The sequence below is a fragment of the Patiria miniata genome, unplaced genomic scaffold (genome assembly GCF_015706575.1).
Source record: "Patiria miniata isolate m_02_andy unplaced genomic scaffold, ASM1570657v1 HiC_scaffold_1, whole genome shotgun sequence".
In the NCBI taxonomy this organism is placed as follows: Eukaryota; Metazoa; Echinodermata; class Asteroidea; order Valvatida; family Asterinidae; genus Patiria; species Patiria miniata.
This window is the reverse complement of record NW_024037047.1, coordinates 22,094,931-22,167,019: the sequence shown is the minus strand read 5'-3', so window position 1 is coordinate 22,167,019 and position 72,089 is coordinate 22,094,931. Positions and strand designations below refer to the sequence as shown.

The window sequence follows — 72,089 nt, the reverse complement described above, 5'->3', positions numbered from 1 at the left end:
TGAGAAAGGAAACTACCCCATCTGGCCATACTACCATGGGAAAGGAACCTACCCCAGCCGGCCACACTACCATGGGAAAGGAATCTACCCCAGCTAGTCATACTACCATGGGAAAGAAATCTACCCTAGCTGGTAAATTACGCATCTCCTGACCCCAAACATCACCCTCCCTCAGGCTTGCCCGTCCGTTCTCGAATCAACCGTCAGCCAGAATGTGATATGGCGCCCAGTAGCATGCACTCTAAAATGTTCATTTGATATCATCCTACGCTTGGGGCGCTGTTCAACATACATATCCATGTACAACGTTAAATTTGTGCTGTATTGCCGCATTCTAAGTCCTTTGCAAGCACTTTTTATAACTGACCCCCCCCCCCCTCCCCTGACGTAGATGTGCCACTGCTGATGGGAACCCGTGCGATGAAAATATTCCCACTTGTATGCATATTTTTGTTCGTTTTATTGACAGCCGAGTGTCTGCACCCTCTTGGCATGGAGGATGGGACCATCCCCGATGATCGCATCACGGCGTCCTCGAAACTGACCCCAGCATTCCCTGCCAGCATGGCACGCCTGAACCAGGCCGACTTTGCATGGCTACCCGAGTAAGTATCATACAGGGGAAAATCATACCTGACACTTCCCACTCCATTTCAATTCTTTGATGCAAAACACTGAAACAAAACATAAGTATCAGAATGGTTAGGCAGGGGCGGATCCAGGAATTTTCGCAGGGAGGAATTTCACCACCACAAACTTTCAGTGGGGGCGCCGTTCCAATCCGACACCGGCACCAAAATGAATAAATAAAAGCGTGTTTGATGATCCAAAATTGCTTCCTAAACTGTTGTAATTCTGTCCTTTTTTACATACGGATCCGTGCGTTGTGGGGCTTTTGAGGGGGTTCAAAATAGCTGCTTTATACACAAGTCATAATAAATTACTCAGAATACCATCCCCACTTCCTTCAAAAGATTATGTGAAGCTCATCAGCCGATCCCAGCGTCCTGTTTGCATCGCCCGGTGGGTTAGAGCGAAGCATGGGCGGGTCTAGCAGTGCGATTATGTGTCTTTCAATGCTTTCACTGTTTCTCATCTCCCTTCTTTCTGCGTACAGTGTCAACGCCAATTCCTGGATCGAGGTGGACTTCGGTGAGTGTAGAAATGTGTCTGGTATCACCACCCAAGGCTGGCAGTTAGAAAGTGAAACCAGGTGGACGACAAACTACAAAGTGAAGTATCAGGAGAAGGCTTCGAGTAACTATGAATACGTGAAACATGGAAACGGATACGCCGTGGTAAATGTTTCCCTGTTTTGTTGCGTCTCACCCTGTCTTATATGCTGCCAATTTCGTGTATCGAATGTGCCATAACCATAAAAAAAAAATATAAACTGCTATTTTAAACTCTTGTCGGGACTAACCAAAGCCATTTTACATGTAGACTGTATAAACTCCGTACAACAGCCTCGTGTTGTTAACCCTGCGACGCGTTTACAAGAAATTTTTATCAGAAGACGCCAACTGCGTACCCTTGGTACTTCCCCCACTAAGCGAGACCCTATCCATGTCAAAACAACAAAAAGCCATGTGCCAGACAGTGTCCAGGCATTTGCCAGACAGTGCACTTAAAAGATAATTGATTGGTGGCTGCGGTTTGCGGCTACAAAGTGTTTGTTTATGTTTCAAGGTTGACTTGGCAGGAGGCCTGGTCGAAAGGTTGTTGTACGGCTCGGGTGAACCCCTGGCTGCAAAGTTCATTGATCCAGCTGATTTGGCATTGGTTGGGGATGAAGATGTTCATAGTGTGTTGTATTAAAAATTTTGAAAGAGCTATTTCCCCTTGAAATTACAGTAAACTAAATTTTTACGGAGTTTTCAACATATTAAGCCAGATTAAGAGTCATCGAAAACAGCCTTAAGAAAGTCCTTTGTTTACCCATGGAGATAGACCCAATGAACCGTTATGTATAACTAATGATAATCCTCAGTGGCCAGGGTAATTTAAAAAAAACGTGAAATTCCCCTTACAGGATTAGTAATATAATAGCCCCATGTAAGATATTAAGCAGCCTTATGTTTCGAAGGGCGATTTCTAAAGGTTACGTAACACTTAATTTTGAATGCAACTACATGTACACAGACATGTTCACGTTGGCAGGTGAAATCTTTGAAAATTAAATTTCTCCATTTTGGAAGACCATATCTTCATGCAACTTTCAGGATTTATTTCCCTTATAATGATCCAATGTGGGGAAAAAATGAAATGAAATTGAAAAGATATACCTGGCTACGTGGATATTTGAAAGTTTTAACACTGGCGTGGGCAATATTTGTCAATCTTCTCAAGCCTCACTAATATTGATATGGTTCATATCCATTATGGTGCGCAGTAGTAAATTTGGAGAAAGCCTCCTTCACGAGTTATTAATTGATGAATATCCCCCTTTTTGCCGGCTTCCATTGGTCAATACCGAGACCCTGCATGCCAAAACACGCCGAGTGACGCTAACGAATATGCATATATCTACCATACGTTATTGTGTCGTTTAGCCAAAATCGGTCAGCCGTAGCGTCTAGGGCGCTTTGCTGAACAGTGCACGCGGGTTTGGTCGGCAGAAAATCCTCGTTGAAATTTTCCTGGGAGATATATAGTTTACGGTGTAACACTAGTGTTTGCAACAACAGATTAAGCTGAAATTCGGCATATATTTAGATGATATACGTTTTCAACTACTTGTAAAAAAAAATTGAAGAAATTCCTAGAAATTTATATCAATGCATATATTTCAGGAAGTTTTCAAACGATTTCTTCCAGACTTGAAGGTCAGCTATACCAGTAACCAGTTTTGACGTTTCGGCATCGATGACGACGATTTTGTTTTCACTGACATAAATTGTAGATTTCTTTCTTTCGTTATATTTTAACATTTCAATCATACTGAGCATATTTCCTGAGAAACACAACGTTCAAAAGGCGACGTTTTTTTGTTGTGCGTGAATTTCACTGCTCCGCTATAGCGTCTAAGCACGTAATCGGATGAGCTTTGCCTAACATCGGCAGACCCTTTGCCTTAGCAACCAGTTGACTGTAAGTTAACATTCCGTGCATTAAGGTTTTAAATTTCCAGTGGAGCACTTCGTGGTCCTTTAGGGACTAAATTATGGACTGTGATGTAACATAGGTTTAAAATTGCGTGCGACATGGTTTAAAATGAATAATAACATCACCGACTGATTCGTAATTTTGTTTCACTAGGCGCTTTGTTCACAAGTACCCCCTCAGCAGCAAAGGAAGTACAGTTGGGGGTGATCGACCGACGCCATCTTGCCTGACTGCAATATTCATTTGCTGCATAAGCGCGGCCATTGTGTGTACATAGAACAATCCCCTGGTGTACGGGCGCCACACACAGTGCGCGTCAACCAGCGAAATGTCCCGCCCATGAGACGTCGTTGTTAGGTAAAAGGGCTCCCTCTTTTGGTAGCGCACGGAGCTCATAATGCATAACTTATGTAGAATCATTCAAACATTGTCACAGTGTTTATTTACATTTCAGGAGTTCGTCGGTAATACAGATGGCACCAGCCCGGTCACTAACATGTTCGATGGGAGTGTGGTGGCAACGTTAGTGCGCATTGAGCCTACCCAATGGAATTATGGGGTTGCTCTGCGGTTGGAGCTTCTTGGATGTCACCGTGATTAATATTCAGCCGTATATAACATTTGCAACAGTCTAACGCTTGAATTCTAGTTAATACATGATGTTTGAGAGCGCCCGAAGGCTTTTGAAGTTTTAGATTAATGTCGATAACACAATTAATGAAATGCAATCTTCAAATGTTTAAGGGATAAAATGATGAAATAATACGCAAAGCTAAGCTTATAGTACAACTGGTCCCATAGTATACAAATGACCCATTCGGACTGACAGTTTTCTCAATATATACAAATGCACCTATATGATGACATCACATGCCTTACGATGACGTCGTCTTGATAACGCTTGTCAATGCACAATTTTGCATTGTGGTCTTGGAATGTTCCAAGCTTGAGGTCAATCCAATGAAAGGAAGTGGTAAATTTTGGAAGCGGAATGAAATTGTAAATATTAAAAAAAGATCATTAAATAATCATGTGATGACATCATGGTTACGTCATTTTGGATTTTGCATACTAGTATCATTATCTAGCTATCCACCAAGTTTCATGACAATCAGACTTTCCCTTATATGTGTTTTAAAAATCGCATTTTGATGACGTCATGATGACGAATTTCGAATTTAGCATGTTTGGTTCGAGAGTTTTAGCGCTAATCTTCAAAACGTTAGAAATCGATAAAAAATCACATGATGATGTTCTATATCTTATTCTATTGATGTATTTTATCACTGGACAATCAACGTACGTTTTGTATATAGACATAGGGCCTATATGTTTTGTATATGTTTTAGCGCATACTTTCATGCAATCCATGACGTTTCTGTACCTACTTACAAAATACGTGTTTAAAGCAGCAACATAAAATGGTTTTCATAATCATAGACTTTGGTGGGAGCTCACACTGTTTAATATTTTTTGGATAAAAGTGAATAGGCATTTTTGCATTTTTTTTTGAGAAAACAAAATTGAAATTGTTGAGTGAGCAAAACCTGAATCGAATTGACATGCATAAAACATAGCGACGTTTTGAAACAACCGACAGTATTTTGAAGAACCAATTTTGTGTTGCATCCTACCGTCACTGTAACTGACGCAAGACTTACTTTATTGCTTGATATCGACTCCATCAAATTGAGGAATAAATTGAGGAACATTGGGTGTTTATGTACGTACAAAGCTGCAAAACCCATAAGCAAAATTTTATGACTTGACCACTTCGACTTTGGGATTATTTTTGCCGAAAATTTTTGATTTCGCAACTAAAGGCAACATTTTCAAGCCAACTTCTGATATACAGTTAAGCGCCATTAAAATTGATTGGCTAGAGTAATTTCAACACATAGAGCTATATTAAATTACTAGAGCGCTAACTCCGTGTACAAAGAGATGCCTGCTGGGCGCATCCATGTTTGTGCAAAAACCTATGGAGACCTAGAAATTTTGTACGGCTTTTGTACGTCTATTTGCATATCTGTGTTGGTATTCCACACCGGTGCGTCATCGAAGCCGATACGCCCAAAACCGAAACGCACGATCAGCAAATGAGCGTGTCATTTTGCTCCACGCAAATAGCGCAACGCGTGCGCGTATTTGCTGCAGATGCTTCTTGCCGTCACATTTTTTTTTAACCGTCAATGACGCGGATAAGTTGTTTGCGTGTTCTACTTGCGCGTTGCATATAGAGTACACTTTCAAAATTCAATCCATCTAATTTCTTTATGTTCTACAAACACGCACATGAATTAAAAATGTCTGCGTCCAGGACGGCTTCAAAGCGTCTCCGCACGCAGAATGATGAGTTAGCGCTCTAGTAATTTAATATAGCTCTATGTTTCAACAGTATTTGTCTCTTGCCGAAACCTCATATGTTTCAATACTCCGGGGTGTGCACTAGGCATAAATTGTACAACAATATGCCCGTGCGCAACGGCCAATTCAAGATCAACACAAGGTCCGCGCCTTCACAGACTTCAAAAAGGCACGAAGGACACTGTTAATATTTCACCCGGAGGCCAGTCAAGGCAAACTTGACATTCGTGACTGTGTATAAAAAATCAGCCAGTGCATGTTATCACATCCTCCGATGCAAACTGATTGCAGTGTTGTAGTCGAGTACTTTTTTACGAGTACCGAGTACTGCCGAGTACTTAGGTTGCCGAGCTTGAGTGCGAGTACGAGTACTTGTATCTCCGAGTACAAGATCAGGTTTCCGAGTACGAGTACTTATACTTCCGAGTACGAGTACGAGTACACGTAATTGTATTCCGAATACGGCCATACGGCAAATGGTTCATTGTGCGTAACTGCCCAGGCCCAGTCAGACAAATTGGCCTATACAGACCCAATCACGGCTGTTAATTATGTTTGTCTGGACGTACACAGAAGAAAGTCAGGAAACTTTGATTTCTCCACAAGCCAATCAACCATTTCAAACTGAAAGAATCGATAAAATAAGGCCATGGTGTATAAAGTCAAGCTATACCATTTTCCCCCGAGTACTGCTATTCGAGTACGAGTACTTTGATGATCGAGTACAATTTCGACATGTTGAGTACGAGTACCTTGCTGCTCGAGTTCGAGTACCGTCATTTCGAGTACGAGTACTTTGACATTCCAGTACGAGTACGAGTCCGAGTACTACTACATTGACTGATCGCACATCATTGTGCACTCAAAGGCATTCCAATTTCTTTACATATGTGGGGTGATCGGATGAGACAAAAATATTATGGCTTGCTCCATTTCATAAAAAATAACATGGGGATAAAGTACATGTTATTGACTATAGTAACTTTGAAAATTTCACGTGATTTGTATACACTGAAAAATTGCCTGGGTTAATTTTACCAAAGAAAGGGTGAAAATTGGAACTCCCCAAACTTGGGGTGTTCTAGTTGAGTAATAATTGATGTTAAATTCAACAAAAAAATTGTACAGTTACACCAGACCAAATTAAATTTGGTCTAGAATGATCACAACTGAGTTTTGGTTGAATTTAGCAGAAATTCTAACCCATGCAAACAATTGGTTATAGAACCCAAGTTTGGGTAGTTCCAGTTTTCACCCTTTCTTTGGTAAAATTAACCCAGCCAATTTTTCAGTGTACTCAGGCGCGGATCCATAGGAGGGGGGTTGGGGGTCGAGCCCCCCCCCCCCCCTCCATTCCTGGATGATTTATACTCTGTACAACACGTCTCACCCTTGAAATGCGCCAATACTACCAACGGAAACGACATTGACATTCCACCGCAAACACTGACACTTTATCAATAAGTAATTACATCGAAAACAACACAATCGAGGCCATTGCGCATATTAATCCAAGCACTTAATGGGCATATCGAAAAACTAATTCCCTGGAAAGACCACGTAGTATGAAGCCCGGGAAGGGACAGGTTGAATTTTTTTCTTTGAATTTCCAAATTCGTTCGCACGAATTACTAATTCGTTCGCACGAATTAGTAATTCGTTCCCACGAATTACTAATTCGTGCGAACGAATTACTAATTCGTTCCCACGAATTAGTAATTCGTTCGCACGAATTAGCAAACTCCAGTAATTACTAATTCGTTCCCACGAATTACTAATTCGTACGAACGAATTACTAATTCGTGAGAACGAATTAGTAGTTCGTGCGAACGAATTAGCAAATGCCAAAAAAAAATTCCACCCTGTCCCTTCCCGGGCTTCATAATATGGAATGGCAATTAAGCGAATCCAAACACTCGGACAACCACTTATTTTCAGACACGCTTAATTGAGAAGACAATGAAAATTAAATGCATCGCGAGGACGAATGCTTCACGGTACACGACTTCATAATCTCGATAATGATCGCCATCGTCGCTCGTTGTAAATAATGAAGAAGAGAAAATTATGTCTGAAGGCCACAAGTGTGCAGACTATGAAGTTTGTGCAATTTTGTGTACATATGCCTAAATACACTTGTCTTGTGGGGAAACGGCATTTACTCGACTTTTCAGGCTTGTAGTCCGTGGGACGAGGCCTTTTTTTCGCTTGCCACGCGGTCTGGTTCGCCGAATCTTAGAAAAACTTCACAGACATGTAGATTATGGTGTACCATATCGAAAAAAAACTGTTACCTGATTCACACTTTGCTTGGGAATGAGAAAATCTGTCATAAAAATGTCAAAAATTCTACATGAGGAAAAAACAGAAGAAAAGGCGCCCTCTATTGACATCGTCAGAAACCTTTTCTTACGCAATGGCCATACGAGTTCTTTCGCTCGTACCCCCCGCCCTGCAAACAGGACGCTGGGATACTCCGATGAATTCACGCTCTGATTGGTTGGATTTTGCGCGACCTGTGACCTACGCGTTACCACGGTCAAGACTCTGCAAGGTTTGAAACGGCCGAAATTCATTTCTCTTTTATTCCAGTTTAGAGATGTATTTTTCTCGTTGAAAAGCGCAACAATGTAGTAAATTCTGTAAAAACTTATCTGTACTGTAAATTTACGATTCCCATCACTTGCTCAGGCTCCGTTTCGAACCACGAACGGTTGGATTGCATTAAGCGACGCTCAAAATTGTGTCCACATGGTCCGCAATGTAACAGAAATCACATCCGGTATGGAATTTACGTCATTCTTTGGGAAGTTTTCGGATAGCATTTGCGCACATTGTCTAGCTGCGGTCTTGAACAGCTGCCGCCAGATGCTTTATTCATAGGTCATATGTCATTTCCTTCACAAGATTCTGTGAAGCTCATCAGAGTATCCCAGCGCCCCGTTTGCAGGGCGGGGGGTACGAGCGAATACGAGTTCGGGCGGTCTGTTCTTGACGCCAGTATTTTTGTTTATTGTTCTCGCGCTCGAACGGCGCGGCTGAAACTCACCCACCAACACCGCACAGAACTGAGAGATGTCATCCTGATATTCTCATCTGGATATACGGTTTCACTATTCCAATCAATTTTGGCTGATACATAAGATTCGATCTTTAAACTTCAAGTTCATTGAAGCATTTCAAGTTGGACAAACTGTAATAAAAAAAAAGGTTTGGCATCGTGATGAGAAATAATAACACAAGAATATACATGAGTAATGAAAGTTGAAAGAAGCATAGATTTTCCCGGCTATTTTACAACATTTTTTATTTAAATTCACAAACTCTAACGTTCAATTTCGCCTGAGAAAAATTTCACACGCTTTTTTTTTACAAAACTAATTAATCATTTACCATTCAATTTCAAAGTTTGGTAAATCCCTTTAGTCACAAGGTTGAGAATATTCGTCATCACAAATCAAATTAGTCTAAGCTGTTGCCGAATGGCAGCATTCAGTGATCGAATTCGTCTTATATACATGTAAATCAATTAGATGAAATTACATTTCTGAATGACAAGGTTTTGTCGTAGACGAGACGAAATTAAATATTCAAAACAAAAAGTGACGAAAACGTGGGTTCATCGTTTGAAATTGCTTGAACTGAATAGGAATTTTCTGACAACAGACGAAATTAAACATTGGAAGTGCACTAAATCGATGTTGGTGGACAAATTTGAATATTAGAAATAAACAATAAACGTTTTAAAATTGCAGGAAAAACTTTTATTACTGGCAAGCACTCATTGCGTGCGAAAAGGTTTCTGACTGTGTCAATAGAGGGCGTTTTTTCTTACGTTTTTCTCATGCAGAATTTTTGGCGTTTCATCCCAGATTTTCTCCTTCTCAAACAAACTGTGGATCGGGGAACAAAGTTTTTTCGATATGGTACATCATAAACTACATGTCTGGAAAGTTTTATAAAATTCGGCGGACCAGATCGCGTATCTCGAAAACTAAAGCGGGCTATTGGCATGGGTGTGTCGGCTTTCAATTTTAAGTTTGTGACCAAAACAGCCAAGACCTCGGAGGAAAACTTCAAGAAATGTTAATTCTTTCTTCATCTCCCTTTATCCCCCAAAACAATTAAAAGTAGCCGTATTTGCGTTCACATGGTCAATATTGAAGTGAAAATCCCAAAATTATGCATTTACACTTCACTGCCCTTGTCATTATTTTATGTAAGTCTCCCATGTACTCTTGAGGAGACATCTGATAGCATGGATCGATTTCAGTAAATGCTTTTGTTTTCTTCAGATGAGTGGAAGAACATGCTCATTTAAAGCTATAATCCATCATTTGTAATTAGTGCATTTTGTTCGTTTGAAGCAACAAAAGTGTTCAAAATTTAATGAAGGATACTGAACAACTTACTTGACGAAGTTTCAGCTCAGCTTCAGCTTCATATTCCGAGAAAAACAGCATTCTAGGATCTCAATTTAAAATCAAAAGTTGCTAAATCATGTTTGGAATTGTTTTGAATTGCAGCTTTACGCGATGTCGCGCACTGATCCGACGAATTATAGCAACCGCGCGCGCCTGTGCGTCGTTCAAATGCTTGTGCGCGCTGCGCCGAATAACAAAACGAACAACTATTTAAATTTTCCTACGCTGCATCTTAAGAAGCACCGTTGGAAATGCCTTCTTTCATTGATTTCTTCAAAATGAGAGCTTGCCAGAAAGGATAATTTCACAGGGAGTTTAGTCCCCTTACTATCTTTCAACCAGTATGTTTTTCAACAATAATTACGCCAGTTACTTTTCTGGATAGCTGCAAATGATGGACTCGGGCTTTAAGACACACTTCATCGGTGTATCAAATTTGATTGTGTTTCTAAGCAAAAAAACACCCATTAATCCAGGTCACTTTCTTTTTAACTCCTCCTGTACTCATTAGACTGATACTCATACTCGTACTCAAAAAAAAAAAAAAATCTGGTACTCACGGGTTTAGTTATGAGTACATGAACTCTGAGATGTTGTTCGGTCCCTTTTCTGAGTCTAACAAATGTTCTAAAACCTGAAGTCGTGTAGAAAATTAAAGCTAAGAAACTGTGTAGTTCGCGGTTTCGGTAGGTCGGATAGAAAACTAAGCATGTGAACCAAAGCATGCTGTCCTTTTTTTTTTTGGAGGGGGAGGGGAGGGGAAGGGAAGGGGGAGTTGTTCACCCGAACTATGCCATGCTTACTTTTTACTCTGTGTTCCTTCCTCCATGGTGTTCTTAAGAGTAAAAGAAAAAAATCCTGTGCAACTTAGTCCTCATTTTGATGGAGTGGGTCACTTGAAGTCTGGATCCTAATTGACGTGCTCTTGTACCGCGCATGTGCCCTTCTACTGCGAAATGTATTTTACCGAAATGTATTTTACCGTAACTTATGTATTTGAAAGTCTTTATTAATATAAAAAAATAGAAAAACTGTACATGTTCTATGGAATAAAGTACTGTAACGCAAATGAGCGAGTCCTGTGGTGCGAGCTTCAATCTTTTCATAAAAGCTTTAATCGTTCCATACAAGAACCCTTGCACAATGTGACAGGTTGGCTGCTCTAGGCGCTGAGGTTCACTGGGAAACGGACTTATCATCGTGACGCAAACGCGTTTGCCTGAAATTTACGCAATTTCATAACTTTATGTGACTACAGATTGTCAATGATGTATTTTGAATCTTAGTTCAACCAATTCTTCAACATCTGCATGTGCTTTCAAGTGTTTATAGTGTTTTTCGAGTAATTCTGGGGAATTCGACAGAGGTTTGATAAATTGGACGGGTTTTTGAAGTGAATTTAATTAGCAGAATTTGGCCATGAGCTTACGGTCACCATGACTACTAACGGACATTTCCAACGGTGCTTCTTAGGACACACCATTGCGGAAATAGGGGATAGCTGCAAATGATGGACTCTGGCTTAACTTCAGAAAATCCATTAAGGTTGCAGACCAGTAAATCGGTCCGAAATTGCCTATACGCCTGCCAAATCACGATTTGCATGCCCTAAAATCTTTAGTATTTGAGCATGCTGTGGGCCATGAACTAGAGGGTTTGTAAAAAATATGGGTGGAAGCCGTGCACAGGACTGTGAACTTGTAGCTCCGTTCAATTTGGATGAAATTAGGGCCCTTAAAGCGCTTTATTTTGCAATGGAGTGTAGGCCGGCGATGGGCTTCAGGACTATTTTCAGGGGTGATCATCTTCGGATGGACATTTCTCCTAAAAGTCATCAGTTGACCCCCCCAAAAATTGAAAAGAAAATGAAAGACGATGAAATAAGCTTTAATTTGATGTGTGTGTCTCGAACACCTTGGAGAGTTGTGAGTATTTTTCCCGAATTTCTGAAGTGGGAGCATTTACCATTGGGGTCTATGGAAGTTCATTTTATACTGGTCTGCTACCTTAATGCAATTGGGTGCCGGTGTGGAAGGTAATTCTGTCCCCCGGTAAAAGTGTCCGGGGGGGGGGGACAGAATTACCTAGGTAAAAGTGTCCTCCCTGGCCCGTTAATTCTGTCCCCCTCCAGGTAATTCTGTCCCCTCCAGGTAATTCTGTCCTTCAGGTTTTTTTGTCCCCCTCTTTTGAAACCCGGAGGGTTATTGTTTTGATGAATTCACTCTACAAGGTATACATTTTGGACTTTTAGTCTGCCCTTCATGAATATAAAAAATAATTAATTTAGTCTATTAGATGATACGTGAACACAATGTTTCGATTCGGAGTACGGTGAAGTCTATCGTGATTCTACCGCGATAGGTCAACACAGCGGCGATGCATGGCGATGGCCCTCGTCTCATTGATAGTATGATACAACGTCTCCTTGGATTGGTCTGTGTTCCCATAATAGCGCGTAACGAAACTTCCTATTGGACGAATTTCCATTGTAAAGGGAGACGCGCGTAACGAAACTTCCTATTGGACGAATTTCCATTGTAAAGGGAGACGCATATGTACACATGTTATAATCACTGCCTCAAATCTTGCAGCATTTACTGGCGCGTGCGACACGCTGCTGCTCAGTACATACTGCATGGGGACACATTTACCAGGGGGACACTTTCACCGTTGGACAGGGGGATATTTTTACCTGGAGGGGGACAAATTTACCTAGGTAAAAGTGTCCCCCCGGACACATTTACCGGGTCACGAGCCGGTAAATGTGTCCGGGGGGACACATTTACCAGGGTGACAGAATTACCTGTCACACCGGCCATCAAGAGCGCCCTCATTTCGATGGTGGGCGCCACCTTCAGGCTTCGGATCGAGTGCGATCATTGCTCTCCGTCTTACTATAATGGAGATCAATGAGGGTGATGCACAAACGCCACTGAGTGTGGACGGTAATTCTGTCCCCCGGTAAAAGTGTCCGGGGGGACAGAATTACCTAGGTAAAAGTGTCCCCCCTGTCCCGTTAATTCTGTCCCCCTCCAGGTAATTCTGTCCCCTCCAGTTAAAGGGAAAATACAACATTTGCAAACATCAAAAAACGAAATGATCAAATTATCACGAAATACCTTACTGAATTGTTAGGGACTGACAGTCTAAAGCATCCTTTAAAATTGTGGCTCCTGTTGTGCTGACATTTTCAAGAAAACCTGTATTTTTCCAACGCTGGTCGGCCGACCAGCGTTGGAGAAAACTGGCTTTTTTTTCAAAAAAATTGTTCTTAATTTTTCATATTTGTTATTCTGACTTTTCTTTGCAATTGATTACACACCTCTGCAGGGCTACAAGCCTGCTAGACTGATTCTCTGACCTTACAATATCCCAAAGTGTATTAATTGCTCCGTTTCATCTTAAGTGGGGTCAGGGAACCAGACTACAAAACATGAAAGGTTTTCTTGGTTTTTCCAGCATCTACAAGCCCAAAACGTGAGACAAGTCAGTTTACCAATATTTTCTATAACATATTAATCCTCCAAATCCATTTATTTCTGAAAATTGAAGCAAAAGCAAATGTTGTACATTCCCTTTAATCCTGTCCTCCCTGGTTTTGCACGCATAAGTTGTTATATTGATGTTATTATAATGAATTCAGCGCACAGGGTATACATTTTTAGATTTTTCCACCCTTCATCAATAATTATCATATCAAAATGAAATTAACGTTTAGATGTTAATCAACCGATCTATGTTTCTGCAAGAAGGCACGCGTAGTAATACTCAACCTATCGCTAGCGCGCGCACGCGCATCAGCCGCCGATATGCGTGTGACTGTCATGGCGGACTTCAATGAGGAGAACTGGCAAAATTATACGCGACACGGGTCACCGCGCCGCAGGCCTGCTGCTGGTGCACTGTTGTCCCCGTCCCCGGCCGCGGTCCTGGCGCGGCCCGTAGGTGCGGTACACTCGCGCGCACGCCCACCATGCAAATCGTTCGCTCCCGAAGTCGTCATCAAAACGGGAGTTGCGCTTTGATGACGTAAGCACCATTCCCGAATTTAGCAAGGCGCCGCGCAAAAACAGTTAATAACTTCACTAATATACAGTCTGGGTGCTAGACTTGTGACGTTGCACGGGGACACATTTACCAGGGGGGGACACATTTAACGTCGTGCAGGGGGACAGATTTACCTAGAGGGGGACAGGTTTACCTAGGTAAAAGTGTCCCCCCGGACAGATTTACCGGGTCACAACCCGGTAGATCTGTCCGGGGGGACACATTTACCAGGGGGGACAGAATTACCTGCCACACCGGTACATCCCGTGCGCATGTCAAGATTTCCCTATTAAATTCAATTCCACTTCAAATTTCAATTCAATTCACATTTGCAGAGTGCGACAGAGACTTACGTAGGATCTACAGGCAATACAATCTGATTTTTTCTTTCAGTCAAAAAGAAAATCTGAAATTATTGAACTTTATTAATTTGAAAGATGGCTGTTCCATAAAACACCATAAAAGAAAACCATTTTTGTGTCGAAATTAATTAATAATCATGAACCATTATTCGCTCGTACTCGTATGATCGTGGACTGCATTTAAATAATTAGGGATGATCCTCTTTTTTTTGGGGGGGGGGATGGAATTAATTGTCTCCCTACAGTACACCCCACCCCCCCCCCCCCCCCCCCCCCCCCCCCAAAAGTGAACAGAATAGGAAAAATGATGGGGAAAAAATCAAAAGTTTGATATGTGTCTCATCCTTCCTCCATGCTCAAACACGTACCTCGTATTTTTTTTTACCGCGTACAGAATGGGGGGGGGGGGGGATTGCTCAGTGGCGTTTATTTACTGGTGGTCTGCATTTTGGCTAGAGCGCCCTCCATAGTTTCTATTCATTTAGTTGGAGCAGGTGTCTATGAATTATTCAGTACATTCTAAAAGAGCTCATTTTGCTTTCGTATAGGAAAAAAATAGATGGTGCCCTTTTTAAATGAATAAGATCACAATAATCGTATTTTAAGTGTGGAAAAGGGGTCCTCTTTTATTCACTGAATACGTTGTAAAGATACCCAGTTGGGAGTTTATTATCGCAATAATTAGGTCACTGTTATTTATGTCGTCACTTGATGAATATTCATAATGTACATTTCAGCTCAGCTAGCAATGATGGCGGACCGGTAGCACAGGTATTATTTTACTCTACAAACGGCGATTTTATTTCTTATTCGCCAACTCTTCGGCAATGGTTTGCTACCTCCACTCAGACGACACGCCAGTGAATATCTGTACACCATGTCTAGTGGAGATATGCAGCATGTGGGGCCTTACAAACTGGAGAAAACCCTGGGAAAAGGGCAGACGGGTAAGTCAGAATTGTCAGCAGAATGAAAACCATTCACCAGTCATTAACATAAATTTTTGGAAGGATTCATTTTTATTGTGGGGGAGGGTGGAAATCATGGTCCTTTGAAGAAAACTAAAGTGTTGAGTTTTGCATCGTGTTATTGACATATTAGTCGAAGAATATTATTTACAGTATCATAAACATTCTCAAATATATTTTACTATTATAAATCCAAACAATATCATGACAAGAATTAGAAATTTGGAAACAGATTTTCGGTTGTTGTTAAATCACCCCTGTTAAGTTTATGTGTGTTGCCCAACTAACCCACCCTATAAACCCGACCGACCCTGTCAAAAATCAGGGATCCAATTGTGATCCAATTTTGCTTGTTTGTGCTTTTTTCATACAAACATACGTGTACATTATTTTTTCAATAATTTCTTCTCATTTATATTTTTTACAAATACTGACAAATATTTTTTCATTGCTTGGACAAAGAAAACAAAGTCATTTATGCATAATTTAATAATCATGACATGATTTTGTCAATGATAAGACCAATTCATAAATACCTCAGACAGTTTAGCTATTCCTATTGGTCGAGAGCCCGTCACGTGGCCGGTATTAAACGGATGATAAAGACATGGCTAGCTGGTCTTAAACACTTTTCCAGTGTCACAATAAAATGTGGACTCCTAAAAATCCAGTGCCTCTTACCATTTCATTGGTTGAACGTTCACAATCCTCACGTAGGCATGCGCAACACTACAAGCGAGTCAGAATTTTATAGTTCTAAATTCAAAACGCAACGCCCCAGGTGCGTTCTGCGTTACATCGCGCAGGACATGTTACGCGCGCGTCAATCTCCATAAAAGGGTTGTTTACATCTTACTCGCCAGCTGAACACTCCATTATTTTGCTAGAGGGATGTTTCAAAAAGCATGAAGTGAACTTGTTGAACAAAATCGGGATTTTTTGAACGAATTATTTGATATTTTTTACGGATAAGGTATTTATGAATGGGAATAAATATGTGCTCGGTCGGTATTTATCACTCTGTTTAATACCGCTTAGAGTCTGGGTGCTGATAATTACCCTCGCCTCCGGCTCGGGTAATTATCAGCACCCAGACTCTAAGCGGTATTAAACGAGTGATAAAAACCTCCGGAGCACACATTTATTCCCTTAGTAATGTAGACCATAAATAGTAAGTAGCGTAGCGGCTAACAACAGTAGCATTTGCAGTAGCTGGGCGTAACGGGATTTTCATCTGTTATATTTTCTTTACAGCATTGCCAAATGTTGCAAAGCATCATTCTGAATGATATCTAAAATTGCCCCACTAACATTAACAAGAGAGGTAGCTGGATTGGTTAAATGCTTGACTACAAGTTAGCTGAAGGTCCTGGGATCAAATCCACGCCAAACTTCCCCCCCCCCCCCCCTTTTTCTTTTTAATGTTGGCCTAGTTTCGATTTCTTTTATGTTTTTAATCAAATCCTACTTTGATTGAAGTAGATTTCATTTTCTTGTTCATAATCCAAGAACCATTCAGATGATAGCCTGGTTCCAATAGCCAAAAATCCTGACGTTGAATACTATGACACATACATGTAGGTCAGGGAACCGGACGGTTGACTGCCGTAACAATAGCGGAATGCTAAAAAAAAAAGATAAAAAAAAAGGACAGTAGGCCTACATTTGTAAATTGTACGCAAGTACAAAATGTAAAGCATAATGTTAAAACAACTTTATAAGCTGAAATTTGCAGATTTTATTTATTTTGCAAACCAAAGGCTCATAAAATTCACATTGGTTGCCAAAAAAAGAGGAACTACACGTACTAGGGGCCTAAGTAGAACTGAAATTCAAAGGGAATCAAAAAAATGAAAATCAAAGGGAATCTGAATGTGCCTTTTGCAATTTGGGATTAAATTTCTGGGTGTTTTTTGTTTTTTTTTTGTTTTTTTGTTGCAAGTACTTTTTTTTGCACAAGATGGGGCATTTTCCAAGATGGCGGATTAATTCTTCCATTTTATCGACTATTTTGCTATACAAAATTATGTCCAATAGTTTTAAAGGGAATTTGCAAACATCACAAAAATAAAACTACCAAATTGTTTTGAAATACCGGCCTCGCAGGACTGTTAGTGAAAGACAGTCTAAAGCATCCTGTAAAATCATGGCACCTGGCATTCAATTACATACATGTACATATGTACTTTCATTTTCAAGGAAAGTGGTATTACTTTGGTAACAAGTACGGTAGTTTACATGGATGTGCATTGATTGTACATTGTTTCCCACTGTTTCCTAAAAACATTACAAAAATGAAAAGCTACAATGTTCATTCACTACATGTACCGTACTGTACACGTACCGGTACACAGAAAAACATTTGATTTAGTAATTTACTCTGTGTAGTTCAAAGGTTTTATCTCGGGTGATAGATCTATCCTTGTGGCATGATCGCTTGACCCAAGAAACTATCGATATAAATCAGACTGCTTCGTGGTCTGGCCTGTGACGTCAATCCCAGGCCGGGATCCATCTTGAAATCAGCGAGCTGGAAAATTTAATAACCTCGGAAAAAAGCAGAGGGTGTGAAGGAGCAGTGCATGGAATTAACCTCGCCGCCTCTTTTTTGGCTACAACTGTGAATGTTTACAATGTACGTACCATATGTAGGAACTAGGAGCCATCCTTAATCCTGAAAAATCCTCCAGTTGCAGCTGTGTAACAATTGGTACATACATATGCAGCCCCGCAATCATCCAAAATCATCCGTTATTTCTTGAATTTATTCAGTGGAGGGGTGACCACTGCCTCATTCTTTCAAAATCCTCCGACTCTTAAAACATGTTGGCGGTTGGAACAATGCGAATGATATTCAGAAGGCAGAAAACAGGGCAGGTGATATCTAGAATAATCTACGGTAGTCATAATTTGTTCATGGCTAAACATGCATTGTGTGGATTTAATAAGACATTGGCTTGAAACAATGCATCCTCCAAAATCAACTGGCACTACAACAGGCCCTTGAGGTGGTTTGTGACAGTAGAAGGAGTAACAGGCAGGGCAGTTTGGTGGTGGTGGTAGGAGTAACAGGCAGGGTGGTTTGCGGCAGTAGAAAGAGTAAAAGGCAGGGTGGTTTGGGGCGATAGAAAGAGTAACAGGCAGGGCGGGTTTGGGGCAGTAGAAGGAGTAACAGGCAGGGTGGTTTGCGGCAGTAGAAAGAGTAAAAGGCAGGGTGGTTTGGGGCGATAGAAAGAGTAACAGGCAGGGCGGGTTTGGGGCAGTAGAAGGAGTAACAGGCAGGGTGGTTTGGGGCGATAGAAAGAGTAACAGGCAGGGTGGTTTGGGGCGATAGAAAGAGTAAAAGGCAGGGTGGTTTGCGGCAGTAGAAAGAGTAACAGGCAGGGTGGTTTGGGGCGATAGAAAGAGTAACAGGCAGGGCGGGTTTGGGGCGATAGAAAGAGTAACAGGCAGGTTGGTTTGCGGCAGTAGAAAGAGTAACAGGCAGGGTGGTTTGGGGCGATAGAAAGAGTAAAAGGCAGGGTGGTTTGGAGCGATAGAAAGAGTAACGGGCAGGGCGGGTTTGGGGCAGTAGAAGGAGTAACAGGCAGGGTGGTTTGCGGCAGAAGAAAGAGTAAAAGGCAGGGTGGTTTGGGGCGATAGAAAGAGTAAAAGGCAGGGTGGTTTGCGGCAGTAGAAAGAGTAAAAGGCAGGGTGGTTTGGGGCGATAGAAAGAGTAAAAGGCAGGGTGGTTTGCGGCAGTAGAAAGAGTAAAAGGCAGGGTGGTTTGCGGCAGTAGAAAGAGTAACAGACAGGGTGGTTTGCGGCAGTAGAAGGAGTAAAAGGCAGGGTGGTTTGGGGCGATAGAAAGAGTAACAGGCAGGGCGGGTTTGGGGCAGTAGAAGGAGTAACAGGCAGGGCGGGTTTGGGGCAGTAGAAGGAGTAACAGGCAGGGTGGTTGGCGGCAGTAGAAAGAGTAACAGGCAGGGTGGTTTGGGGCGATAGAAAGAGTAACAGCCAGGGTGGTTTGGGACAGTCATGACAGTAGAAGGAGTAACAGGCAGGGCAGTTCGGGGCAGTAGCAGGAGTAACAGGCAGGGTGGTTTGGGACAGTCATGACAGTAGAAAGAGTAACAGGCAGGGCAGTTCGGGGCAGGAACAGGAGTAACAGGCAGGGTGGTTTGGGACAGTCATGACAGTAGAAGGAGTAACAGGCAGGGCAGTTCGGGGCAGTAGCAGGAGTAACAGGCAGGGTGGTTTGGGACAGTCATGACAGTAGAAGGAGTAACAGGCAGGGCAGTTCGGGGCAGTAGCAGGAGTAACAGGCAGGGTGGTTTGGGACAGTCATGACAGTAGAAGGAGTAACAGGCAGGGCAGTTCGGGGCAGTAGCAGGAGTAACAGGCAGGGTGGTTTGGGGAGGTAGCCGCAGTAACCGGCAGGGCGTGGTTTGAGATTGTAAAATGAGTAACAGGCAGGGCAGTTTTGGGCCTATTACATGCATGGGTTATCCCCTTGAAAGTTGAAGTTCAAGCAAAAGTGTCTTGGGGCAGGTTGGGGCGGTAGGCCTTTAGAAATGTGCCAAAGTGTTACATACATGTACATGTAGGTGGAAGGATACATACCGGATTCCTGAAATTTATACTCATTCGACAAATCCAAGGAAAAGGGTTGAAGTGTCTTGATGCATCAACAAATGTAGCAGAGCAGGGATTAATGACCATTTCTAACTTAAAATGAGTTTTTAAATTTCAAAAATGTATTTAAACTATCATTCATAAATACCTCAGACAGTTTAGCCATTCCTATTGGTCGAGAGCCCGTCACGTGGCCGGTATTAAACGGATGATAAAGACATGGCTAGCTGGTCTTAAACACTTTTCCAGTGTCACAATAAAATATGGACTCCTAAAAATCCAGTGCCTCTTATCGTTTCATTGGTTGAACATTCACAATCCTCACGTAGGCATGCGCAACACTACCAGGGAGTTAGAATTTTATAGTTCTAAATTCAAAACGCAACGCGCCAGGTGCGTTCTGCGCGACATCGCGTAGAACATGATACGCGCGCGTCAATCTCCATAAAAGGGTTGTTTTCATCTTACTCGCCAGCTGAACACTCCATTATTTTGCAGGAGGGATGTTTCAAAAAGCATAAAGTGAATTTGTTGAACAAAATCGGGATGTTTTGAACGAATTATATGATTTTTTTTTACCGAAAAGGTATTTATGAATGGGAATAAATATGTACTCCGTCGGTATTTATCACTCTGTTTAATACCACTTAGAGTCTGGGTGCTGATAATTACCCTCGCCTCCGGCTCGGGTAATTATCAGCACCCAGACTCTAAGTGGTATTAAACAGAGTATTAAACACATTTATTCCCTTAATTTAATAATGATCAAACAATTTTTGTAATGATTGAAACCTGGATTCATATTTAAAGGGGGAATTCACTAAACTGCACCTGAACAGTAATAATAGTAATAATAATAAAAATTGCATTTACGGTATTATGCGCATATATATATAGGCCTATATAAAATGTTCAAATGCGCATTACAAAATTTGAACAGTAGCTAAAATATTAAAAATACGAATTTGAATTAAACATTAGTCTGAAATGTAAAAAAAAAAAAACGATAGATATTTTAGAAAACACTGTCAAAACAATGAAACTTAAAATTACAAAAACAAGAACTACATTCAAAATAGATAATGGTAAAACCTTACATACGAATGCCTTTGTAAAAAGAAAAGTCTTAAGCTTAGCCTTAAAAACTGTTAGAGACTGAACAGACTGAATATCAGGCGGTAGCTGGTTCCATAAGCTGGGAGCGGCTTGTGCAAATGCACGATCCCCCATAGTCTTTAGCATTCTCCCAGATGGATAATCTAAAAGCAACCGCCCATTGGATCGCAGGGAATACTTGGAATGGACCTTAACTTTCAACATATCTATAATGTATCTGGGAGCAAGATCATGAAGAGCCTTGAAGGTCAACAGAAGGATTTTAAAGTCTATGCGAGATTGTATAGGCAACCAATGTAGCTGATAAAGTAGAGGAGTAACATGGTTCCACGATGGTTTGCCACAAACAAGCCTTGCTGCAGCATTCTGAACTCGTTGAAGCTTAACTAACAGTACCACACGATGAACTCGAAAACATCCAGAAAATACATAAGTTGGACTACTCTGAACTGTACATTCGTATGTATAAACATTGTCAACATGTTCAACAAATCAAAATCAAATGTGCAATATTATCACGCACGAACGGAGCCCAATGGGGTCAGGTTGATGTTTGGAAAAGGGGGGAAAAACATTGTGAAAACAGGAAATTACGCGTCTTGCATGGCTAAGAAAACCACAGTACGTGAGGCCCTGAAGGCCCAACTCGGCGAGTTGAAGAAGAATGGTACCAGTGATCATGTGGGAGTTCTGGCCCTCCACGGCGCAGTAAATTAAATCTGTCAGACTGTTGGGTCCGATTTTCAGGGCTTGAAAAAAAAAACGTGGAAACGAACAGATCATTATACAGTATGTAGTGTTTGTTTACATGTTTCGGTACATGTGTACAATATGTCCTGGTACGTTTGAAATGTGTGTTTGTTTACATTGTACCCACTACAGGTACGCAAGTGTAAACAGAATGCATGTTGTGTTATAAATGGTACCTCTCTGTGTACAATGTGTGCGACGTGCCTGTATATACAGCTCTGAGGTCTTGGTGGGAAGTGATTGGGAGGTTTACAGTGATTTGTTTACATACCGGTGCATGAATATTCAAGACCTGATTTGCATAACATGTGACTGTGGTCTGTGAACTTGGTTGGAAGATTGCTCAAACCAAAGGTCCAAGAAAAAAACAACACTATACAACCTTTTTGTACCGGTACCAGGGCCCAATTGGCTCTGCTTACCGTTAGCAAAAATCCCTGCTTACTGTAGCAGAAAATGCCGTGCTTACGGTAAGCGTTTTTCACAGGTTAACAAGGAATCTTGGCTTCTGCGCATGCATACATCCCGTTACTAGGGATCCTATGCTTACAGGGTTAGCACAGAATTTTTCTGCTAGCGTGGTTAGCACAGAATGGTGATCGTAAGCGCGGAATTCTGTGGTTAGCAGAGCCATAAATTGGGCCCAGGTCCCAACGGTTACAAAGGAGCCATGAGGGAGACAGGGAGGGACATCCGAACACATTTCTGACGCTGCCTGATATGTTCGCGAGGAGACGTCAATGTACATTCAAAATATAACTAGCCGTGTATACTGTACCGGTACAGGCAAAAGAATGTTTGTTTTAAAACCATCCTACATAAATTTGTACATGTGTGTACATTGTGTACACCCGATATAGGCCTACCGGTACCTGGATTTTTTTCGTGCCAAATTGCCGGCCTCAAACTTTTCAATGCCACATACTGTACATGTATGGCCCAAAATTTAAAATACATGTAAGGTACATGTACATGTACATGTACATGGCAAAATACGCACACGTTTGTTTATGGTGTAAATCGAGGAACTCCCCAGCCTAATTTACTAGGAACCATACCCATTCTGGCAAATTCCAACACCGAAAATTGTACACACACACTGTTGGACTTAGTTTCTGGAGGTACCGGTATGCCAACCTTAGGGGTACTGTACCTATCCCAACAGATTTAAACAAAACCTGCTGTTGAACTTTGATGGGTTGAGTTCGGTTAGGGTTGATTCTCGAAAGTGGTCAAAAGGCACATGAACTATTGAAATGACATGAGCCCCCAATGCAAAAAATCCATCATCCAATAATTAATTCATTTGTATATTAAATCAAGACGCTTTCAACAACTCTGACATAAATTTGTGGTTGTGCTCAGTCAGAAGTATTTAAAACGTGGTCGTCTTATGATCAGCTTGTTCCAGTGAGCGCAGAGAACTTTGCAGTCCATCTCAGGCAGACCTGGTTTCAATCCCCACCGGGGGTCCTTCCCCCTATTCTGATTGGTCCTTGCCTGATGTTTTTTTGTCCTCCCAGGCTGAAGGTTCCTCAAGGAAAAGCCAACTTCTCCCTTTCCAATCCGAAATGTCCTTTTTGTCGAAGCTTCTTGCTTTCTCCATTCATTGTCCGAGTTGGCACCGAGGGAGAGTGTACACTGTAAAGCCTTGATCATGTTACTAAGATTATAAAAAGAGAAAGAAAATGAACGTTTTCGTTTTTTTTTTGTTATCAGTTATCATCACTGCAATGGATCAGTTTCAAGTCCAAATATTTGCTCATAATATCTTTTTTTTTTCTTTTTCTATTTCGTGTTGACAACTGACAAGTGACAAATATCTGTTGTATTTTTTTAATTTTTTTTTTTTATTTCTTTCTGGTCATGAAACTGAGGATTCCTCAAAAGTGCCCTAGGCACTGTAGCTCAAAAGCCTGAAGAAATCTGTAGCTAGAGAGAAGACAATGAGAAGAATTTACAGTTTTAGAGGTGGGAGGAAAAGCCCAGAGGAATATTCTGAGGAAAACCCACGGAATCAGGTAGGGACTGAAAACCCAATCCACATCTTGGCCCAGGTGGGATTCAAACCCGGGTCACAGCAGTGGAAAGCGAGGAAAGTACCGCTACGCCAACCTGACTCCCCTGATATTGTAACCAGCAGTAGCTACCGGTAGGTGCCAGATGAAAAGCCTGTAAAATAGATACATGTACCGGTACATGTAGGCCCTACACTCTCTACGTGATCAGTGTTTCCCCTGGTTAATGAAATGAGCAAGGTGGTAAACATTCAAACTGATGATTGAAATAAAATTGACACAGTTTGCGAGCTCAAAAGGATGCTGCCCTTACAAAAATACGAGATGATTCCATTTACACATCCAAATTGTGAGTTCTTGATACATCAAGGTCAAGGAAAACGCTCATAAATTACACAAAATGAAAATGTGTCGATTAGTATTTCCTTTATTGCAAATCTTCACAGCGAGGTGGTGATATTGGCAAAAATTGAGCGAGGTGGTCACTGAAAGTAGCGAGGTGGGCCGCCTCACGTTTGAATGGGCAGGGGAACCACTGCTACGTGTACATGTATTATTATGTTCCATCACATGGCAGAAAAAGAGCAAGATGACTGACAACAACTACATACAAATGTCTCAAGCACATTGAATGGGATGATCAGGACAATTAATGTGCTCCAACCAAGGCAATGTCAACCTTGATTGTGATAGTACAGTACAGTAGTTGTTGGAAGAAATTTGGGGTCGACCACGTGTACATGTAGAGCAGCCGAACGATGATGATGAAGATGAGGAGGATGATGAAGAAGATGATGATGATGATGGTGATGATGGTGATGAGCAAGGGGCTGAATTTGATTTCATTATGAAATTAATTGACAAGGAAATATCTGATTACATATTCTTAGTGAAAGTTTGTTACATGTCCATGTACAATGTATAACACACCCCCCCCCCCCAAAAAAAAACCATGGCAAAGACTGTAAAAGATACAACCAGTATATGTACAAATGTAGACATGTTTTTCAGTACACAATGTACATGTACATGTACATCATACATGTACATACAGTACATGTACCAGTATGCTGTGCACATACAGGCATGTTTATAACTCTCAGCCCTTTTTACATGTACAGATGCTTGGTACCATTTGATATTGGTTTTTCGATAAATTAAGAAAAATGTATTCATCCCGCATTAATCCAGACCTGTTCCTGAGATCTAACGACCTTATTGTGCTGGTTTGGAACGATATTATACAGTAAACGTATTAACATTTCCAACTGGCCTTGGCCCGATGATGACTAGTGGTCAATCTTTTTTCGGTGTGTGTGACTGTATTACGTATGTGCGTTAAATGGCCCAACGTATCAGTATACTTACATGTACACACTGTGTGTGCGCCACTGTAACGTTCGCGTTACGGCCCGCAATCGATACAATCTCATTTTAATTGATGAACCCAATTTTAATGGACCTCAACGTGCTTAAGATGTGCATTGCACTGCGTCACTACAATTGTGTTATATAAATATAAATTTACATTGTAGAATTATACATTTTATTATAATAAAAACATTTTCATTTGTGGTACATTTACTGTAATATGACTGTACTACATGTACATGTGTACAGGCGTATTTATACACGTATACATACATCAAGTAAAATGAATGCAAACTGCTTATTGACTGGATTGACCTAAAATATATACAAATCCCAAAAATTAATGCGGCCTGTCGTTGCGAACTTAACAAGTTCTTCAGAGGCCGAAAAAATTTTTTTTAACAAATTATATTTTATTAAAAACAGGAATGAATTCTTTTACATACCGGTATGTAAACTCATGACGTACAGTTACAACTGTGCATTTGTTTGTGTGTAATTTCTGAATTGATACATTTTGTGCGTAGTGGACATTGGGTGCACTGTAAAATAAAATAAAATCACATTGTCAGTGTAAAAGACACTTGAGTTTCATGTATACTGTACCGGTAACAATAAGTTGCTGAAAAGGCTGTAAACGAGTAGCTGCATAGAAGTAGAAGTGTACTGGGTAGAAGGCATCAAATGTACGTAATGTATATTTTACAATTTAGTAGAGAGAAGACCAATAACACACTGTATTGCAACACAAACTACATGTATTTCAGGCCCTGAAACTAACTACCGGTACCATGATTACAATGCCTAGCATTTCTCAGGAGTATGTTCAGTATTACAAATTATTTTATGCAATTTATTACCCTCAGTACGGTAGGTGTGTACCGGTAGGTTCAATTTATTACATGTAGGTGTACAAGTGTATACCTGTATGTATAATTGTGTAAGTTGAAATTGTACCATTACATGTACATGAGTACGCTGAACTTAAGGAAATATACATGTACAACATTTGCAAACATCAACAAATAAAACCACCAAGTTTTTACGAAAAACCTTACTAGGATGTTGGTAAATGACAGTCTAAAGCATCCTGTAAAATTATGGCACCTGGTGTGAAGTCATTTTCAAGAAAATGGTATTTTTGTATAAATTTCCAACCGTGGTCGGCCGACCACCGTTGGAAAAACCCAACTATTTTTCAACTACTGCTCCAAATTTACCATTTTTTTCAGTTAAAATTTTGTTTGCTATTGGTTACATGTTCATGAACGGGTGCAGGCCAGCTAGACTGGTTCCCTTACCTTACAATTTTCCGGCATCTATAAATTGATCCATTTCATCTTTAGTGGAGTCAGGGAACCAGAGTACTTGAACATTTTTGTTTTTCTTGGCTTTTCCAGCATTTCCGAACACAAAACTTCAAACATGTCAGTGTAACAATATTTGATCTACATGTATTATACTAACCCCTCAAATAGTCCATTTTTGAAAATTACAGCAAAAGCCAATGATGTACCGGTACATTCCCTTTAAATACACACTGCCTTCAAAATAGCCAACTTTTTTCACATTGGTCATGTTATCACAATCAAACATGTGATGTAATTTTAAATTACATCACATGTTTGATTGTGATAACGTGACGAATTTGAAAAATTGAAAAATTACACCAACTAATAGTTGTTGTAATTTTTCAATTTTCCAAATTCATTCATGTACATTGCAGAATAAGGTGGATTTATGGGGGGGGGGGTATTTATTTACAAACACAAGTTTGTTTTTCTAGTCTACATACATGTACATGTTCGTTTACACATGTACTGGTACTAGCATGCAACTTTTCCTTGGATCAGCTGAGTTCCTCATTTTTTAAAAAATTCTCATGAATGCCATTACAAATTGAAAAACACTGTTCAAATTATTCTTGTCTTGTTTGGAATTTCCTCGTTTTTTTTTAAAGTCTCAGTTCAGGCATGCAACTTTTCCTCGGATCAGCTGATTTCCTCTTATTTTTACTTCCCATGTGTGCCATTGAAAATAGAAAAACACTGTACAAAGTGTTGGAAAGATTTGAATTTCCTCTTTTTTTGTGACTTCCCAGTTGCATGTCTGTCAGTTGCATGGCTGCATGATGTACATTTGTACATGTATGCCGGTATTTGTACCAAAAAATACACTGTCAGGTAATGTGCACATTAGTAAAATTTTACATGTACAGTGTATAATAAAGTATAACATGTACATGTACACGCAGTGTTACAGGTTACTAATCTTTCATAAAATGTAAGAATAATAAAGAAATATTAAATTCATGACAAATCTTCTTCTTTTTAATCCTCGGTGATGGTATTACAATGTGTTACTGTATCATACCGTACCTGTACATCTCGCTTTTTGGTATTCAGTTACTGTTGTGAAAATTCATGACATGTCACTTCAGACTTTAAAAAAATGTTCCCCCTTTTTTTTCTTGACAAAGGAATCTTGCGTAGGAGTAGAGAGTGAGTCGAGGTGCGCTGTTTTCTAATCACGGGGATGAAATTCTCATCTCAACACGAAAGCAGTAATATCTTATTACCGAATATATACGTACAGCATGCACATGTGTGTATTGGTCATCATCTTATTATCATAGGATGTAAGGTTTATCTGCATACAGGTTATGTACATACACTGTACCTGAAGACGTGGTAGATTTGACTAGATGTCAGTGTCTCAGTTTCTGTGATGATTATTAACTCAGTAAACATTAAAGGGAATATACAACATTTGCAAACATCGAAAAATAAAACTACCAAGTTTTTACGAAATACCTTACTAGGATGTTGGTAAATGACAGTCTCAAGCATCTTGTAAAATTATGGCACCTGGTGTGAAGTCATTTTCAAGAAAATGGTATTTTTGTAAACATTTCCGACCATGCCAACGGTGGTCGGCCGACCAGCGTTGGAAAAACCGAACTATTTTTCCACTACTGCTCCAGATTTACCATTTTTTTTCAGTCCAAATTTTGTTTGCTATTGGTTACATGTTCATGAACGGGTGCAGGCCAGCTAGACTGGTTCCCTTGCCTTACAATTTTCCATCATCTATAAATTGATTCATTTTATCTTTTGTGGAGTCAGGGAACCAGACTACTTGAACATTTTTGTTTTTCTTGGTTTTTCCAACCTTTTCGAACACCAAACTTCAAAAATGTCAGTGTAACAATATTTGATCTATTATAACCTCTCAAATAGTTCATTTCTGAAAATTACAGCAAAAGCCAATGATGTACATTCCCTTTAAACTTTAAGACCAACTCTGATTTAGGCCTATAGGCAATGATAGGCTGGGTTCATGGTGAGCTTTGAGTTTTTTTTGGGGGGGGAGGGGTGTTTTCCAAATACCGGTATACGTGTCAAAGGCATGCCAACATGTATGCAGCAAACATACGGTATAAACTTACTGGTACGGTACATGCTACAATAAAAGTACATGCAGATATTGCTGTTAAAGGGGGGGGGGGGAGGGGGTTTCAGAGGTTTTAAACCTCCCCACCCCTATCCCAAGTTTCCCCTTTCCCCTTTCCCACACCCCACCCCTCCCCCGATAAAGGGATGAGGAAAAACTGGTTTTGAAGACACCAAAGTCGTTATGTAAATGTGACATAAAATGTGACTCTCAATACGATAGGCATGGTAGGGGGGCGGGGGACAACATGTCCGCGGGTTTGCTTTTGATGTTGTAATATTGACCGACATTATTTACAATGTGTAATGAGATAACGATATGTTTTGTTGGTGTTCTGATTTTTTCAATTAAGGTCTGGTGAAACTGGGTGTGCACTGCGTAACTGGGAAGAAAGTGGCCGTCAAGATCATCAACAAAGAAAAACTCAGCGAATCTGTCTTAATGAAGGTGAGACAGATGGAGAAACGTACCGGTATAAGTCTATAATTGTGTGCATGCCTTTCCTGGTTGAGAGGAAGGGACAAAAAGGGCAATTGACTCCGTGCATGGACAACAGATGGCGCTTGTCATCACTTGTAAGATGGCATGTACATATTGTGTGCCTCCCATAGACATAAAACCTACGGTAGACCTGATGTGCCTTTACCGGTACATGTACATGTACAGTGTGGAGCGAAAGAATGTAGACTCCTGCGATAACACGCATACCACGCTATTTACATTTTATCACTAGCTAGGTTTACCGCGTGTTTATCGCGCTAATCACGCGTGGTTATCGCGTGTACGCCGCAGTGTTTTTCACATGGGCACTGACAGAAAGACGGAGAGCGGCTCCACGCGATAATCACGCGCGGGAAAAATATGCGGGAACAGATTTGGCGCTTTGTCCCACGCGTGGCTCCACGCACGGCTCCACGCGCGGGGAAAACTATCCCACGCGTGGGGCCGGGGAAGACAGACCGCACACCGCCCCGGAATACCGGCTGGGCTTTGCGCCTGGGACGGCCGTCTTTGCGCCGTTAATTTCCCGCAAGTTGGCGGCTGAATGATGTCAACTCAAGGAGGCACAAGTTTTTACACCTTAAAAATTCCCGCCCAGTAAAAAAAAGTCGGCTCCTTCTCGAGTTCTATGAAAGAATACTTCCCAAGGCAGTACTGCCGTCCAATCAAACACAAGTGGAACGAAGCTGAATGTCAGAACGACAAACGACGACCAATCACATCTTGCCATCTCACAAATTCCTACTTTAATTGGCTGCAGACCATGACCCTTAGTCAACAAAGAAACTCTACACGGATGTAATTCGAGAAGTCAATTGGACAACAGAGGCATGCTGCCGACGACACTGCTATTAGTTGGCTGTCAATCATTCTTTGGGAAGTGTTTTTTTTTTATTCTCCAGAGCAGATTATTATGAAAGATACTGGCCCTTTTTTAACTGGCTCTGTTCATATTCCTCTTTGAATAAAAACATGAATGAAAACTTGCAACTTTACCACAGCATCATTTTTTTTCGTATATGGGTCCGAAGAGATCTTTCCCCCTCATGTTATAATAGTGTTTTCCTGGTTTGCGAGAATATTTTTCCCGCCTAGTTTTTCTCGGTATAGAATATTCTGTTCCCTATATCTTCAGAGAATTTATGTCCCAAATATTCTATTCCCATGCAGGAAACTTGAAATGTCCAGTCCCGAACAAAGACTCATTTCGTTCTTCGGAATAATACTTCTTTCCTTCATTTTGCCATTTCTGTCATGTCCGTCGAATAACCATCACAACAATATGCATTTTCAAAATTCTTTGTGCATATTTGCGATGAACCACAGTGACTCAACATGTACTGCCGTGTTCATATTGAAATCTATGCACAACGTGCGGCGTGATCCGCGCGCTAACCACGCAGACATTTTGTGTGTTGTATTGATGGTTTCTCAAATGTATTACATTTCTGGGCCACGCGGTAAAACTGTGCCAAAATCAGTACGCACTACGACGGTGCGCGCGTGTGTGGTACCGGCTTATATGTACATTTGTGTACTGTGAACTGTAACGACAGCGCTTGGACAATTTATTGCACTGCGCTATTGTTTTTAGTTTTAATTCACTGGGGGAAGCCGTCAGCATGTCTTACTCAGATTTTAGTCTGGAAACCAAAAGACGGCGGGTGATTTGTTTGTTAATTTATTGTTCTGCACATTTTCAAAGTGTTTTACCTTGCCATATGAATGACCCAATTTACGTTAAAACATTGGCGTCAGTGCTGTCCGGAGTTGGAGATCGCATTCGAATTTAACACTTGCAATACTAGTACTTACCGGAGGTGTTAAACTCCGTAGCTTTAACTCACATTGCAGGATCGACGAAACGCCAGTTCCCTCAGCTCTGAGTACTCTGTGCACAATTTGCAACAGTGGCTGGCGTAACAAAAATTGCGAAGGGCTTACTTAAATCAGTTTATTGTGATTCGCCTGCAAAAACCTATACGCCATTTATCAGGCATGCAACTTTTCCTCAGATCAGCTGATTTCCTCCTTTTTTTTTTACTTCCCATGTGTGCCATTGAACACAGAAAAACACTGTACAAAGTCTGTGAAAAATTTGAATTTCCTCTTTCTTTTGTGATTTCCCAGTTGCATGCCTGATTTATATAACCTGATACATGTACATTTATTACTTTTGATTTATTTAATTTACCCCGGTTCTATTTTCTTTTCGCCACTGTAATTACCTGAAGAACGGGATTCATGATCAATAAATGGGTAGGTATTTCTGGGGGAAAATTCACTCTTGAATATAACTGTTGTGGCGTTAATATGATTTCTTTAAATATGGGGTGTGTAGGGCACTACATGTACACTTCATTTCAGAAACCCAGTTATCAAGTACAGTGTTTCACACGTTTTTCCTGTGGAAAGTTATATGAAAAGCACCTGTAGGAAAACAAGAAGGTTCCAGTAAATGTAATTTTCTTTCTCCTGTGGTGGTATTTTTCTTGTCCATTTTATGCCATTGTTTTGAATTTAATTGCCTTTAGACTGTTTTGCTCTTAGAATTTTTATCCGGGTTGATTGGTGTTCTAATTTGGATGTTTCAAATTTGTTTTTGTTTTCTCCAATTTTTTTTCGCTGTTTTTCTTTAATTCGCCAACGTGTTTAATATGATTTTTTATGATCTTATACAATGTAGTTAGTTACACTGTAGGACTATAATTTTTCTTTTCGTCTGACACATCATCGCCGTGACAGTTTTTACAAACTTTTGCCTAAACCAGGAAACGTTTTCTTTTTCTTTTGAACACCGAACGTGGCCGAGTTAACTCGTGGCTCAAGTGTAACAAACGGAATACATGTATCTCCAAGCGCAATACATGTACATAGGCCTAACTTGGAACAGCTCGTAAACTTGCTCGCACTGAGAATGTTGAAGTCGGCATTGATCATATTACCTTGGGAAAAAAGAAAGTGTCTTTAAGTACTTGGGAGTCTTGGATGATAGTAATACTTATTGCCAAAATCATGTCACAAAGACAGCGTTAAAATTAAAAACAAAAGCTGTTTATTTTAGAATTCTGACTTTCATAGGTTCCTGATTTTATTGTTCGTTGTCAGTGTTTTGTTACAGGGCACACCTCAGACGGTAACCGCAGGGTGATGGTTTCGTGTGTAGTAGCATTTGATCGCCAGTACAATCAACCGAGCACAGCTTCGCATGTTTTCAGCAAACCCCAAGTCCCGGCAAAACCAATGCCCCAGTGACAAGATCGTCATCCAATGGGTTTAAAAGATCAATTCTCGCGCGCCATTTGGTCTCTTTTAGCGCCGCCTCAAAAGAATTTCCCCTGGCCTACTTCTTATCTCCGAAAAAGATACACTGTATTACAAATGCAAGTCGGCTGTCAATCATTGACTGGAAGCCCAAGCTTTGCCCCAAAGGAATTTATTTAAAAGATACTCGTAATTTTATTCCCCGGATGAATTCGCCTTTTGGCCCAAAACCCTTATTCAACCTGTTAATCCCAAGAAACAGGGCCTAACATATTCAAAATAACTTCATACGTTTGTTCTTTGTCCACTTGTAGGAAATTGTATTTGAAAATTAATTTAAAAAAATCCACTACCCCATCAATTCGAAAATGACCTTAATAATTTCCAAACACATTTTTTCTCGCTTTCACATAGAGAAAAAGTTAAATTATTTTACCAGCCCATTCATTTAAAGACCTCAAAAACTCAACGAATAGATTTTGGTGATTAATTTATTGAGTAGTTTACGGTTTATCAATTTAGACAATCTAAAAAAAAAACTTAGTCAATTAAATTTACGGAACTCCCAAACTCATTCACGACAGATTCCAGGGGGAAATTTTATACGATTTATGTCTGGGTTTTCATGTATCAAATATAAACAAGTGATCTATATATACATGGAAATTAAATTACAGGCCTTAAAGAAAATCTTTACTTTACCCACATATTACGAGGTGAGAATAAATACGTAAGAATAAATCAAGATACTGTGTACTATGATGAATGTACTATGAAAAACAAAGATAAATCCTGAACCTTTTATAAATTTACCCCAGAACAGAATAAATTCCAGTGGTTAATTTAATGGACCTTTTTCTGATTCCCTTGTTTTTAAACAAAAAATGGCAAGGGGGAGTTTCAATGTTGCTTTTCTGATCTCCTACATATTTTCCCAATGGATTTCAAAGGGAGTTCTCTGTTTTTCCTGTTCGTGATGAAATGTGAATATTGCCCACAACCATTTAGTTGACAAGAATTATATTCTAAGGCTCAATACAAATATAAACGGTTTTATAAAATAGTTCTTAAAAAGTCAAAGCTATACACCACCCCTATCAAACCTTGGTCGGTTTCCTTTGATTAATTCCTGTTGTTCGAGAACTACACATCGAGGCTCTTATTGGTTGTTCGATAACGACGGTTGTCTTCCAAAGGATTCTGATTGGTGGAGTGTCTGGGCCGGGAAAGACTTATAGCGATTTATATCAAACAGCGAGACGCGCTCAGACGTATGGTCTGTCTTGAAGCGGAACAATTTAACCAGTAGGCGGTTTGCGCAAGCTGACTTGGAATTCTGTAGCGGACAAAGGTAAAGGGCGGACTCCTTCTGACCGAAAATTCCAGAGATCGTCTTACGGTCTAATTTGGTCGTGATGGGTGAAGGTTTTCGAGAAAGAATTTATTTGAAAGACACTCGTACATTTATTCCCCAGATGGACTTATTCGGGCTCTCTTGGCCCAAACCATATTTCAACCTGTATTTAATCTCAAAGACCGCCTTACATTTCAAAGTAAGTAAAATTTACAAAACGCATTTTTTTTCTCAGCTCGTAGGAAATTGTGTCTTGAAAAAAAAAAAATAATCCACTGCAGTAAAATATTCCAAATAATTTTTAGGGGTTATTTACCACATATTATATGGCTTTCTAGACACTTTAAGAAAAAAAAACATTGTTTAACCAGCCCTTTTGTTTAAAGACCTCAACAAGACAACGGATAAATTATGGAGATACAATTAATGCCTATACCATTAATGTTCCATCGCTTTAATTTAAAAACTTTAAATTTTACAGAACTCATAAACACGTTCCAAGCATATTCCACGGGGAAATTTAATACTATCCATGTCTGGTTGTTCTTGTATCTAACAAAGAGTTTATAATAATGCACAACTGCAACTCTTGGCAATATTATAGCAGATTGTTCCCGCCCGAAGCTGAAAAGTGCATCATACCCACATAATGATCATTACGAGGTAAGAATATTAAATAGGTAAGACTAAATCGAGGAACATGTAGTATAAAATCCTGAACTGTAGTTCACGGACATGGAATAAATTCCAGAGGTTAATTTAATGGAATTTATTCCTGGTTCTACAATTGTTTTTAATGAAAACGGGGAATGTAAACTTTAAATCTTAATTTTCTGAGGGGTTTTGGAGGGGTTAATGTAACATAATTTATGTCTAGTGCTAGTGTTTGAAGGAGAAAATATTTTAATTGACATGAGCCCATTAAAACCAGGAACTCAACAATTTTACGAATTACATCCAGAGTTTCTAGGTTTATTATTTTTAAGTATTTCATCTCCGGTATTTTAAAAATAATAAGTGTACTGCACACAATAGATCATTGCTTGATTCTGGCGGGGCCGACAGCGATGTGGACAGTCTCTTATTCAAAAAAGCATGTTCCAAAATGATAACACAATCGAATTTTTTGGTTGTGACTGCTGCACTGGCACCGCTTTAATTTCTCACTGTGCACATTGAGATCCTGCTAGGGCAGTTAAAGTCATGGAGTTCAACACCTACTCCTGGCAGTAACCAAGTAAATAATGCGGTCTTACTACACACAACACGCGAATAATAATTTAGCATAAATTGGGTCATTCAAGTAGCAAATTAAAACACTGAAATGTACGGACTACTACAGAACAATGCAATTAATAATAAAATCACCCGCCATCCTTTGTTTCCGTAATAAAATCATAGTAAGACCATGAAGCTATAAATCGGAGTTTCATAACTCTATAGGCTAAGACATTATCCTGACGGCCTCCCAGTAAACACATGGGGCAGCGTAAATTACAAAATGTCTGAGTGTTGTTTCTCAGTACAACGTACGTGTACCTTATATGCGTTAAACATGTACAAAACCCAAACGTATGCGCTCTGCGTGTTCATACTGTGTGGCCGTTGATCGTATGCGTATTAGTTGATCTCCATTAGATTATATCAATGTGTGTGGCCATGTGTGCGGCACAGAAATGTAAACCGATCGATAAAAAAGAATGTTTGCGCGTGCCGCGCGCGCGCAGGTCACACAGAACGTAGTGCGTAGATTTCAATGTGTAAATGGCCATCCAGACTTTCATCTGTGTCATAATTCCGTGTGGTAATGAAAGAAGGAGTTTTGTACATGACACGTACATATATAATGTACATGTAGCAGGCTATGGGGCATAAACCTCAGAAAGCCCCCTTTGCTGTTCACCCTTCCTTTCAGTTTCTAGACACAATAAAGTGGATATGTAAGGTCCTCGAGAGTCGTAAGTAAAATATCTGACTGAATAAAGACCTACGAATGTCCAAATTATGATAAAAAGATGAGCAATGAAAAGCTATTTCACGAGGAAGGAAAAATACCTGACAAAAGATAAAATAATCCGCAGAAAAAAAATATCCAATTATTTTGAAGGAAGCAAGCATCTACATGGATAGCGACGAAAGAAAGAGTCTGCAATCAAGACTGGAAATTTCACGCTTCCTGCAGGGGAACAGAATGCTCTAGGGATAAATTCACCGCAGAGATAGGGACAAAATATACTAACTGGCGAAACTGTCGGTGGTTGGGGGGGGGGCGGGGCGTAATCTCCTTCCATTTTTCCGAAAATTCGAACTCATCAATTGAAACACGTTGTGCTTTAATGACAAGTTACGATTTTTTATTCAAACGAGGAATGAAATCTTGGCCGGTGAGAAAATGGCCAGTATATCTTTCAAAATATTACTGTTCTGAAAAAAATAAAACCTCTCGAGTAATCGCTGACAGCCAGATGATAACAGTGTATCTCTTCTTTCACAAAGAGTCGGCAGCATGCTTCTCCTGTTGCATCCATGAGGAAAGTCTTTGACGATTAAGAGGAGAAGTACTAGGCCCCGCAAGGCAAAACCTCTCGAAGTATAGATGGGGCAAAACAAATGCTCTTCGGCAAAATGATTTTTTTTTTCAATGTAAGATGATGTCTCATAACCGCCAAACCTACTGGTTTGCTGGAATCCTGCTTCTGCATGCACAATTTTAACGTGTTTTTACATAGGGTTATGTTGCCTCTCTGGGCATTCATATATTTTCCACTAAATTAAGTCGGGCACAATTTACAGACGGTGTTGTAATTTTGTAATTGTGCGTCAGCTGGAAGCCAGACTGAGGGAGCGATGGTCATTGTATCTGGAACCTCTAAACGCTTTTAATAAATTAGTAATGAATTATCACAATATGTAAGGGAGCAGACTGATGACCAGCCTGGCCTGGCAGCGCATACACGATGTCAATTTCGCTTTATGGTCTGACGTAAAACCAACTGCATTTTTGAACCACAAATTCAAGACAATGGTGCTCTTTGATGCGTGATCCTGGAATGTAAGCCAAGGTATCATTAAAAAGTACAAAGCTTCATCTTTAACATGATACTAAACTTTTTGCTAGTAAACGTATTGTCTGGCCATAATAAACCTTTAAAGTAGGATTACTTTTTTTTCTTCTTCGACACCCTGCTGTTTTTAAGTAAGTCCGTAATCTAAATAAATAAAGAAGAAACTGAATCGTCTGCAAGTGTTGTCAAATCAGGTGTAACTTAATTAAAATAAATCTCAACGCCTGAGGAAGATATTTGCATTTTTTTGTTTAGCTCCGAGTTTCTTTTAAAAAAACACACCTTTCATAGAACAACGGAAATGGAAAGCGGCAGCATTCTCGAGCAGCTGCAGGCTGCGAGTATAATAGTCACATCCTCTGTCTCTTAAACAAGATTTCTGGCTACGCAACTGGCAGTCCCGGACATCGCAGGGAGCCTCCCTAGCAACAGTATTTCTAGGCAACCGGGTTGGAATGAGACAATGGTCACGCTCCCGTGGCTCGAATTACAACGTGATTGGCAATCACTCCGGTTGAGCGTCGGTGTAAGGAACGTCCTATATGAAAGCAACCAATGGCGGATTTATTTGCCGGGAACCGGCTCATTTAATTGGCTGATATTATCATCACTGTTCACCAGCAAAGAGCCCTCCATTTACTGGCGGCACTCCAGTTGAGCGTCGGCGTAAGGAACGTCAACAATTTATGAAAGCAACCAATGGCGTAATTATTCGCCGGGAACCGGCTCATTTAATTGGCTGAGATATTATCATCCCTGTTCACCAGCAAAGAACCCTCCATTTACTGGCGGCACTCCAGTTGGGCGTCGGCGTAAGGAACGTCAACAATTTATGAAAGCAACCAATGGCGTAATTATTCGCCGGGAACCGGCTCATTTAATTGGCTGAGATATTATCATCCCACCAGCAAAGAACCCTCCATTAACTGGCGGCACTCCAGTTGGGCGTCGGCGTAAGGAACGTCAACAATTTATGAAAGCAACCAATGGCGTAATTATTCGCCGGGAACCGGCTCATTTAATTGGCTGAGATATTATCATCCCTGTTCACCAGCAAAGAACCCTCCATTAACTGGCGGCACTCCAGTTGGGCGTCGGCGTAAGGAACGTCAACAATTTATGAAAGCAACCAATGGCGTAATTATTCGCCGGGAACCGGCTCATTTAATTGGCTGAGATATTATCATCCCTGTTCGCCAGCAAAGAACCCTCCATTTACTGGCGGCACGTCACAAATTCGGGTTTCTTACAGCTGAATTCAAACAAGAGATGTATTGTATCAATTTCATTGAATAATGTCGCTACCAATCATTTTCTGGAAGGCTATTTCGGAGCTGAGCTTTGATTTGAGATTCTTTTTTCAGAAACCGGGGAAGATTTTGGGGGATTAACATTCCAAGTCAAAATAATTTATTAAATGTTGCTCCACGTTATGTTTGGCGTTTTTTTTTTTTGTCGTAGTAGATTTCATTCTTTGCTCATTAAAAAAAACCGTTTGGCCTGCAATATTTTGTGTAAATGTTGCTCTAGAATATAATTATTTCGGAATATATTTTGACATTAGGTATTAGGTGAAAGGGTTTTTGTTAATCTTATTCTTATTCCTTTCAAAATTATTTTCCAAAACTATTGCATCATTTGTATTTTGATAATATGATCCCCCTTTATCTACAGAAGAATTAACTGAGACTTAATTCAGAAAGTAATGCATGGGCAAGGGTGTTTGAAATCGTTTTAATTAAAATTAAAAAAAAAATATAAAGAGAATGAGACATATTATATCACATTGAAATAACTCCTATTTATTTGTTGTCTGTCTCTAGCTCTCTGCAGCCGAGACGATTAAAGGGGTGACGATTTTATTCTTCGTTTATTACAAAAAGCTGCATGGCCTACATTATTCTGTTTAAATATTCTACTCTTGAATGTATTTTGGAACATGTACACATTGCTTTTGACGTTCAGTATTAAATTTAGGGCTATTGTTAGTCTTGATCATATTCATTTAAAAAAAAATTAAAAGTATTATTCGTATTAAATTTCTTCTGGAATTTACAAAAGAAAAACTTAGAGTTCACAATTTAACGGGCTGGGGTTTTTGAAACTGTTTTGCTTTAACAAAGAAAAAGAAAAGAAAACAAATCCCATAAAAATACGAAAACCCGAGCCTACCTCGTATTAAATTTTCCCCTGGAATCTACAAAACAATTAACTGAATGTTCAAAATGTAACGGACTAGGGTGTTTTAAAAAAAAATAGAGAACCAGACGTAAATCTCTCTCTGAGAAAATAATCTCTCTCTGAGAAAATAACAGGGGCTGACGATTTTATTCCGAGTCTATTTTCAACAACAACAACAACAAAAAAAAAACTTCCCAATAATGATTGACAGCTATCTGATAACAATGTATCTCTTCGTTCACAAAGAATTGGCAGCATGCTTCTCTTGTTACATTCACTTCTTGTATTACATCCGTTGGAGATTCTTTGATGATTAAGTGAATGTAAGAACTGAAAAAGGATGGCCAATCAGTCACTGCCCTTTCACAAATTCTTATTTTAATTGGCTAAAGACCGTAGCCCTAGTTTCTGTTCCCCTTGTGTTTTGATTGGACGGCAGTTACTGCATTTGGGAGTATGCTTTCTAACAAGGTGCCGGCAATTTTTTTTTTTTTTGACTGGGGGAGGGGGAATTGTTCAGGGTGTAGTGATTCGTTTCACCTGGATTAGCCAACTTGTGGGAAATGAACGGCGCAAAGACGGCCGTCCCAGGGCGAAAAGCCAAGCCGGTATTTCCGGCGATGTGCCGTCTGTCTTCCACACACAGGCGTTCCCCACTCGTGAAGCCACACGTGGTACAATTCGCCAAAGAGGAGCCGACTTTTTTTACTGGGAGGGAATTTTTAAGGTGTAAAAACTTGTTCCTCTTTGAAAGGACATCATTCAGCCGCCAATTTGCGGGAAATTAACGGCGCAAAGACGGCCGTCCCAGGCGCAAAGCCAAGCCGGTATTCCGGGGCGGTGTGCGGTCTGTCTTCCCCACGCGTGGGATAGTTTTCCCCGCGCGTGGAGCCACGCGTGGGACAAAGCGCCAAATCTAATCCCGCATTTTATTCCCGCGCGTGATTATCGCGTTGAGCCGGTCTCCGTCTTTCTGTCAGTGAAAGAAGTATTATTCCGAAGAACAAAATGAGTCTTTGTTCGGGACTGGACATTTCAAGTTTCCTGCATGGGAATAGAATATTTGGGACATAAATTCTCTGTAGAGATAGGGAACAGAATATTCTATACCGAGAAAAACTAGGCGGGAAAAATATTCTCGCAAACCAGGAAAACACTATTATAACATGAGGGGGAAAGATCTCTTCGGACCCATATACGAAAAAAATGATGCTGTGGTAAAGTTGCAAGTTTTCATTCATGTTTTTATTCAAAGAGGAATATGAACAGAGCCAGTTAAAAAAGGGCCAGTATCTTTCATAATAATCTGCTCCGGAGAATAAAAAAAAACACTTCCCAAAGAATGATTGACAGCCAACTAATAGCGGTGTCGTCGGCAGCATGCCTCTGTTGTCCAATTGACTTCTCGAATTACATCCGTGTAGAGTTTCTTTGTTGACTAAGGGTCATGGTCTGCAGCCAATTAAAGTAGGAATTTGTGAGATGGCAAGATGTGATTGGTCGTCGTTTGTCGTTCTGACATTCAGCTTCGTTCCACTTGTGTTTGATTGGACGGCAGTACTGCCTTGGGAAGTATTCTTTCATAGAACTTGAGAAGGAGCCGACTTTTTTTTACTGGGCGGGAATTTTTAAGGTGTAAAAACTTGTGCCTCCTTGAGTTGACATCATTCAGCCGCCAACTTGCGGGAAATTAACGGCGCAAAGACGGCCGTCCCAGGCGCAAAGCCCAGCCGGTATTCCGGGGCGGTGTGCGGTCTGTCTTCCCCGGCCCCACGCGTGGGATAGTTTTCCCCGCGCGTGGAGCCGTGCGTGGAGCCACGCGTGGGACAAAGCGCCAAATCTGTTCCCGCATATTTTTCCCGCGCGTGATTATCGCGTGGAGCCGCTCTCCGTCTTTCTGTCAGTGCCCATGTGCAAAACACTGCGGCGTACACGCGATAACCACGCGTGATTAGCGCGATAAACACGCGGTAAACCTAGCTAGTGATAAAATGTAAATAGCGTGGTATGCGTGTTATCGCAGGAGTCTAGATTCTTTCGCTCCACACTGTACATTGTGTAGACTAATCAGGCAACAGCCGTTTTCTGCGGTGGCACCGTAAGCTCGCGCAAGTCAGGCTCAGGTAATACGCACACATTCCGGGCTCCTTCGACCAATAGTGTTACATGTGTACCAAAATGCACACGCGTCTCGTCTTTAAGAATGCGTGCAGCTTTTGCGCTGACATGGCACTGCCGCAAAAATGGCTTCTAATTTTGTTCGGTGAATTACACAGATACATGTACGTGCGTGTACTTTTACGTTGTGTGTGTTTGGACCCTAATCGATCACTGTGTCCTGTACTGGTAGCTGCAATGTTACGCGAAGAACGTCATGTGATCGCATCCGTTGCGCATTTCATGCGCCTATATGACCATTTTTTTACTGTACCGGTATGTGCGTTAAGATTTCAAGTCAGAAAATCCGGACGTGCGTCAGGTCTAGGTTAGATGTCTTTGATGCGTATGTACGTACCGGTACACATGCAAATTTCATTCACAAACAGCGCCACCTGGTGTTAAGTGGTGTCCATCCACCTCTTTACCAATTCCAACCTTGAAAAATGTTGATAAGTTTTGTTCCATCATTATCACTCTTGTTTTCAACACCGACCTGCACTGAAGGCCTTAGCTATTAACAGTTTCACTAATGAGAAGGTACCCTTTAAATTCTTGCAAACCGGTAACCACGTCATCAGTTCTCAATCAGCAGATGGCATCCCAATCAGACGGGGCTGTGACGGGCACCAGTCCGCCAGCCAGAAATCATTAAATGCGACGGAGGGAGCAGCATTCGTATTGATTCACAGCCCTTACCCCCCCCCCCCCCCCCCTCCCCCCTGCTGGAAAATATTGAATTCGAAAACATTAAAGTTAGACAAATGGACTTCAGTCAATTAATTAATGGGTTCACGTGTGCAGGTGTATTTGAAATATTGAAGGCCTGAACATGTACCGTACTGTACTGTAGGGCCTACAATACATGTACACATGTACACAACAGTTTCTGGGGGCTTCTTTATAAGAACATGATCGGCTGTTACACTGTTACGCATTTGAATGTATGCTCATAGGTACTGTACACAAGTCACTGGTGTACGGGTAGGAGTGAATTCAGGCGATTCACAATGCAGTGCGCCACCAAGAGTTTGTGCATTGTGGGAGATGGTCGACAAATTCGCAGCGCGGGCTATTTGAAATGTTAAGTTTTTTCCGGTCATTAGTTTCATAAGCGTATGATTCGAGTATCTGTTTGCCCTTTTCTTTTAATCAATATTGTGTTTTTTTGTAAGGCGGCAGAATGCTATACCCCTATCTATAACAAATTAGCTCAAGTTGTCTACTGACACTCGTTCAAATGGGTCGTGTTTTGTCGATCGTAAACTTGAAAAATGGACTCTCCATGGCAAACTCTTGGTGGCGCACTACCGGTACATTGTGAATCGCCCGAATTGTTCTTTTCGGTTGCAGACCAGTAAATCGGTCCGAAATTGCCTGTGCCGGCCAAATCACGATTTGCATGCCCTCAAAATCTTCAGTATTTGAGCATGCTGTGGGCCATGAACTTGAGGGTTTGTAAAAAACATGGGTGGAAGCCGTGCACAGGACTGTGAGCTTGTAGTTCCGTTCAATTTGGATGAAATTGGGGCCCTTAAAGCACTCTGTTTTGCAATGGAGTGTAGGCATCGTTTTTCAACATGGCGATGGGCTTCAGGACTATTTTCAGGGGTGATCATCTTCGGATGGAAATTTCTCCTAAAAGTCATCAGTTAACCCCCCCAAAAATTGAAAAAGAAAATGAAAGATGATGAAATAAGCTTTAATTTGATGCGTGTCTTGAACACCTTGGAGAGTTGTGAGTATTTTTCCCGAATTTCTGAAGTGGGAGCATTTACCATTGGGGTCTATGGAAGTTTATTTACTGGTCTGCAACCTTTAAGACAACTTCACTGATGTCATGGCCAATAATTATTGAACCGAACAATTTTTTAAGGCACTCCTTTAATGCAACCCATGTGACATGTTCTGGCCGATGAGAAATGTTTGAGTATAAATATAACATCACCGCGATACATTTCCTTGTCCAAGAGGAAACCAAATTGATAAAATTATAACTTGTAAGTCACAATTCCATAAAGAAATTTTTGAGGAAGTTGATTAATTTTTTTAAAATGAAGTCTTGAAAGTAAGTTAAAAACTGTAACAAGTTATTTAGGCATGGCAAGAAAACCGATTCATTTTTCAACTTTATGTAAAATTTTGATGAAATCAAATATTTCATCTTCATGGTTAAATCCTTGAGTTCTGTTGTGGGTACTTACACATGTACGTATGTACGCAATCACGGCATAATTGGAGCCCCTGTTGACCTTGCGCAAATTAAAACGTCAACATACTGCGGCTTGCCATCACGTACCGCAAACACACGTCACCCTAGGGCTTATTCCCCCCCCCCCCCTCCCCCACCTAGCCAAAGATCGCCACTCTGCGACCCATCACGCGCTAAAACTCCTTCTGGCCTGGCCAGAAAATCAGATTTGTGGACAGGAATAAATGGATAATTACTGCAAGGCGGCGCCTTAGTGGAAGACCCATGTGTGTGCGTTGGTGTGTGGGTGTCTGTGTGTTGGGGGGGGGGGGGGAGGGGGGGGCTTTGATGGTGTGGGGGGGGGGAGGCTAGAACGACATGTGGTACTAGTCTAAGATGAAGGTCATATATTGCATGACTGATGTGAGTTAATTAACAACAGTCGACAGCTCAAACTCACATGCATGGTACTGGGTACATGTACACGGAAACATGTATGCGTTTGTTTGTGGTATAAATCGAGGACATACATGTACACGTGTAACATCATCGGTGAATCGAGGACAGGAACCAAATTGAGGACAACCTCGATTGGAAAACGTGTACAAAATCAATAAAAGCTATTGCGAAAAAGTACCGTAAGTAGTACTAACAAAGGAAAAGGGAAGAGGAACAAAAGAAAATCCTTGATTTACACCATAAACAAACGTGGGTGTACCGGTACGTGTAAGTGTCAACGTTTTGTATCCATGTGTGTTTGATACAGTGTATACTGATTGCATTCAGCACCTATCTTGGAGGTGTGTATTGTTATTTCACGAACAATGAATACACAGGTCTGCTCATGTGAATCCCTGCTGAACAAAAGCACACGCCTCAAACATGGCTGCATGCATTGCAAAACATTCTATACGTGAAGATTTCTGAGTGAGAAAAAAACGGAAACCATTTTTTGAGTGACCCGTTACAAGCCAAATCAGGTGACAATATACCGTAGCAACAGTGTATTTAGTCTAGGGAAATCAAATTCTAATGCAAAAGTGTGGTGAATGAACGCACACAGGTTTTCGAGACAGTCTTCCAATTAAACCCACACGGCTCATTAGTTCAAGCATAATGCAAGCACTTGCTAAATTACATGTACATGACTGAGTTTTAGAAATAAATGAGTGAAATTGACAATATCGTGTTTCTTGATCAAAAGTTTGTGCATGGTTTTTAATGCTTTCTCAAAAAGTGTCAAATTTGTGTAGCCTCTGAGCTGAAACTTCAACAGGTTTGATAACTAGCCATATTTAAATATCAACGTTTTCCATACATGTACCAACAAGTTAATTAATTTTTGTTCAAAAATTTATATGATGTACTTTGGCACTTTTTGATGTTGTAATTTATAACGAATCCAACCCTAGGCTACCATTAATGGTTGACAATAAAAATTGCCCTCACCTTACCCTACCTACATGTAGGTTTTGAACATTCTTCTTTAGATATGAGTTCATGTCATGCGTGGTGTCATTATTGGATACGAAAACAAATGATCCTACAGTGTATGCCTAGGGACACTAGGTCCTGGAACAGCCCAATTGGGCTACAAAACGCGCTTTGAACGAGATGATGATAATCGGAAATAACTTTTAAAAGTAGGATATAAACATCCACACAACTATCCTTTCAAAACTGGGCGTTTTTGTGTTATTCCTGTATTAAGCGTGCGTGAACGAATTTCGGGGTCCACTTTTGCGACCCCGTAAATTCGAGCTGTTTGGACGCTACATGTAGTTGTGATTTCATTCGTACGCGTAAAGTGTTCGCCTTTTGCGGACGTTGAAGAAACCACAATTTTTTGCATTGGTGATTGGTCACCGCACGCTGTTCCCGAGACACACAATGTGTATAGTGTACACTGAGAACGACACGAAAAACGTATTCGTACACCGTCGTAAACAAGCATTTTTTTCCCATCTTTTCTCGGGAACGGTAAGACATTAGGTTGGTTTCCTTTCAACCAGATGTTTGAAATAGGCTAAGTAAACAATCCAAAACATAACATTTTCGGGGATTTCAGGACCTGGTGCCCCTTTAATGAGCCAGTTTGGTATTCCAACTGCGCGTGCACACAATGATATGGGTCACGGGTCATTCAGGATAATCGAATGCGCATCGAATGCGCATGAACTCGCAGGGAGACGGGGCAAGACGTAACATCACATCAGCGATTTTATCCCAAATGACCTTTGACCTAGACTAGTACCGAACTGGTTTATTGTATTGGAGTGGAGTGCTGTGGCCTCCTGGTTAAGGGCACTGATTCGTGGTCTGTGGGTAAAGCTGCAGGTCGTGGGTTCGAGTCCTGGCGGGGTCATGGTGCGTGCGCCCTTGAGCAAGGCACTTTGTCACTCATTGCTTCTCTCCACCCAGGAGTAAATGGGTACCTAAATATGAGGGCAGTGATGGTTATTGTGATTGAATTAGCTTCCTTGCCCCTAACAGGCAGCATCGAGCTGTATACTCCCCAGGGAGCTGAGATGGTATATGGAATGTTTAATTGGCCCAATGATTAGGGGTAATAATAATGTAAAGTGCTTTGATCTTAGTTAAAAGCGCTATACAAGAACCTGTTATTATTATTGTTATACCTGATTTCTCATGCAATCTGATTTGGTTTTAAGAATACAAGAAAAATTATGTGATTTGACTGATGTCTCATGACCAAAGTTGACTAGCATTTACACATGTGCAGGTGTACATTGACCTTATTGTATTTCTTTCTCTTTTTTTCTCTGTGTGCACCTGAGCAGGTGGAACGGGAAATTGCAATTATGAAGTTGATTGAGCACCCTCACGTGCTGGGCCTCTACGACGTCTACGAAAACAGAAAATACTTGTAAGCAGATGTTTTACTTGGTGCAGTTTTCTCAGTCATAACAGCTTGTCCGTGTGTGGCACATAGATTTGGGGCAGTTGGGTGAGGGGTGGGGTTGATGATCCCTCGGTCAAGTTCTGTTTTTCCATGTTAGGCCCAAAAAAAAAGTAGTCGGTCTCTGGTCAGCGCACGTGTCGATTTTGATCATGCACGTCAATTTGTTTTTTCGTAAAAATTTTCCGCGGTAGCTACAACAGCGCCTTACATGTATATTGCCACACCGCCTCAAATTTTTGTCGTCAGCTCGACTCCAAATGATGGAGCGCATCTAGACAAATGATGGAGGACACCAAGGTATATGAGGACACAAAAAAAGCAAAATAGTACCCACCTTGTCTGTACAATCCAAGCTTGAAAAAAAAAAAAAGCAGCCCCCACCCCCCCCCCAAAAACGCATCGCCGCATCAATTCCGGAACTTTGGTCTGACCAGAGACCGACAATTTTATTTTTTGGCCTTAGTTGTCTTGCACCATTTGGAAAAGTAATTTTGACCTCTTCACCTTATCCGTTAAGGTGGAGTCAGAGGGCAATGGTTTTGTATCGCTTAGATAGGCATGAGTAAACCTTTCGTGCATTTATTGTTATTAAATTAAAATGACAAAGAATGCCCTCTGAGACACCTGCAAGGCATGAGGTCTATTGCCAGTGGGAGGGGGTGGGGGATCTGGCATGAATTTGAAGGTATTTAAGCAAAATCTTCTTTGTGGTCAAAATCTTCAAAGGTTCAAATCTATAAAAGCATTAGGACATGTGAACATACAGGATTTCCCCCCAAAAAAGTTGCCCAAGCAGATTTCCTTTAATTTGTCAAAAACTCACCTACCATAACATGAATGTTTCATCTTGATGGGGCACATTACATGTACTTACACTCTTGTATGTTCAGTCAAAATGCCATGGAAATCTGTTCACGATACAAACCAGAGATCTATAAATGTAACAGATTATGAAAGGCTATGGGGTTTTTACCCATTCCAATGGAATGAGATTTACACATTTAAATTAATTTACATCAGAGTGAAAAGGCCCATGACAATCTGATGCCTCCAAGCCGCCCTCCTGGGTGCGCCACTGTTTGTGAGGACTTGTGATTGACTTGTCAGGACTTGTCTTTGACTTATGAGGACTTGTGGTGGCCTTGTGATGGGCTTGATGTACATTGTTTTAACTTCATTGCCCACTCTTCTTTGCAGATATCTTGTATTAGAGCATGTCTCAGGAGGGGAACTCTTTGACTACTTGGTCAGGAAGGGACGGCTCACGCCGCGGGAAGCCAGGAAATTCTTCCGACAAATCATCTCGGCCATCGACTTCTGCCACTGCCACTCCATTTGGTGAGAAAATCAAGTGTCGAACAAATCAATACACTTTACCGGGTATTTTATATTGCATGGGTGATTTTGTATCTCGCCACATTATATTGGTCAGTAACTGCAGATACTGAGGTGGAAATACTATTAGGTATCCTGCGAGCGCGAGTGCAACACAGAATAATGTAATGCATAGATCTGTGTCCCACTGCTCCCACATTCGGCCGAGTGCTATGTTGGACACAGACGCACTACATTTTCCGTGTTCCACGAGCGCGAGCGTGATAACGAGTGTATCTTCAAGCAACTTGGAGTAACGCAATACATGGAGCCGTGGCCGTGCTACGTGGTTATATGTAGCACGGCTTGTTGCTATGGATCGACCAATCAGGATCGAAGATTCAAGTTTTGCTTGAAGATAAATGTAGATAACCTTTGCACAGCAGCCGTCTGATTTTTTGAAATAAAAAGTGCTACTGACAAATCATGTTTTGCGATAAAAAGATTTTGCATGGTTTTTCACTGTTTTACTTGACAAGTGTAATATCCACTGAGCTGAAACTTCAACAGGTTTAGATTTTGAACATTCTTTTTTAGATTTTGAGTGGTGTTATTATTGGAAACAAACAAAATGCTTGAAAGCAAACGATCATACAGATCTGGCTGCCAAATTCAGCTACGCCATCACAGCAGTAAAATCAATTAAGTGATTGTTTTTAACAACTACGAATTCCCTTGTCCACTTCTGTTGCCATGCATTTGTATACAGACTAGTAAAAACAGTCAGATCCCATTCGTGTAAACACTGACTAGTCAAATTCCATCAACAGACAAAAGAGGTAACTGGTTGGTACAGCTGGCTTATCAATTACCTCCAGTCAAAGCATGTTGTATCAAGTTAACAAAGGAATTCTTAACCGTTGAAAACAGTCACTTGATTGATTGTGACTGCTGTGATGGAGTGGGTGTAGCTAATTTGTCGGCTAGCACTAAGTTACAGATCACCTGTAGACTTTGTGTACACAATACAGCATTTCATAGTATGGCTACTATCTATTATACATGTATAACCAACATACAGATCCTTGTCATTTGATTGGTGGAACTTACATCACGTGTCATTCGTTTTTACTGCCATTCACGCCGGGCCTCAAAAAGTACTATCCGTACATGGGGAATGGAAAATATTATTGAACAGTTAGGATCATTCTTGTAATCTTGTCCATGACGCAGTATTTGTGTGCAAATGCATGCTGGTGTGCGCGTTCAGCGTTGCGCGTAGCGCGTATTGTTCCAAAGAGCCAGCGCTACAGCGTTGGGTTCAAACATTTTCGTGAAGGGGTGGTTTGGAAGAGAGAAATACATTTTTCACCAATTTTGTATTGAAATAAAAGTTCAAATATATCAAAATGAAAAGAATCTATATGTCAGTTATATAAAACAAATATTGAGTGGCTTTAAATTGTGACATGGGAGGAATATTATCGCTCGGTAAAATCTGGACTTTTCTAGTTCACTCGGTGATTCCACGCTGATCCACTCAATATTTGTATACTATACATGTAGGTCATTTTGTGGTGTACCAGGCAGTATTTTCACTTTGTTAATTTTTTTCTCTTCTTTTTCGGTCACATCAGTCACAGAGATTTGAAACCCGAGAATCTCTTGCTGGATGAGAAGAACAACATCCGAGTGGCGGACTTTGGCATGGCCTCGCTGCAACTGGACCAATCACTGCTAGAGACTAGCTGTGGGTCACCGCACTATGCATGCCCAGAGGTCATCAGGGTAAGCTGTGGGAAGGGGCAATTATTATTTTTTTTTACACAGCTTTCCAGGAGGAATTACAATAGAGACATTGGCAGATCCAGGGGGCATTAGGCCCCCCCCCCCAAAAAAAATAATTAATTAAAAATGAATGAATAAATCAATAAATCAATCAATCAATTATCAGCAAACAATTTTTTTTTTTTTAATTCATAAATACCTAAGACAGTTTACGCATTCCTATTGGTCGAGAGCCCGTCATGTAGCCGGTCTTAAACGGATGATAAAGACATGGCTAGCTGGTCTTAAACACTTTTCCAGTGTCGCATGAAATTTGGACTCCCATGAAATCCGGTGCCTTTTAACTTTTCATTGGTTGAACGTTCACATTCCTCACGTATGCATGCGCAATTCTACCAGTGAATCAGTATTTCATGGTCCAAAATTCATACTACACCAGCCCAACTGCGTTTTGCGCGACATCGCCAATGTCCTCATAAGGTAACGAGTTGTGGAGGGGCATTCCATATTCTAGTCAGAGGGGTGTTTCGTAAAACGTGAAGTAAACTTGTTGAACAAAATGGTTGGCAACGTCTTGTTTTTGACTTGTTTTGATTTTTGGACTGAATTTTTTTTTTTTTTTTTACCGAAAAGGTATTTATGCTTTGGGAATAAATATGTGTTCGGTCGGTATTAAACACTCTGTTTATAGACCGGTGGGAGTCTGGATGGGTGATAATTACCCGAGGCGAAGTATCACCCATCCAGACTCCCACCGGTCTTAAACAGAGTGTTTAATACCGACCGAACACACATTTATTCCCTTATTAAAACAATAAAATGCTTGATTTTTCTTTCAGTAATTCAACTGAAGCAGTAAAAATATAATTTTTTTTGTATTGATGCTGTAGTCTGTTCATCCCATTTTCCTCAATAGATTCTCAAAAATAAATAAAAATAAAAGCGAAAGGGGTTAAAAAATTCCCCTGTTACAAAATGCAATTTTTTCGTTTTTCAAGCGGTCGAGAGGCCAAAGATACAAGAAGTACGGTAGGGACCCTGAATAACTGTACCTACATGCCATTTGGGGAAATGAAAAAACAAATTCCAAAGATTTATGTTCACACTTATGTTTCATCCTTTGATTAAAGGGAATGTACATCATTGGCTTTTGCTGTAATATTCAGAAATTAACTATTGGAGGGGTTAGTATAATAGATCAAATATTGTTACACTGACATGTTTGAAGTTTTGTGTTCAAAAATGCTGGAAAAACTAAGAAAAACAAAAATGTTCAAGTAGTCTGGTTCCCTGACTCCACTAAATATGAAATGGATCAATTTATAGACGCCAGAAAATTGTATGGTAAAGGAACCAGTCTAGCGGGCCTGCACCCGTTCATGAACATGTAACCAATAGCAAACAAAATTTGGACTGAAAAAAAGGTAAATTGGAGCAGTAGTTAAAAAATAGTCAGGTTTTTCCAACGGTGGTCGGCTGACCACCACTGGAAATTTATACAAAAATACATGTACCACTTTTTTTGAAAATGACTTCACACCAGGTGCCATAATTTTACAGGATGCTTTAGACCGTCATTTACCAACATCCTACATGTAGTAAGGTATTTTGTAAAAATTTAGTGGTTTTGTTTTTAGATGTTTGCAAATGTTGTATATATTCCCTTTAATTGTAGTGTGCTATGCAATATCTTGGGGAGACAAACTTAGTATTCAAATGCACGGTATCTTCACTTCTTTCATGTCTTTGTGCGTCACAAACTTCTGGAATGATAGACCATTATGTTGCGGCCATCTTGGTTTTTTTTTTTCCTATTCAAATCTATGTAACCAAAGCGAGGCTGGAAGGAAAAATAGTTTGGTTCTTTTTTGGCACCAAAAAACATCATTCAGTACTGTTATTGGGTACAGGGAACATGACTGAAATGGTGGCAGCCTGATAAAGGCCTATTGCATGATGCGAAGTTGATAAGATAAGTTAAATGTATCACAAAAACTGGAACAAAAAAAAAAAAACGAGACAGGGCTGCAAGGGAAAATCTCCATTACTGCCGTGATAGCCATGTTAGCCTGTTTTTAAACACACCTGGCTAATGCCCTCATGTGCATCAATGTAACCGTCTGTCCGTAGACCCGTTTGAGAATACCCCCATCGCATGTTTTTGCTTGAGGCTACCCTCCAGTAGATAGATTTCTCATCAGTGTGCAACCGATCCAAGTTGTGTTGCCGTGGCGATGGGTATCATCGTCGCCGTCCTGGGAATACGTGGCCGAGATTCTTGTCCCGGCTGTGAAAAGTTTTCTGGACAATGAACGCTCCGTGGCAATTCTATTTTTAATAATAGTTGTTGACGATACAGGGGAGCTTCTACTGTACATTTACAGATAGGGGCTTTTTATGTAGGTTAGATGAATCGAGAGAAAAAAAACAACCATACATGTAAAACGATGAACCAAATTTCTGTCATCTCAGGATTGGGTAGGAAACATGGGTCATTCTATAATGTAAACTTTGTGTCCAAAGTGTGACTTTTTTCCTGTCCCTGTTACCCTGGTACCCAGTACTTTGTAAATTGCCATTCAAGTATCATTAACCCTCCTACTGTTTCAACAGTCAAAGACAGTCAAAATTCCACTTCCCCTGGCATGTCTTTTACACAGGCTAGTCACCAACAGTCAGATCATATTTATTTGTTTATTTATTTCTTATTTTAACTGGGTAGCCCATTCAGGGGAATCCACTGATCTCCCATGGGGCCCAGTAAAGAGAAGACAATGTGAAGAAATTACAGTTTTAGAGGTGGGAGGTAAAGCCCACAAGAATGTTCTGGGAAAACCCATGGAATCAGGCAGGGACTGAAAACCCAATCCACATGTTGGCCCAGGCGGGATTCAAACCCGGGTCACAGCGGTGGAAGGCGAGGAAAGTACAGCTACGCCAACCTGACTCCCCAATATTTCAAGCAAGCACTCTGACTAGTCAATCACCTACAGTCTGAATGTCTTATAAATTACCTACATGTACAGTAAAAGCATAGCTGTATCAAGTCACATAAACAGTCACAGCCAGTCAATCCATTATGTAGAGCACCATTGAAGCTATAGTCCATCATTTGCAGCTATCCAAAAAGTAACTGACGTAATTATTGTTGAAAAACATACTTGGTTGAAAGATAGTAAGGGGACTAAACTCCCTGTGAAATCATTCTCTCTGGCAAGCTGTAGTTTTGAAGAAATCAACCAAAGAAGGCCTTTCCGTCAGTAGTTCGTTTTTTTATTCGGCGAAGCGCGCGCAAGCTATGGCACGACGCACAAGATGCGCAGCTGCTATAATTCGTCGGATCGGTGCGCGACACCGCGTAGCTGCAGTCGGCTCGGTGAGAACGTGTCTCGGACGCTGAATTCAGGCCCAATTCAAAACATGATTCAGCAACTTTTGATTTGAAATCGAGATCCTAGAATGCTGTTTATCTCAAAATATACGGCTGAAGCTGAGCTGAAAGTGCCTCAGGTTAGTTGTTCAGCACCCTTCTTCAGATTTTTAACACTTTTGTTGCTTGAAACGAACAAAATGCACAAATTACAAATGATGGACTATACCTTTAAAAACAGTTACTTGACTAATTTTTTCTGAAAGGACAACTTTGCACAGAATGTACATGTATCTTTGCATTGGAGGGTTAAAAATGATTTCGAGCAATTTCTTGGGTATGTAGTTTGCTATTTATAATCACTCTTGGAAGATGACCACACGAAGAATTGCACAGAATTATAAAATCATAGACTTTAGATGTTACAGAGACAGGGAACAAAAGTGGACCCACGTGTAGATGGCCCATACTCATCAATTGTTTCTGAAGGAAAACAAGACTCCTTTTCAAGTCGCAAGCTCACATAGAAACTTAAAAAAAAAAAAAAGTATCAAATTCTGAGATTTTTGAGGGCCTATAGTCATGGTCATGATGGCTGTTGTCGTCCTTTTATCTCGTCCCATTCACGTTGACGCATTCACTCTACACGTTCACTGTTTGCTAGTTTCCTAAGCCGGTTGAATTATAAATAGACTGAAATTGATAGCACAACCTACTGTATGTATCTTTGGTGACGTGCACGATCTGCTTTTGCATCCGAATGTTTACTTTTACTCATTGGACACTGAAAGAAGAAATGTTGACGCATGTGTGCTTAACCTCAAATGCATGTCAACGTCTACGTGTACAAACACGCACATGACCGACACTAGTACATGTACACGTACCTACATGTATACATGTACATTAACATGGAATGCAATCTTGGCAACAGTACAGTCTGAGTCAAAAAGAAAGTGACCGAATTAGAAAAAAATATTTATAAAAATATGTGGCTCACGCCATTTCATAAAAATAGGGATAAAGTACATGTTATCAGACTAGTAACTGAAAATTTCAAGTAATTTGCGTACTCTATTCCCAAGTAATGTCTACTGGTATTTTAATTAATAATATCTTTTTTTATAGTACCCAATGTTGTGAGATTGTACATGTACATAACCTACCCCAAAAAATGCCGGCATTTCAAATCTTATTTTCCTCACCTACATGTATTGATCTAACAGCAAGAGTCCAATCTGCCAAACAAGACTTTTTATTTGAATGGCCGGTATGAGTTCCTAGCTTTGCATGTTTGTGTACACACAGACCACTTAATAATTAACAGGAAACATTATTAATTTAGAAGGATACACAGGACTGAGATATGTGCATAAAATTGACTGCTGTACGCCATGCAGGTTATAACAGTTGTCGGTTGTGTGGAAGCTAAGAACGGAAAGTGCAGTGCACACATGTGTTATTTGTATACATGTACCGTACAATGATCTGATACACTGTGCCCTCTGGAGACGTGCACACAATAGGGAATAAAAGATTGTATACGTCTCCACAGGGCAATTTCTATGGATGAATACGTCTCCACAAGGTTTTCACGAAATAGATATATGGATTTTACTCAAAAACTAGGAATTTCCAAGGTGGGTTGATCCGTCGCAAATGGTAGAGTTTTAGAAAAGGGATATTAAGTCTAAATTTCAGCCCAGGAAATTAATTCTGGTAAAAATAAGAGCATTTTGAAACTTCACTTTCAAACTCGAAAACTTTACTACACGAAAACAAAGAAATGTCTCCACAAGGATACAAATCCTGTGGTATTACAATACACGTTTACGGGGGGGGGGGGGGTGTTTGTTTTACAATTAGTTTCTTTCAATTATTGTACTCAAACAACTACACATGATCATTTACATGTACATGTACACTTTTCAATTACCGGAATTGATAGAACTTTTAATTGCAAAGTCTAGTAAGATGCACATGTTCATCATACAGCACGTCCCTAAAATGCTCCTTTTCCCTTGAAATCCGTTGATTTTGATTTCGACATGCCTTTATTTGAACAAGAAAAATTCCAAAACTCTTTGAAATATGAAACCAATACTCGCCAGGGATGAAGTTCAGATTCCGAGCATTAATTAAAATGGTATAAAAATAATGGCGGTACGTGTTTCAGCGCCGACGTAGAGCCTTGCAAAAAAAAGTTGCGGGTATTTTGGGACGCACTGTACACTTAACCCAGTACATGTAGATCTTCTGGGCAATTCCACGGTTACTCACGTTACATTTTTGATGTATTTTTGAGTTTCCTTGGGCTGTAATTACCTTACTGAAAAGGTTTAATAACTGTTATCCCCATGGTAGATGGAGTAGACCTAGACCTACCTAAGCACCAAAGATGACATCCAGAAAAATGTATTATGTATGATAAACAAGACGCACAAAATCGGTTACTCACGTTACGAAAATGTAACGTGAGTTACCGTGGAATTACCCTTCTTGATACCACTTGTGGGAACCTCAGTGCTGATTTAGTGGATAAAATACCGACTAACTTGAAGAGTTTTTTGTTCTTCTTTTTTTCTTTTTTGTTTCAGGGGGAGAAGTACGATGGGAGGCGGGCTGATGTCTGGAGTGCAGGTGTTATACTCTACGCTCTACTTGTAGTAAGTATAGGAAAGCATGTCTTTTGCCCCACCCCCTTCCCTGCGCATTGAAATCTTTAACTGGCGGATGAGATAAATTATAAGATTTACGGGTAACACCATGTGGAAAGATATCTCTTCTTGGAAGAAGTGTGGTTCTGAAAAGAACCGGTTGGTTGAGTGTAGAACTCCTATAGCACAGTAGAGTTCTACACTCAACTGTAAAGTTCTACACTCAACCAACCGGTTCTTTTCAGAACCACAGTTCTTGCAAGAAGAGATATCCTTCCACATGGTGATACCCGCAAAACTTATAATATAGATATTCACGATATAATTTGGGGTTTTTTCCCGACTAATATCCATGTTTTTTTTTGTTCTTTCATTTCTAGGGAGCGTTACCATTTGACGACGATAATCTCAGGAATCTTTTAGAGAAAGTCAAGAGAGGCGTGTTCCATATTCCTCACTTTGTCCCGCCGGACTGTCAGAATCTATTACGAGGGATGGTGGAGACACACGCTGAGAAGAGACTAACAGTAAGGATGAATAGCAAATTTACTGGCAAAAGAACGATTTGTTTCATTCGATTGACTGATTGTGAAAGGAAAATGTAAATTTAGCCTCCAAAATTTGTGAGGGGTTCTGGCAAAATGAGTTGAAACTGGGCACCGGCTGAAGTGGAAAAAATGGAGGAAAAAAAGTGAATGGAGGAGTTTTTTGTTTTTTTCGATTTCAGATTTATTGATATTTGTAATTTTTGATACATGTACCGGTACCTTGGAATAAATATGTTTTTAAGCAAAAAACCATTGGCACATTTCATTTCATGACGACAAAACTCAAAATAAAGGCTTTTTTTCTCAGTTTTCTACTTTTTTTGGGCAGCCATAACGCATCAATGGAATGCTCGATTGAAATGCAACAAACAGTATTGCAAGGAGAAATTTACAAAATGTATTCTCTTATACCCCAAACCCTCATTTGGACCTCTGCCCAGTTCTGTCTCATATTTTTAATTTTGTTTATTATTTTTTATTTTTGAAGGGGAAAAATGTCACAATGTCTCACATTTTCTCTATTCCTGGTTTAATGAGAAAAAAATGTTGGTTTTTCTTTTTACTTTCTTACATGCAATTACTAGAAGTAAAACTAAAATTGACTTTTGAGTTTTAAACAAATTGTGCATGATATAATTTGGTACATGTTGATAAAAACTTGGAAGGTAGCTGTGTAGTAAATTTCTACAGTCTAGCAAAAATATGGCTGCTGGCTAGTAAAAAACTACATGTACTTCATAAGATGGAAGTTTGCGTCGGGGTGATGTAAATCAAATTAGGTTTTGCCCTTCACCGACGTTTTAAACACTGTATACTCAGTGTGTTACCTCCCGAGTGAAAGTTGGAAAAAATTTACATCACCCCGATGCAAACTTCATCTTACAAATAGCTAAGGCGGTACCCGCTGCTGTGTACATCAGATTCGAACCAGCCAACCGATCCCGTTAGCTCGTTGGTCGAGTGGTAAGACATCTGCACTAGAAAGCAGGAGGTCGTGGGTTCGAGTGCCACCCGAGTGTTTTTTCCAACTTTCACTCAGGAGGTAACACACTGAGTATACAGTGTTTATACGTCGGTGAAGGGCAAAACCTAATTTGATTTACATGTACTTCAGTTAAGTAATTTACTTTTCAAGGTTATCAGACTAGTGAAAATAAAAATCAGTTGACCATTATCAAATCTAGCCATTATGAAAATTTGCATTAAAAATAAAATGTTAAAAAATGTCATTAGTTTGTTGAATTTCATACGGGCTTACGCATGCAATTTCTTCAATTTCAGTAACGAAAAGTTATTGCATGATTTCAACTCATTCACAGTACAGAATTCTCTGCTGCAATTTTTCAACCACATTTCTCAAAACCAAAAAAAACAAAAAAATTATAAGCCAGTGACACTTCTTTGAGTGGCATGGCCTTTCATCTTATACTCTGTACATTAGATTCGGTCTGTGAATTTTCTGCCATCACAGTCTCAAGGACAGCCATATGTTTCCCTCCAATTAACATCATAACAAGATTCTTCACACCAGAGAGAACCTGCCATATTGTGTAGTACCCTGTCTACCTAAAGGACATTTCTCTTTAGACATGTTAGAAAGCTTCTGTTAAAGATGTATTTCCGTGCTGTTTTTCGAGTTTGTCATAAAAAAAAAGATTTTTTTTTTTTGTCAATTGCTATTTTCCTAGTAATGAAAAGTTTATTCACTTTTGAGTGAGACATGGAACCAAAAGATCCACCAACGTTTAGTTATTGGATATTTTCTTCCAAAAAATTGAATCATTAGCTGCCAGACAATAATTCAGTTCTCACAGGGCAGTTTCGTTGGTCTGTAAAATGAAAGCCCCTTTTTTCAGGGGTTGCAGATGCCCAAATCAGAATAAATTAGTTTGTTGCATAAAAACAAAACATACCGTACAGGGTGAGTCAAAATGATCTGGACCAAAATTGAAGAAAATATTAAAAATATGTAGCAATTATCAAAACAAGTGCAAATGAGATAATTATGTTATAGGCTGGTTTTTTTGGACATAAGTGTATGTGGTGAAAGTTTCATGTACATATCCATTGTACCATTTTGAAGAAAAGCGCTAGCAAAGATCTTACACTTAAAAACATTCTGACCACGGTTCCATGGTTCAACAAATTTATTGAAATCGCATACTGATGTGAAGCAGTGTAACAAATAAAATCCTAGTCATGGTGACTGACTCACTTGAAGTTATTGACACATTTAAAAAAGGCAAAACCAATTCTGTGTGCAGACTGGAAAATGAGCCACTTCAATGAAAATGGCATAACTCCTCACCACAGCCACTAATTTGAAAACATTCAAAATTCCTGTGGAAGACAAGGTAATAACCATTCATATAAAACACTCAGTTTTTTTTTTCTTCTATATACTATATTTGCCCCCCCCCCCCAAAAAAAAAATGGTGAACTTGGGTCCAGATTATTCTGACTCACCCTGCACAGATTGAAATTGTTATGGAGAATTTTAAAAAAAATTTGGAAGAGCATGAGAATGCAACCTTTAATATCTGTACGACCATTTACAGGATTACATAACTTCGTTTCTCTTAAGTGCTTTTAGTGTGAGGCAAATTATTCTTGTCTGAATTGATTTTTTTTCCGACTTGAAAGCAATCAATGCAGTTGATTAATCTGCCGGGATGTTATGAACAACTGCCTTTTGAAACAGATGGAGAAACAAATGCAATGATTTCAATGTCAGACAGCAGTGTGAGCTGAGTTTGTTTGACTGCAGTATCATTTGGATAATACTCATGTGTTTTTATATATTTTTTTTCTCTATATTCTTGTATTTAAAATCTTTTCCTTTTCCATGTTTTCCCTGCAGATATCACAGATACAGCGGCATCCATGGTTTATAATGTAAGTCATCAACTCTCTCTAAATGTGCACGTAAACGTGTACAAATGATATGGGCAAAATGACTGAAAAAGAAAGAAAAAAAAACCAAACAAATCTTAACAAAAACAAAGGCTGTTTCGGCTGGTTGCCGAAACAGCCAAAAACAACAATATCTTTTTAGAATTAACCAGACCTTAAAATTAATTTATAATTGGAAGTATCTGCTAAGTGTGATGGAACTGGGCACAGACTGCAAAAACCAAATGGGGGTGATTCTTTTTTGATTTTCAGATTTATTGATATTTGTCTTTTTGATACATGTACTACGCATAGTTTAAAGAAATAGCATAAAATCATGGATTAAAAGTGGTTTTAAGGAAAAATAATTGGCATCTTTCATTTTAATGACTGCGAAACTTTAATGGCCTTTTTCTCAGTATTTTACTTTGTTGACATGTTGATAAATGCAAACGTAAACAGCCATAACTTGTCAATGGAATGTCAGACCAAAGTGCAACCAACAGTATTGTAAGGAGAATTTTTATTCTCTTTCCTAATACCCACAAACCCGCATTTCGACCTCTGCCCGGTTCTGTATCCTCTTGCCAGAACGCCTCACAACTATGGAAATGTCTGGCTTGGTTGATGTCCCCTTCAAAGCAGAACACAAATCTCTTATGATGCCCCTTAGGCCAAAAAAAAAAGTCTCCGGTTTCTGGTATGCGCGCGCGTCGCCGTAGCCATGCGCGTCGGCAAAATGAAAAAGGTTTTTTTTCAATGAAAGATGATGTCTCAAAACCGCCAAACTCACTGGTTTGACTGGAATCCTGCTGCTGCACAATTTTAACGTGTTTTTAGATGGGGTTATGATTGAGAATAAGCTTTATGTGGCCTCTCTGGTCTCCCATAATATTTGCACTAAGTTTAGTCGGGCACCATTTGCAGTCATTAGCCGACATTTGAAGCAAAAAAACAGGTAACCAAAAAAAAAAAAAAAGGCGCGTCGCCGCACCACTTTTTAGGCAAGCTCCATACCAGAAACCGGAGACTTTTTTTGTGGCCTCATGTTGAATCAAAGATGCACAGGACATATCGTCATAGGTCAGCGAAGTTACACTAACAAACCCTTCCCCATATCGGACTAACGGCGGCACTACCGACGGATAAAAGCTAGCCAGCCAATCGGAATGTGGACACAAATAAACCGTCATTAGAACATATCTCCCTGCAGTGTTTATATTTATCCCTGTGATTAATGAGAGAAATGTTCTGGGCAGTTATGATTTACTGTAAACCTCTGGCTGGGAAAATTTGTGGCGGTTGGTGGCATTCCAAAAGTAAATTTCTGAAATTTCTGCAGCATATATTTCATTGCATTGCTACAAACTAGATATTTAACTTATACATTTTTTTTTTTTTTTTTTTTTTTTTTAGGCTTTTGTTTCCATCCTGCTACCATTTCCATTACATTGCAACTCATATAACATTTCCATTTATTTGTTGGCATTTGCAGTCGCTTATAATGACATCTGTTTGCAGAATTGTCTTTATTAAATAACATCTACTAGTTCTGTATTACGTAGGTATACCAAGAAATAATTTTCATGTATTAAAAGAGATTCTTTACATTTACTTATGTACATGTAGCTCCGGGTTGATATTCAGTGAACGCCCAGATACCCCTTTGCATGACCCAGTATAACCCAATAGAAACATTGTAATACATTGTTACATTGTGTTACATTGTATTACATTGTATTTATACATTGTATTACATTGTGTTACATTGTGTTTATTCCAGAATGAGTCCATATAAACCATACATCGCTTTGCAGTTTGTTTGCAGTTTGCAGTCTATTGGGCTAAAAGACTGAATCAATCTTGTCAAGTTCATTTTTGTAACACCTCACCCACAGATTCCGTATCTTGATTGGCCGAGAGCGAGGCACACGATATTCACCTCGGGAGGCTAGTTTTTCTATACCACTTGAAGCAGTCAATATTCGTATACTGGTCGAGTTTATCATTTTCTTTCCGTTAAACCTAAACGAATCAAATGTCATTTGAGAAACTTGACAGTGTGACAGCGTGAAAGATGGTATGGATTTAGAATCCAGAATTATGAAATTCTTTTTATTTTTTCAAATGACAGTGGTTCAAAGAACGACGGACATGACACGGAACTACCCAGGAAAACCTCAGTCAAGGTAAAGCTGACAATCTTAATCTTTAGAAAAATTAAGGTCAAAATGTCCATCAAGCCTGCCCAGTGAAATTGCAATAGTGCATTCAGTGTAAGGAATTAAAATTTAAATGCACAATTGGAACTTTGACTTGGTTTGTCTTGCTACAGATCCCAGTACTAATGAGCGAGAACGATATCGACCCCGACGTCTTAAGGAGTATGGGCTCCCTAGGCTGCTTCAAAGACCGAGATAAACTCATCAGGAATCTACTAGGACAACAGTAAGTCCTCCTGTTTGTGTAGCAAGTCTACTTTCTCAATACTTCAAAACTTTGCAAGCCCGTTTCTTCATCTTTTAACTCAAAACTCAGTTCTCAGTTTTCTGAAATTCCCTCAAATCTTGAATCAGAACTTGAAGCTACACCCCTCTCCTCCATCTTCAACATTTGTACTTGAGTCACAACAATGTCTCATTCCATAATTCAACACTCGTTGACTCATAACTCATTTTCTACCCACAGCCACAACTCAGAGAAGGTGATATACTCGTTGCTGTTGGACCGGAAGCAGAGAAAACCCAGCTTTGAGGACGAGAGCGAGGCATCATCGAGATCTCGCTCAGACTCGGGTAGATATAAGACTCTCTGTTCACTGGTCGTTGTCATTCTCTTACTTATGTGGTCATCAGAAGAAACTGATTTCATCCAAATTTCACAGAAATACAAGCTCACGGTCCTGTGCACGGCTTCCACCCTTATTCTTTACAAACCCTCAAGTTCATGGCCCACAATATGCTCAAATACTGAAGAATTTAACGGCATGCAAATCGTGATTTAGCCGGCATAGAGAATTTCGGACCGATTTACTGGCCTGCACTCCTAAGGCATGTGTGCACCCTTCAAACGTTGGCATGGCCCTCTCTCTCTGCAGCCGACCCTCCCAGGAAGCGAGTAGACTCTTACAGGAGACGCTCTGCTGATAGGAAGACGCTAGATCCACCGGGGGATCTCCCCATGTCACCTGCCAGGAGGGCTCTCAAGGTGCATAACTTCAGCGGGTGAGTACTTGTTCACAGAAGAAGGGAGTGGTAGAAGGGGGGGGGGGGGTGTCATTCGGAATCCGATTAGACAGGGGTTTAGACAGGCATGAGAATTTTTGTGGTCCTCGAGATCAGTTTCAATTTGAATGAAACTTAGGAGGTGAGGACTGTCAGGGGGTCAAGAAGGGGTCAAGTTGACTCCTTTAACCTGTATTTTGATAGCTTTGAGTTGGCATCTGGCAAGACTTGCATGCTCCATTGAAAAAGCTTGTTGGGGAAGATGCGAAATTACATGTAAACAGGCAGTCACTTGAGGTGTACCTGATGATTTAAGGGGTACCTTGGGCTTCTAGCAGATGCAGGATCTAAGCGGTGTGAGTTTCAAGCGATGCCTGACACAACTGGCGGCCATAGGGCGTATTTTTAGATGCATCTGAAGATGCTTTTGGGGGATGTGCTTACCTGAGATGGTCGCTCCGCAATGGTAACTACGGAGTCAGATTTATCGCAGCTGAGTCCCGAGTGTGCCCCCCTGAAAACGCTTAATGTTTTTTTTTCCTAGGCTAGAACTGCAAGTGTCACGCTTAAACAAGACTTCAGATTGCAAGGACCGTGTTCTTTTGTGACAGTATGAGCGTCTTGGCCTGGATACAGAGTCACATTAAAGGCCTTAAACCATTTGTGACAAACAGAGTTGCAGAAATCCAAAACACCTCGGATCCAACACAGTGAAGACATTCTGGCTTGTTTAAGTTTCATTTTTCCCTGAGCAGAAAGTTATGTGCTTCGTAGCACCATGAAAAAAAGTGTCTTATTGAAGAATGTCTGTGTTCCCTTTTTCTCAACAGGAGCAGGAGTGTAACCAGCAGCCCCGTACCCTCCCCGCAGCACAGCCCCCGCCACTTACCCCGTCAGCACTCCAGCGGCGCCATGATGCCCATCCTCAACAGCCCCGCCCAGCCGACACCCCCGGGTAGCCCCACCAACACCCCCCAGCCTTCCCCGTCCCCGACCCCACAGCAGCAGCAGCCGCAGCAGCAGTCGCTGTGGCGGGCGCGGCTCAACAGCATCAAGAACAGCATCCTGGGCTCGCCGCGGTTCCACCGGCGGAAGATGATGCAGCCCACGGAATCTGAAGAGAGCACGCTGACGCCGGACAGCTCACCAGAGTGAGTCACTATCTTCGTTCGTTTTGGCCCACATCTCGTTCACTAAATTTGAACATCCAGCAAGAAAACCAGTCACTTGGACCAATTTTCGAAAACTTAAGATTTTGGGCTCATTGGAAAGGACATTGTATAACCTTTCCAATGATGTATAGAACATGGAAATCGGACAAATCTGACGGAATTATAGGTATTTTCAGTTCCCGATTTTCAGGCCATGGAAAGTTTTTTTTAAAATGAGAAATTTGTCATTAAAAGTTCCCAAATGAACTCCTTGAGACATTTAGAAATTTTAATTCATTGAAAATGAAACGTATTTATTATTCTAGCTGCTAACTCCGAAATCTGAATTTAGATAAGTTTGCCTGTGTAATTTATTATAGGCTGCTCTAAATACGGTCGTGTGACTGGTTTTGTGCTGGAGGGTCACATAATGTGCTTGAGCAGTCTTGTTTAACAGAATGGCTAATCCAGTTGCATACTCCCAAAGGAGTTGAAATTATATTAAATATTAAATATTTTTCGTTGACCTGATGAACAGGGGTAATAATAAGATGTATCATGCCATGAGCACGTATTTGATGACAAATGTGCAATTTGTAATGTATTATGTATTTCCCCATTAAACAGTTTTTAGGTAAATGATTGGAAAGATTTGAGGTATGTACTGAATGGGACCTGTTTTGCGACAGGAACATATCTGAAAATATAAAGCAGAAGTTATTTTGGATTCTTTCCGCTTTCTTATTATTCTCTATTTGCAAACAGAATGTCCAAGAAGTCATGGTTTAGCAGCCTGGTGACCAGCGATCGCAGCGAGGATGAGCTCTCCATGGCCATCAGAGATCGGACATTCAGCTCCGTCAAGGCGGACCTCGTACAAGCTCTACTGTCGGTAAGACATCATCTCACATAAGAGTGTATTCAAGATTTTCGGTTTTTGTCTCTGGCTTTGGAGATTTTTTGCGCAGGAGATTTTAGGCCCCAAACTTTGGGACTCTGGCTCCCTTCAGGTCCATGCTACAGGAACGTGCAATCTTTTGCCATACTATTGGTAGGTCCATTCAGCCAGAGGTACGTTTTACCGAAGTCGGTGCCGAAGTTTCAAAACGCAGGAAGAGTTCCTTTCCCTTTGCACAGCTGTCCATCAATTTTTTGATAATTTGAAGTCGCCCATAACAAGGCTGAAAGCCACTAATGGTAAAAGGCTTCTAAAGTATTAAGGAACCTAGATGGGCTTCTTGGTCACTTGCTTCCCTGTACCTCAAAGGCACCTGAGTGGTGTGGTATGCAGTGGGTTTTTTTTGCGGCAAACATCGTCAATGGATCATGATTATTCAGCTAGTTCGATGTTCATTCATAAGAAAATAACAGTAACATCGCTGTATTGCTATCGCTCAGTCATGCATGTACATTAAAGCATTTGAAAGAATGGCTTTCGTGGAGCTGCCACAGTGGCCTAGTGGATAGTGGAGTGAACTATGGATCGCAAGATCTGTGGTTCGAAACCACCTATGTCCATTATCATCGACATTTTTGTTGGTTGGGATAGGTTTTATTGAAGGGAAAACACTATGAGAACCTAAGTGTCTTCCATCCACACAGTCTGATAAATATTCATGTTGGGGTGCGTGAATTGATTGGTTGAAATACGATGTATGCTGCAAAAACAAATATGCGCACGGTACAGGTCTGTGCTATACATGACCTAATCTGAAAGCATCCACTACGGGACTCACAACAGATCATACTTAATGAAGAACCACCTGGTTAAGGCCGGAGCAATCCACACAGATGTTATACATCTAATATGAGCACCATTCACAAGTACCGCCTCAACAGCAAGAAAAAAGAGAGTTGGGGAGACCACTGGGAGAGACATTTGAACCAAATACCGTTGCCACCTGATGCTCCCGCAAAGACGCTGTGGCTTTGTGCACATTCAAAAGAAAATAAGTTGTGTGTGCTTTGTGCTATATGTCCCCGAATCACTACACGCACGGGGTGTGTCCAATCCACAAAACATTTGAAACTGGTAAAAAGCGCCCTCTGTTGTTTGCGCACAGAGTCTATACTGTACCTGTATTACCCCATTAGGTTTTAAGTCTGATAACTCTAAAGTCAAACGATTCGACACACTGATTTCTTCCATCATCTAGTTTATTTTTTACCTCGAAAAACTTTTTTTTCTGCTTCAGATTCAGGACCTGAGTCACAGCGTGCTGTCGCCCCACGCCTTCAAGGCAGAGCTGAAGCGCGGCGGTAGCAGCGCCGTCTTTGCCAAACCGATGAAGTTCCACGTGGAGATTCTCAACGCGGACGGCGACACTGGGAAGGAGAATCCGGTCCTAGTGGTACACTTCACCCTCATATCAGGTCAGTGGTCCGTGAGGGTTTGTCACCCTGCTTAGCAAGTTGCTTTCAGGTTAAGTGGGAAGGCTCAGAACCTCATCCTAGCTAGTGGAACACTTCACCCTCATATCAGGTCAGTGGGCCATGAGGTTTGTCACCCTGCCTAGCAATGTGCTTCCAGGTTAAGTGGGAAGGCTCAGAACCTCATCCTAGTGGTACACCTCACCCTCATATCGGGTCAGTGGGCCATGAGGTTTGTCACTCTGTCTAGCAATGTGCTTACAGGTTAAGTGGGAAGGCTCAGAACCTTGTCCTAGTGTTACACTTCACCCTCGTATCAGGTCAGTGGGCCATGAGGTTTGTCACCCTGCCTAGCAATGTGCTTCCAGGTTAAGTGGGAAGGCTCAGAACCTCGTCCTAGTGGTACACTTCACCCTCGTATCAGGTCAGTGGGCCATGAGGTTTTGTCACCCTGCTTAACATTTTGCTTACAAGTTATTTGGGAAGGAGAACCCCGTCCTAGTGATACACTTCACCCTCACATCAGGTCAGTAGGCCATAAGATTTTGTCACCCTGCTTAGCAATTGGCTTACAGGTGTAGTGGTTAATTTCAATTTGGAATTTTATTAGTGAGCCGTGAGCTTTTGTCGTCGTGTTTCCTGCCCAGCATTTGTGCTTTCAGGTTTAATGGTCCATTTAAGGCTGCTAGTAGGTCAGTGGGCTATACGCTTTTGTCGTCTTATAGCCTGCTAAGCATTATGCCTACTGGTTTGGTGGTCCATTTTCTTCTGAAGCCAGCAAACCTCCTGATGGATTTTGAATGATCAAGAAAGGTTGCGGTTTGATGTGCATTGTATGTTATCATGCTTTTGTCCTTTGAGATGGGTCAAGTTCCCGCAAAACAGAAGTGGATGGTCTCCACCCTCAATCCTCCAAAATCCTCAAAAACCTCCCAAACCTCTTCGTGGATGGTGAAAGATCTTGAAGGATCAGGCTTTTAATGACCAATGTTATTCTCCAAGTTGAGTAGTACCTTTCTAAATCCGCAAAACAAATCTTCAGAACTACCTGGTGATGAGTCTTAAAGGATATAGCTATAGGAGGGTAAGAATAAATGAAAGATTTTTTTTTCTTTTCTCAGGTCCTTCCAGACGGTTCAAGCGCCTGGTGGAAGACATCCAGTCCCACATGACCACCTCGCGAGGTCACTCCGAATCCTCGCTCCGCATGCTGCACTCGGGTAACTCCACGAACTCCGGCCCAGACGCCACCAGATCCCCCATGACGCAATCCTTCAGCACGGAGGATGAAGCAGACGAGGTGTTCTCAGATCGCGTGGCCGGCACCTCGGACGGGCTGCTGCGGGGGGAGAGGAAGAGCCGGGCCATCAGCGACGTCACCAACGGTAACGCATCCTTTAACTGACGTTAAACTCTTTTTTGAAAAAAAAATTGCGCAATGGAGGCGGAGAATTTGGACATGGCATGCATATTTAAAGGTATAGTCCATCATTTGTAATTTGTGCATTTTGTTCATTTGAAGCAACAAAAGTGATCAAAATCTAAAGAAGGGTGCTGAACAACTGACCTGATGAAGTGCGTCGTGCCAATGCTTGCGCACGCTTCACCGAATAACAAAACGAACTACTAATTTAAATTTCCTACGGTGCGTCTTAAGAAGCACCGTTGGAAAGGCCTTCTTTTGTTGATTTCTTCAACATGACAGCTTGCCAGAAAGAACAATTTCAAAGGGAGTAATTCCCCTTACTATCTTTCAACCAAGAATGTTTTTTAATAATAATTACGCCAGTTACTTTTCGGATAGCTGCAAATGATGGACTATAGCTTTAAGGTTCTTTTAGACTGTGGAAAATTTGGCTTGGCTTTGATGTGCGTGTTCGTCTGAGATTATGCAAATGTTTTGTTAACTTTTTTGAACGGGAAACACTTTTGGTATTGACATAGCATCTCCTCAACACCTGGGAGGGTTTTGAGAAAATTGAAGCAAAATGAAAGAAGAAACAAGCAAAAGAAACACTGTATTCGCAAAGGAACTTCAAGTTTTAGAAAAGGACAGAAAATTGTATGTACATGTATGTCATGTCCGATAACCTTTCACCCCTTTGAAGTTTGTACATGGATATGTATAGGTTAGCACAGAAAGGTAACAGTGGTACGATGCACGCTAACATGTTTAATATAGTGAAGGTTTGAGGATGAGACTATAAGTTAGTGATTTTAAGGATTTTGGACTAAAAGATGTGTTGTATACGGTAGGGTATTAAGGGCCCGTCTTAACTCATACCTGGGACGAGTTCCAGACAAGTTGATGTTGAATCATTCACTTTGTCCGGAAGAAGCTCTGCATTTGTCCTGGACATGTTCCGGAGCATGCCGGGAAAGTTTCATGAGCAATTGACCTGTCGCGGTAAAATCGCCTGAGAATCGCGTCAACGCAGTTTGTGAAATATTGTCCAATTACATGACTCTTATTGTCATTGCCATCAGCGGCGCGCCTATGCGTTATTTATGAGTTTCAAGTAGCTCCCACAATGTGGCGAACGCGGAACGCGCAAAGTCTGAGACAAACAAAACTTAGTGCATAGCTGCCAACTTTTCAAAATCCCAATTAGTAATCAACCCGCGCGGTCATTTTCAACTTCTCGTTTTATCAAAAGCTTTACCAACATCGAGTACAGGTACATGGTTTACATGTACATGTGCATACCCTTCTTGTTGTGAATAATAATGTACTGTAGGCCAAAAGATAATTTTAAAAAAATAAATAAATTAAAAAAAATAATAAAAAAAAATAAAATAAAGTTTTTTTTAAATTAATTTTGTTTTAATGTCTGTATTTGTTTGTTGAAGTCAAATAAATAATAACAACAATAACATGTGCGCATATTTTTTTTGAGATGCATGCTATCGATGTGTAGTTTCGAGTTCGTATCATGTTTTTACACACAATGATTTAGGGCCACCGTATGCAATAGAAATATCCCGCCAACATACCTTGCAAACGCATGCTGATTATCTTTTCTGTCCGTTGTGATAAACTCAAACTCTATTACCAATTATTCCAACCATACTCTTATTAAATTCCATGATTAAAATCTCGCACTGATGGGTCTCATTCGGGCAATAAGCGACTGAAAGTGCTCACGATCGTCACTGAAAAGTACTCACATACATGATACAGTACACACAACCACACATCCACGAGATGCACACAAATGACACACCATTGAAAAATATTTTTAGTCTGGTCCTAAAGTACTCCACTGCGCACACTACATTGATGTCTATCAGGTGCTTGACTGCATTCTTATTAGACTTGTCACCAGTCCATCCATTATCGCGACATTTCGCCAGAAGTTTTTGGTCAAAAACGATACTTTACAAGTATTTTTTTTTCGTTAGGTAGAAAATGGGAAATTCGTAATGTTTTAGAGGCAAATCGTATTTTCGTAAGTTAACAAACAATTCGTAATAATTACGAAAAAATCGTACTAGTTGGCAGCTATGTTAGTGTACAAAAATTCCATAGGGTTGTCTAAGGGGCGTGGCTAACTCGCAAACGGCGATAGGTCAATTGCTTGACTCACCAATACTGATAACTTCATTGCGGGAAAATTGCAGGGAAGTTGTTCAGAATCCTGCAACTTATCCGCGATATAATGTCAGCCACTTGTCTGTGATACAATGTTTGCAACTTGTCCGGAACTCGTCCCGGATATGAATTGAGAGGGGACCTAAGGGTTGTGCAATTCCATTGAAGCTGCAGGGTTGGGCCTACTTTGCCAACTGGAAGTAAATAGAGAAGCGAGTGCAGATGAAGATATATATTCTAAGGGCCACATTTGGTCATATTAACCAGGGGATCTGTATATACAGGGTTGCTGAATTCGGGCGATTCACAATGCAGTGCGCCACCAAGAGTTTGCCATGGAGAGTCCATTTTAAAGTTTACGGTCGACAAAACACGGCCCATTTGAATGAGTGTCAGTAGACAACTTGAGCTAATTTGTTATAGATTGGGGCATAGCGTTCTGCCGCCTTACAAAAAAAGAACATATTGATAAAAAGGAAAGAAAAGGGCAAACATATACTCGAATCATACGCTTACGAAACTACTGACTGGAAAAACGAACAATTTTTAATGTCCTGCGCTGCTAATTTGGCGACTATCTCCCACAATGCACTGGACAAAACTAACTCTTTGTGGCAAACTCTTGGTGGCGCACTGCATTGTTTATCGCCCAAATTGGTTGCAGAAGTGCAAAAGGGGGAACAAATGGGCTCCCGACATCCCACGTCACGCCCAGAACATATTGTTCAATTGTTATGCAGGGGGGAAGACTAGTTAAATTACTGAATCACGAATGTTTGGCAACGATGTTAAATGCTGAAAATTTGAAGAAAACAACAGAACTTTTTTTGTGATATTGACGACGGATGAACTGAATTTTTTAGCCCCAAACTTTGACGATTTACAGTTGTTTTTTAAAACAGAGTTACTCTTTTTGTACCAAAGTTCATAGTGGTCAGTACATGTTTAGATATTATGACCGAGTTGACTGAAGCAACGGTTTGAATCCTGACAGTGTTGAGATATACGAGTAGTTGTGCCATAACGGCCCGTAGTACGTTTGTAAATTACTGTCAATACTTTCAGATGGAAACCATTAAAATCGGGGCCCAAGTTTATAGCGATGCTAAGCGCACAATTTCTGCTTACAGAACTTCCGTCTATTTCACAGAGACTGTAAGCAGTAAGCTTACAAAAGGCACATTTACCTCAGGGGAAAACGTTGCTTAAATCAGTGACGTAACAATTGCAATCTCCATGCGCGCGCAACCGTTAGCACATCCATGCTATTAAATAGTGCTTAAGGTTAGCACAAATTTTCTGCTACAGTAAGCACAACATTTCTGCTTACTTTTAAGCAGCGCTAAACAAATTGGGCCCAGAGTTTAAAATATTTATTAGACATCTCTTGTCATGTAATGGTTCGAATGGCAATACAACATTGAAGAACATTTTGAACGTGTTCTGGATGTATTAATTGCATTGAGTGTTAAAAAAAAGTGATAATCTGCACAACATGGAAAATTAAATAAGGGGAGTTTTCGGCCATACAAAAATAAAAGTGAAAAAGCGGGCCCCAGAATGTAAAATTGCATTAATGAGTGCAGCAAACAGAAAAGGCCCGTTTGCTTACGTCCTGGTACGGCTCTAGCACTCCCACAAAAATCAAAGCTGCTTAGCTTGTATTGGTTTTCCACAGCGTTAAATGTACACAATGCGTGGATGCTTCTTTTTGTCATTGAATTTTCAAGCTTCCCAAAATTTGATTAATTCTGCCAGGGAGAAGATCTTTGAAAAAAATGTGCCCCTCTCCTCTTTTGTTAACTTTTTCAAAGCTAGATGCGGCGTCGGACAAAAAGCCTTTTCTGTTTCAATTCACGAGCCAATTGTAAATTGAAATGTGTGAAATGCATTCACTATGCGCATGTAGAAGTATGCCACAAAATGGTCGTTTGATTGTAGAGCCGTACCTTGACTTCATCAAAATGGGCTTGTGTAGCAGATTGCGCCCGGCGGCTTTCATTTTCCTTCTGGTTTCTAGCAGAGCTTTTTTGCTTTTATTTTTTTACGGGCTGAAACTCCCCTTATATAATTTCTAATGTTGTAGATTTTTGCAAATGTTTACACTGGGTGGCCCAAAAAACAGAACGGTATACTTCCACTACCTTGAGACCCAAACCACCTGTACCAATGGATGGCCAATCTTTTTAGAATGATGCCAAGATCTCCCGATTCGGTCCAGTAGTTTTTGCTGCAGAGCCTATTTTGTGAAGCACACATCTTTCATGTGGGCATTTTAGGTCTCCTTCAAATGACGTCATTTCCTACAGACCATCCACGTGCAACGGCCTTTTGAGCGTCAACTTGCATAACGCGCATCGGCTGCGTCGTATTTCAAACACATTTCGAGTAACAAGCGCGCATGTTTGGAACATTTTCCACACTGCGCAATGCGTGCTTGATTGCGTAAAATATGCAGTTGCAGCTCTTCTACAGAGATGGCTGTCATTGAGCGAGCCCTATCACATGACAATTAATCCCTCCATCCAATTAAGTCAAATTCCTGGGCGCGGTTTAGAAAATTATCGGGACAAAATGACTCCTGACCTCGTTTCACAAAATAGGCTCTAGAACAAAAACTACTGAACCGAATCGGGCGATCTTGGTATCACTTTTCTTTTAACAGAATTTCCCATGCATTGGTATAGGTTGCTTGAGTCTCCGGGAAGCGGAAGTACGCCGTTCTGGTTTTTTTTTTTTTGGGGGGGGGGGCCACCCTGTATAATCTTCACAGTTAGTAAAGTAAATGTACAAGTCATAAACACATGTGCAATGGGGTTAAGGCATGCATGATAATGGTATGTACACAGAAATGTGACCAACAGATATTATATTGAAGTATTTAATATGTTTATTTTATCTATTTATATTTATTTATTTCAGTTATATATTACAGATATCGGAATGTATAAA

General features: G+C 40.5%; 2 protein-coding genes across 2 annotated transcripts in view; both read left to right on the top strand.

Annotated features, from left to right (window-relative positions):
* The window catches only part of LOC119731770 (lactadherin-like), a 3,818-nt gene extending 112 nt beyond the window's left edge, over window positions 1–3,706 (top strand). The window contains exons 1-4 of the mRNA XM_038205031.1: window positions 1–132; window positions 470–605; window positions 1,118–1,298; window positions 3,560–3,706. The exon at window positions 1–132 is cut by the window's left edge and continues 112 nt beyond it. Coding sequence (XP_038060959.1) covers window positions 1–132; window positions 470–605; window positions 1,118–1,298; window positions 3,560–3,706 — 596 coding nt within the window. The remainder of the gene's footprint in view (window positions 133–469; window positions 606–1,117; window positions 1,299–3,559) is intronic.
* An 11,340-nt stretch (window positions 3,707–15,046) lies between these two features.
* Window positions 15,047–67,071, top strand: LOC119725588 (serine/threonine-protein kinase BRSK2-like). Its single transcript, XM_038197055.1, has 16 exons — window positions 15,047–15,252; window positions 28,948–29,042; window positions 46,110–46,195; window positions 47,429–47,569; window positions 49,183–49,333; window positions 55,301–55,369; window positions 55,741–55,887; window positions 58,769–58,803; window positions 60,935–60,989; window positions 61,136–61,248; window positions 61,489–61,595; window positions 61,898–62,024; window positions 62,855–63,175; window positions 63,941–64,067; window positions 65,371–65,548; window positions 66,667–67,071. The coding sequence occupies exons 1-16, from the start codon at window positions 15,183–15,185 to the stop codon at window positions 66,948–66,950; spliced, it is 2,106 nt and encodes a 701-aa protein (XP_038052983.1). The 5' UTR covers window positions 15,047–15,182; the 3' UTR covers window positions 66,951–67,071.
* Window positions 67,072–72,089: the final 5,018 nt, after the last annotated feature.

Bases quoted from the DNA above. Each gene is read 5' to 3' on its own strand.
- LOC119725588 (XM_038197055.1), top strand. From the start codon at position 15,183: ATGTCTAGTGGAGATATGCAGCATGTGGGGCCTTACAAACTGGAGAAA. The intron at 55,370-55,740 runs GTAAGTATAGGA...TTTCATTTCTAG, and splicing joins TACTCTACGCTCTACTTGTA to GGAGCGTTACCATTTGACGA. The intron at 58,804-60,934 runs GTAAGTCATCAA...TTCAAATGACAG, and splicing joins CGGCATCCATGGTTTATAAT to TGGTTCAAAGAACGACGGAC.